Source organism: Lithobates pipiens, unplaced genomic scaffold (genome assembly GCF_037356315.1).
Source record: "Lithobates pipiens isolate NorthernLeopardFrog02 unplaced genomic scaffold, aLitPip1_a1.2 Scaffold_23, whole genome shotgun sequence".
Classification (NCBI taxonomy): Eukaryota; Metazoa; Chordata; class Amphibia; order Anura; family Ranidae; genus Lithobates; species Lithobates pipiens.
Window position 1 is genome coordinate 41157349 of NW_027507785.1, and position 72089 is coordinate 41229437.

General features: G+C 46.0%; 1 protein-coding gene across 1 annotated transcript; it reads left to right on the forward strand.

Moving 5' to 3' along the window:
* Positions 1 to 27651: 27651 nt before the first annotated feature.
* On the forward strand, positions 27652 to 56016 carry LOC143927399 (uncharacterized). Its single transcript, XM_077451459.1, has 6 exons — positions 27652 to 27698; positions 30548 to 30862; positions 33273 to 33560; positions 38346 to 38507; positions 46935 to 47012; positions 53169 to 56016. Exons 1-6 carry the CDS (start codon positions 27662 to 27664, stop codon positions 53261 to 53263), a joined length of 975 nt encoding a protein of 324 aa, XP_077307585.1. The 5' UTR covers positions 27652 to 27661; the 3' UTR covers positions 53264 to 56016.
* Positions 56017 to 72089: the final 16073 nt, after the last annotated feature.

The following is a 72089-nucleotide window of genomic DNA, read 5'->3' on the forward strand; positions in this document are numbered from 1 at the left end:
GTTTCCTCAGTCACAGAGAGAGAGCATTCGATTGGATGCTGGCACCCCATGTGACTTTAGTGGCCATCTTCGGCGAGGCAGAGTCTATTTAAGACCCTGTTTCCCGTGTTTGGGGCCCATTTCGCGTGTGGCTAGGGTAGGGACAGGCCACCTGTCTGGCAGGGAAAGTGTTTAGCATCAGGGAGAGGTTCCTGAGGAGTAGGGGAAATGCAGGGACACGCCATTCTTTCTGGTAACCTCCCCACTTGGGTACCGACCGGCCAGGCCACATTCCCCCCCCTCGAGACAGAAGCTATCAGCACACCCGAGGCCTACTTCTAGTGTCAAGTGTGTTTAATGTACATAGTGCAGGGGTCAGGTGTGTGTAATGTACATAGTACAGGGGTCAGGTGTGTGTAATGTACAGAGCGCAGAGGTCAGGTGTGTGTAATGTACATAGTGCAGGGGTCAGGTGTGTGTAATGTATACAGTGAAGGGGTCAGCTATCTGTAATATACATAGTGCAGAGGTCAGGTGTGTGTAATGTACAGTGTAGAGGTCAGGCGTGTGTAATGTACACAGTGCAGAGGTCAGGTTTGTGCAATATACATAGTGCAGAGGTCAGGTGTCTGCAATATACACAGTGCAGAGGTCAGGTATGTGTAATATACATAGTGCAGAGGTCGGGTGTCTGCAATATACACAGTGCAGAGGTCAGGTATGTGTAATATACATAGTGCAGAGGTCAGGCGTGTAATGTACACAGTGCAGAGGTCAGGTGTGTGTAATGTACAGTATCTCACAAAAGTGAGTACACTCCTCACATTTTATGTAAATATTATATTATATCTTTTCATGTGACAACACTGAAGAAATGACACTTTGCTACAATGTAAAGTAGTGAGTGTACAGCTTGTATAACAGTGTAAATTTGTTGTCCCCTCAATATAATTCAACACACAGCCATTAATGTCTAAATTGCTGGCAACAAAAGTGAGTACATCCCTAAGTGAAAATGTCCATATTGGGCCCCAAGTGGCAATATTTTGTGTGTCTACCAATATTTTCCAGCACTGCCTTAACCCTCTTGGGCATGGAGTTCACCAGAGCTTCACATGTTGTCACTGGAGTCCTCTTCCACTCAGTAGCGGCTGGTGCTCAAAATTTTTGATATTCGATAAATAAATTGCCGCCACTGTGCCATCAAACACAGCTACTGTACCCATCAATTGCTGTCAGTGTGCCCATCAACTGCCGCCACTGTGCCCATCAATTGCCACCACTATGCCCAATCAATTGCTGCCAGTGTGCCCAATCAAATTCTGCCAGTGTGCCCAATCAATTGCCACCCATATGCCCAATCAATTGCTGCCAGTGTGCCCCATCAATTGCCGCAAGTGTGCCCCATCAATTGCCGCCAGTGTGCCCCATCAATTGACACCAGTGTGCCCCATCAATTGACGCCAGTGTGTCCTGAATAGGGGGTGGCAGCGGCGACAATAGATAGATTCATACTTTGCATGAATGCATGAATCTATCTATTGGTGATAGAGTGGTGCAGGAGAGAGGGGGCGGTGCTCCTGCACCCTCTATGGACGCACCGCCACTGCTTCCACTCCTCCATGATGACATCATGGAGCTGGTGGATGTTAGAGACCTTGCGCTCCTCCACCTTCCGTTTGAGGATGCCCCACAGATGCTCAATAGGGTTTAGGTCTGGAGACATGCTTGGCCAGTCCATCACCTTTACCCTCAGCTTCTTTAGCAAGGCAGTGGTGGTCTTGGAGGTGTGTTTGCGGTCGTTATGTTGGAATGCTGCCCTATGATCCAGTCTCCGAAGGGAGGGGATCATGCTCTGCTTCAGTATGTCACAGTACATGTTGGCATTCATGGTTCCTTCAATGAACTGTAGCTCCCCAGTGCAGGCAGCACTCATGCAGCCCCAGACCATGACACTCCCACCACCATGCTTGACTGTAGACAAGACATGTTTGTACTCCTCACCTGGTTGCCGCCACACACGCTTGACACCATCTGAACCAAATAAGTTTATCTTGGTCTCATCAGACCACAGGACATGGTTCCAGTAATCCATGTCCTTAGTCTGCTTGTCTTCAGCATACTGTTTGCGGGCTTTCTTGTGCACCATCTTTAGAAGAGGCTTCCTTCTGGGATGACAGCCATACAGACCAATTTGATGCAGTCTGCGGCGTATGGTCTGAGCACTGACAGGCTGACCCCCCCCCCACCCCTTCAACTTCTGTAGCAATGCTGGCAGCACTCATACGTCTATTTCCCCAAAGACAACCTCTGGATATGATGCCGAGCATCTGCACTCAACTTCTTTGGTGGACCATGGTGAGGACTTCTGAGTCAAACCTGTCCTGTTAAACCGCTGTATGGTCTTGGCCACCGTGCTGCAGCTCAGTTTCAGGGACTTGGCAATCTTCTTATAGCCTAGGCCATCTTTATGTAGAGCAACAATTCTTTTTTTCAGATCCTTAGAGAGTTCTTTGCCATGAGGTGCCATGTTGAACTTCCAGTGACCAGTATGAGAGAGTGAGAGCGATAACACCAAATTTAACATACCTCCTCCCCATTCACACCTAAGACCTTGTAATACTAACGAGTCACATGATATCAGAGAGGAAAAATGGCGAATTGGTCCCAATTTGGACATTTTCACTTAGGGGTATTCTCACTTTTGTTGCCATTAATAGCTGTGTGTTTACACTGTTATACAAGCTGTACACTCACTACTTTACATTGTAGCAAAGTGTAATTTCTTCAGTGTTGTCACATGAAAAGATAGAATAAAATATTTACAAACATGTGAGGGGTGTACTCACTTTTGTGAGATACTGTACATAGCGCAGAGGTCAGGACTCTCCTTGGCCTCCCAATAATCCTTATATTCCTGGCATACTGTAGGCCTTTAGCACCTCTATCAGCCTTCCACATCCCCCTTCTTCTCCATCAATAATCGTGTATCTTTCACAGTAACCCCCCTCCCCCCACCCCCATTACTCACCAAGTACCCAAGAAATGCCAAAACAAAGGCCAGCAACTACCAGATCACATCACATGAGACTGCGGCCATGTCCCACCATGGAAACCTTGGAGAGCAAGCGGGACAGCAGCCCAGACACAGCAGTCCTCCTCAGCACTATGTTGTAGGATACAAAGTATCTTTGCCGAGGGTTTGGAGTAGGAGAGGGATGTTGTGTGAGCCACCAACAGGCAACCCCTGCTGGACCCAGACCCATCTCCTGACCCCATGGGGCTGGTATAGAAGGACTGTACCCCCCTATTAGAAGCCCTGAACACAGAGTACCTGGTTGCTATGAGTTATAGCACTTAGCATACCATCAGTGACTTTCCTCAGTGCGTCTATTCAGGATGCATTGGAATTTTGGGAAACATGATATTCCAAACTGTCCATTCAAGTAACAGGCACACACTTGCTAGTCCCAACTATTAAAAAAAGAAAGTTCCTATAAACATAATAAGTCTTGCGTTTTTTTGAGGTGAGGTTCTTTCCTTAGCTGTAGGCTTTTTTATTTTTTTCAACACAAAGCTGAGACCATTGACAACAAGGGTTAATCTCAGAGTACTGAGAGACTAGCTATGGCGGCACTCCCATTTTCAAGCACAGGCATAGTGCTGCCATCTGCTGGAGAACCTGCAAATTGCAGTCATCAACATTGATACATTTGTATTCACTTCTTTCTGTGAAGTTATGCAGCTGCCCCCTCCTCCCACATACTTCCTAGCCCCTCCCATTTATATGTAATAAAACTGTGAGAACTCTTCCCTGCATGGTGCTGACTGCTCCTCTCCCCACCCCTCCCAGCCCCCCATCTCTGTGTACACGTAGCACAGGGAGCGGTGGGGGTGCAGGGGCCTCCTGGTGGAAGTAAAGCACACTGGCTGCAATTAAGAACAATAATAGGCCCTAAAAAAAAACTATTCCTAAACTTCCTGTGCAGAGCGTTTAGAGGTTAAATGAATAATGATAATATTGTCTTTGTGTATATGTATAAAAATTTTTCAAAATAAAATATAGAATTAAAAAAATATATATATTATTATGTCTTATTTTTTAAATATTATTATTATACAGGATTTGTATAGCAGCAACAAATGGAACAAAGTTATCCAAACCATATTTGATTTCTTTAGCAGACGTTATATAATATCTGTTTTGAAAACTGCATATCTATACATAAAACAACAAAGAAAAAAACAAATACAAAAAACTTTTAGGAAATTCCATTATTTCCTATTCAGATAGTGTGGAGGTTAATCAATGCATAATCATATTATTATTTATTTTTAATTTAATTTTTACTATTATTATGTTTGTTATTATTAATATTATTTTGTTGGATTTCATTAATATTATTATGATGATGATGATGATTATTATTATTATTATTATTATTATTATTATTATTATTATTATTATTAATAATAAAAAACAAGATTTATATAGCAGCGACAAATGAAACAACATTATCCAAACCATATCTGATTTCTTTATCAGACATTATATAATATCGGTTCTGAAAACTGCATATCTATACATAAAACAACAAAGTAAATAAACAAATACAAAAAACCTTTAGGAAATTCCTTCATTTCTTATTCAGATAGTGTGGAGGTTAATCAATGAATAATGATATTATTATTTATTTTTATTATTATTATGTTTGTTATTATTAATATTATTTTGTTTTATTTAATTAATATTGTTATTATGATTATGATGATGATTATTATTATTATTATTAATAAACAAGATTTTTATAGCAGCAACAAATGAAACAAAGTTATCCAAACCATATTTGATTTCTTTATCAGACGTTATATAATATCGGTTCTGAAAATTGCATATCTATACATGAAACAACAAAGTAAAAAACAAATACAAAAAAAACCTTTGGGAAATTCCTTTATTTCCTATTCAGGTAGTGTGGAGGTTAAGCAATGAATAATGATATTATTATTTATTTTTTATTTTATTTAACCTTAAGCAATGAATAATGATATTATTATTTATTTTTAATTTTATTATTATTATGTTTGTTATTATTAATATTATTTTGTTTTATTTAATTAAAAACCTTTAGGAAATTACTTTATTTCCTATTCAGATAGTGTGGAGGTTAAGCAATGAATAATTATATTATTATTTTTAATTTTATTAATATTATGTTTGTTATTATTAATATTATTATGATGATTATTATTATTATTATTATTATTATTATTATTATTATTAATAATAATAATAATAATAATAATAAACAAGGTTTATATAGGTTTATATAGCAGCAACCAAAGAAAATGGAAAATTTATATCAAATACTTACCATAATTTTCCTTTCCTGAGGGACTCCATGGCAGCCTATGTATGGGTTAATTCCGACTCTCATACCTCATAGGACTCCACTCCCATAAATCTTTGCTCCTAATCAGAGACCGTGTTCCATAACTTAGCCTACTCCAGCAATGGGAGGGAACTCCTGCTGCCATGGAGTCCATCAGGAAAGGAAAATTACGGTAAGTATTTGATATAAATTTTTAGTTTTCCTGACAGACTCCATGGCAGCCTACGTATGGGAAATAACTAGCCATACACACCCAGGTGGGCACAAATTACTGGTTCAACAAAAAAGGTTTAATTGGCACCGTTCAAACAGATAGAACATTTAAACTGAAATTAACAGAAGAAAGAGACCCCGGCTCAACACAATAGTGCCTCATGAAAGTGTTTATCGATGACCATGAAGCTGCCTTGCAGATCACTTCCGCCGATAGGTGTCGGGAGGCTACCCATGATGTCAACACCCCTGGTAGAATGAGCGGTCACGGCCTCCGGAGGAGCCAGCCCCTTAGCCTTATATTCCCTTTGGATAGCCTGGACAATCCAGCATGCAATGGTTCTAGAGGAAGCACGCAATCCCCTGTTTTTTCCATAAAAGTAAACAAACAGATGATCCGACTTTTTGAAAGGTGCTGTAGCCTCCAAGTAGTACTTCAAAACTTCCCCAACATCCAGAGGATGGACAACTGAAGAATCAACTGACTGAAAAGTTGGAAGAACAATCTCTTGATTCTCATGGAATACCGATGTCACCTAAGGATTTGATGCTAACATTGGAATCAGAACTACTCGATCAGGAAAGGTAAGGAAAGGCTCCTTAGAACCCAAAGCACTGATTTCCTACACTGTTTTAGCCGATGTTATGGCCACTAAAAAGGCTATTTTAAGAGAAATGTCTTTCATAGATACAGTGGTGTGAAAAAGTGTTTGCCCCCTTCCTCATTTCCTGTTCCTTTGCATGTTTGTCACACTTAAGTGTTTCGGAACATCAAACCAATTTAAACAATAGTCAAGGACAACACAAGTAAACACAAAATGCAATTTGTAAATGAAGGTGTTTATTATTAAAGGTGAAAAAAAATCCAAACCATCATGGCCCTGTGTGAAAAGTGATTGCCCCCCTTGTTAAAACATACTATAACTGTGATTGTCCACACCTGAGTTCAATTTCTATAGCCACACCCAGGCCTGATTATTGCCACACCTGTTCACAATCAAGGCATCACTTAAATAGGAGCTGCTTGACACAGTAAGGTCCACCAGAAGATCCTTAAAAGCTACACATCATGCCGAGACCCAAAGAAATTTAGGAACAATTGAGAAAGAAAGTAATTGAGATCTATCAGGCTGGAAAGGGTTATAAAGCCATTTCCAAAGCTTTGGGAATCCAGCGAACCACAGTGAGAGCCATTATCCACAAATGGCGAAGACATGGAACAGTGGTGAACCTTCCCAGGAGTGGCCGGCCGCCCAAAATTACCCCAAGAGCGCAGCGACGACTCATCCAAGAGGTCACAAAAGACCCCACAACAACGTCCAAGGAACTGCAGGCCTCACTTGCCTCAGTTAAGGTCAGCATTCATGCCTCCACCATCAGGAAAAGACTGGGCAAAAATGGCCTGCATGGCAGAGTTCCAAGGAGAAAACCACTGCTGAGCAAAAAGAACATCAAAGCTCATCTCAATTTCTCCACAACACATCTTGATGATCCCCAAGACTTTTGGGATAACATTCTGTGGACCGATGAGACAAAAGTGGAACTCTTTGGAAGGTGTGTGTCCAAGTATATCTGGCGTAGAAGGAACACTGCATTTCATAAAAAGAACATTATACCAACAGCAAAATATGGTGGTGGTAGTGTGATGGTCTGGGGCTGTTTTGCTGCTTCAGGACCTGGAAGACTTGCCGTGATAAAAGGAACTATGAATTCTGCTGTCTACCAAGAGATCCTGAAGGAGAATGTCCGACCATCTGTTCGTGTACTCAAGCTGAAACGAACTTGGGTTCTGCAGCAGGACAATGATCCTAAACACACCAGCAAGTCCACCACCGAATGGCTGAAGAAAAACAAAATGAAGACTTTGGAGTGGCCTAGCCAAAGTCCTGACCTGAATCCTATTGAGATGTTGTGGTATGACCTTAAAAAGGCCGTTCATGCTCGAAAACCCTCTAATGTAACTGAATTAGGACAATTCTGCAAAGATGAGTGGGCCAAAATTCCTCCAGGACGCTGTAAAAGCCTCATTGCATGTTATCGCAAACGATTGGTTGCAGTTGTTGCTGCTAAGGGTGGCCCAACCAGTTATTAGGTTTAGGGGGCAATCACTTTTTCACACAGGGCCATGATGGTTTGGATTTTTTTTTCACCTTTAATAATAAACACCTTCATTTACAAATTGCATTTTGTGTTTACTTGTGTTGTCCTTGACTATTGTTTAAATTGGTTTGATTTTCCGAAACACTTAAGTGTGACAAATATGCAAAGGAACAGGAAATGAGGAAGGGGGCAAACACTTTTTCACACAACTGTAGCTCGTCCATTCATTGAAAAGATTCTTCTGAGAAGAAATCTAAGACAAGAGGAAGATCCCATTTGGAGAATTTTGGCTTTCTCTGAGGCCTAAGTCTTGATGCTCCTCTAAAGAATTGCCTGGTAAGAGGATGTCTTTCCCAAGAAACACCGGTAAAGGCAGAGATTGCGAAAACCTGGATCCGCAGAGAGCTTACAATGGCAGATCCAAACCTGACTGGAGAAATCCTAAAACATCCTTTATTTTTGGATTGTTACAAGAACCACCAGAAGAGGAGACATAGTCCATAAATTTAGACCAGATTCTCTGGTAAACTTTGTTTGTACCCTGCCTTCTGGCATTTAACAAGGTAGCAATCGCTGAACTTGGGCATCCTAACGCTTCCAGCCTCTCCCTCTCAACCACCAGGCCATCAGATGGAGATCAGATGGGCTCGGATGAAGGGATGTTCCCTGTAACAGAAGATCCAGTCTGGAAGGGAGCGGAACTTGGTCCCGGTAACTCAGTTGTAACAGGAGAGGAAACCATGGCTTGTTGGGCCAATATGGAACGATTGCCACTATTTCGGCCACTTCCTGTCTGAGCCTTGAAAGAAACCGAAGAATGATCGGGACTGGAGGAAAAGCATACGCCTTGTGGAACCTCCACTGATCTGTGAGAGCGTCCACTCCGAAGGCTTGAAGACAGGGACACCTTGTATAATACTTCCTAATTTTGGCATTGCAGGGAGATGCGAACAGATCCACCTCCGGAATCATTCTCAATGACAGGATCCAGTCAAAAACTTCCGTGTGGAGAGACCACTCGTTGTCCAAGGAGGTTCTTGAAAGGAAGTTCGCCTGAACATTTTGAATCCCAGGAAGATACACTGCCGTCAGGTCCGCCAAGTTCGCCTGGGCCCAGGACATGATTGGACTCACCTCTTTCAGAAGGGAGAGACTGTGAGTGCCCCCTTGTGTTTTGATATATGACACTGCCGTCGTATTGTCCAACCTCATGAGGACTGAGGCTCCCGAATTCAGATGGAGGAAAGCCCGAAGGGCCTGGAAGGCAGCTCGAAGCTCCAATACGTTCGAGACCACCCCCTGAGGTGGAAAATCCCACCTGCCTTGGGCTACCTCTGACAGACAGAGAGCGCCCCAGCCTCTGTTGCTGGCAATTGTCGTTACTGTTATCCAAGAGACTGGAGGTATCGAATGGTAGTTGAGAAGATTCCTCCGTTGCAACCACCAGGGGAGACTCTCCCGCATGGAAGGAGTTATCCGAATCAGGTGATCTTGCAACTCCAGATTCCATTGTTGAAGGAAACCCTTCTGAAAGGGCCGCTTCCTCCATTGCGCCCACTTCACCATCCGAGATAATTTCACCCAGTTCACCCAAAAAAGGAAAATTTGAGCGCTCTTTTTTAAGATGCTTAAAGTACTTCCTCTGTTTAGAGGGTGCCTCTACCGGTTCCTCCCACCTCAATGCGTCCTTCACTGCTATGACCAGATGAGGGACCAGGGAAAAATCTAATCCTGTACTGGAATCATCCGCTTCAGCTTCACTATCAAAAGATCCACTGAAAGAAAAGCTGTCACGGGAGGGACCAGGAACTTCAAGGTCTTCCACCACAACCACTGAAGTTGGTACAGAGGGAGGAATGGCTGCATGAGTGGAATCTGATCTATTCAAAGATTCTTGAACAGCCTTCCTGACCAAGGCCTCCACTTGCTGATTTTTAGAATCCCTTTCTTTTGCAGCTCGAGAAAAACATAAATCGCACAGCGATTTTTCTTCTGGTACTTTAGCTCTACATCCCCAACAGGATCTTCCTTCCGAGCGACCAGAATGGTGGTGGAAATAGTGCAGAGACCCAGACCTTGACTTGGTGTCTGGAAGAGGATTTAGGACGTCCAGAATTTGATCTTGAAAGGTCACGTCGTGACCCAGACTGAACATTATCTTCGCGTGCTGACAAACGAAGATCCGGTACGGAAGGGCTAAAATAAATGATAAGGAGACAAAATTCTAATCTTAAATACTACACCCAACCAACCCAACAAACAGGCAGAAAGGAACAACAAAATTCCATCCTACCTGCGGCGCAAGGGCTGGCCACAAGGGGGCGAGGTAAACATCCATGGCAACAGATTCAGACAGGCTGCAACTATATCAATAGTAAAACATAATAAATGAAGGAATGAAACAATACAATACAATTTATTCAGAGTCAATAAGCCAAAATACAGAGTGAACATAGCAGGGATTAAGGCATTGTAATCATATTATCTGTAATGCCATCGTCATTAATTGGCCTTTTTTGTGTTGCCTTTCATACAGTACCACTGAACATGATGGTAATAATAATAAAAATATCAATACCCTCTTCTACACTATAGCATATGTGCTTAAAAATAAAAAGTACCCATCACTGCCGATTACCAATGCCCATCAGTGCTGCATATTAGTGCCCATCATCAGTGCCACCTTATTAGTGCCCGTCAGTGCAGCCTCATCAGTGCCCATCAGTGAAGGCGAAAATGTACGTATTTACAAAATTGTATAACAGAAACAAAGAAGAACTCTTCTTTTAAAATTTTCAGTATTTTTTTATTTGTTACGCAAATAATAAAAACCCCAGAAGTGATCAAATACCACCAAAAGAAAAGCTCTATTTGTGGAAACAAAATAATAAAAAATTTGTTTGGGTACAGTGTAGCATGACTGCGCAACTGTCATTCAAAATATGACAGCACTGAAAGCTGAAAATTGGCCTGGGCAGGAAGGGGGGAAAGTGTCTGGTATTGAAGTGGTTAAAATAAAAAAATAAGTTATACTTACCTGCTCTGTTTGTTCTTGCATAGAAAGGTCCCTTACCTCCTCTTCTGGAAATACCCCACTGGAGCTATCCACTCCTCCCCCTCTGCCAGGTGCCTCCTTAGTAATCCAGGTGCTATGGAGGCACCCATGCACACAAGCTCCCGAGGCGGGCTGTGTGTATCCGTAGACACACACAGCACCAGTAAGCCACACGCCTCTTCTCTCCTCACAGGAGTTTGACTGACAGCAGCTCTGCTGCCCTTAGTGTCTCATTTGAAATCAGGAATTGAGTGGCGCAGTGCTGCAGCCAAGACAGTGCTGGATCGGTGATAGGAGTCTGGTAAATGTTTAGGGATGGGGGTGGGCAGAACAGGTAGAGGGGTGTTTTTTACACTAATGCAGGGAATGCATTAATTAAAAAAAAATTTTACTCTAGAACCCATTTAAGTACACATTAGGGACACATTAGTGTTAGTGCTAGTTTTATGCCGCGTACACACGACCGGACTTTCCGGCAGAAAAGGTCCGACGGTCTTCCCGACGGAGTTACGAAGGACTTTTGACAGAGTTACAACAGACTTCTGACCGAACGGACTTGCCCCCACAAAAGTCTTAAACGTGGTGACGAACGAAGGGACTAGAAAAGGAAGTTCAATAGCCAGTAGCCAATAGCTGCCCTAGCGTCATATTTGGTCCGTCGGACCAGCATACAGACGAACGGCTTTCCTGATAGAAATTCAGATCTGAAAACATGTTCTATTTCTAGGTCCGTCTGAATTTTTGAAGAAAAAAGTCAGATGAAGCCCACACACGATCGTAATATCCGATGGAATGATTCTGTCTGACCTTTTCTGCCGGAAAGTTCAGTCGTGTGTACGCGGTATTAGGGTTACTAATTGGGCTATAAGAGGATGGAGGTAATATTGAAGTTATAAGAAGGGTTAGTGTTGCTCCTGACCATGCTTCCACTTGACCTTGGCTAGACCACTTCTCTCATCGTGTCTGCTCACCTGTGGCTGATCTTGGCTCAGCCTCTGGACATTGGCTTGTCTCCCTGCTGTAGGCTTGTCTCCACCCTGCTACATCCAAGATCTACCTCGCAGGTTTCGTCTGTACTATTGCGGGCACACAGACTGTAAATCATGGTTCACCCATAGTGTCATCAGGACTTCTGTCTGCAGCCCTGACACCACTTCCACGGGCCATTTCCACGGTAGTCATCAACCACTTGCTACTTTGTGCCTTGCACGTCTGTCTCCATACTCAGAGGTGCTCAAAGCCACAAGGAAAGCCCTCTAGTCACCTAGTCGCCCTCTAGGAAGGTGAATGTTGGGTTATAAGGTGACCTTGTGATGGGTTATAAGGAGGGCTAATGTTGGCGTCATAAGGAGAACTTTTGTTGGGGTTATAAGAGGCTAGTATTGTAGTTATAATGAGGGCTAGTATTGTGGTTATAAGGAAGGTTAATGTTGGGTCATAAGGAGGGTTAGCGTTCAGTTATAAGGAAGGTTAATGTTGGGTTATAAGGAGGGTTAGCGTTCAGTTATAAGGAAGGTTAATGTTGGGTTATAAGTTAGAGGAAATTCCTGCAAATTTAGAGAATCCCTTGGGGGCACCCCAGGTCACCAGAAGTACTGTCCCCATTGGAAGAGTTCCCTACTATTACTTTTCTAAGAACAACCCAAAATGTGATATTTTCTTTTACTATTGCTTTCACTTTCAATGATAATGGTAACCATGACAATAACAGAGTGGATGAATCTCGCTGACGGGGACACAGACAGCAATACAAATCTAAATATCAAAAGGTGTGTACTAATGCGCTAACAAAGCAATCTGTGCTGACTGTGAGGTAAATACAAATAAATAGATAAAGTGCTAAATGGAAATAAAAAGCAGCTAAACTTCTAAAGTGTTTCCAACACCCATAAAAACTGTGTATAAAAAGTGAAGTAGCGCTAGTTAAACCAATCTAGTAAACAGGTGAATAAATATCTGACCAATTATCAACAAGGGATATACGTACCCATAAACAGTGATAAGTCAGTTCCAAGAAATATTAATGATAATCCCACAACACGTGATCTAAATCAATATAAATAAATATGTAATAAATCCTGATGTGAGAGAAGAAGAAAAAAGCCAAATTTCAATTTGAATAAAGTGCAATATAGATGAAATATAAAGTGCAATATTGGAAAAATATAATCCACAGAATATAAACAATACAAAGAAACTATATATATATATATATATATATATATATATATATATATATATATATATATATGAATAATCCAATAAAGCAGGAATAAATAGTGAACTAATGCTCTAAAAATGCAGTAAAGTGCAGTGCCTTGTGCAAACATTGGCATATCATCCAGAAACGAGGATCATAAGGGCCGGTTCACACAGCGAGGCGCGGCGAGGCGTCTCCGACTTACCTCGCCGCGACCTGCGGGGAGCTCAGCGGCGACTTGCAGAGGACTTCTGTATAGAAGTCAATGCAAGTCGCCCCCGAAGTCGCCCCGAAGTAGTACAGGAACCTTTTTTCTGAGTCGGAGCGACTCGAGTCGCTCCTCTCAGAACGGTTCCATTGTACAGAACGGGGGCGACTTGCGGGAGCGAGGCGAGGCGAGCCGTGTCGCCTCGCCTCGCCTCGCTGTGTGAACCGGCCCTAAAGATCAAATAGAAAAAATAAATAGAAGCCAGAGTACTGACTCCAAATAGACTTGCAACAATATCACTCTTTTTCTATAAAGACAAATGGGAGTAAGGGGGGAAGTCCAACAAAGGGAATCATATAGTTAAATAGAAAGAAAACAGAGTTCTGTCTCCAAATAGTCCTGCAATAATATCACTCTTTTCCTACGAAGACAAATAAAAGGTATATGAACAGGTGTAGGAGTCCATCAAAAGGCAAATTCAGCAGTCTACTTTGGAATGTAGAAAAACCACATATAGCTTGATACAATCCTCCCCCAGTGGTGCCAGCCCCTTACCTCACAAAAAGACCCCAGATGGGTCTAGTAGTGCATCAAAAGCCGTTCAGGTGGTGGCTCAAGATCCTTCTCAAATGTCCAGAGGGTCACTGTGCTGGTTGCCAATCTCCAAGATCTCTTGTCCTAATGGGAATGTCTCTAAACACCACAATATCACAGACAAAAGAAAAAAGGAAGGTCATCCATGGTGTAGTATTGTTAAAAAATATATTTTCACATTTATTTAAAAAAATGGCAGCACAGGCCAGACAAAAAACAGCATGTAAGGCAAAAAATACAACAACAGGACTTCCGGTCACGGCCTTAGCCGGAAGTAACGTCACAGAGCTCCTCCCGACGCGTTGCATCACAACACACGTGACTTTCTCCCTTGAGACGTGACTTTCTCAAGTGTCTGGGGTTATAAGAAGGGTTAGTGCTGGGTTATAAGGAGGGTTAGTGTTGGGGTTGTAAGGAGGGTTAGTGTTGGGGTTATAAGGAGGGTTAGTGTTGGGGTTATAAGGAGGGTTAGTGCTGGGTTATAAGGAGGGTTAGTGTTGGGGTTATAAGGAGGGTTAGTGTTGGGTTATAAGGAGGATTTGTGTTGGGGTTATAAGGAGGGTTAGTGTTGGGGTTATAAGGAGGGTTAGTGTTGGGTTATAAGGAGGGTTAGTGTTGGGGTTATAAGGAGGGTTAGTGTTGGGGTTATAAGGAGGGTTAGTGTTTGGGGTTATAAGGAGGGTTAGTGCTGGGTTATAAGGAGGGTTAGTGTTGGGGTTGTAAGGAGGGTTAGTGTTGGGGTTATAAGGAGGGTTAGTGTTGGGGTTATAAGGAGGGTTAGTGCTGGGTTATAAGGAGGGTTAGTGTTGGGGTTATAAGGAGGGTTAGTGTTGGGTTATAAGGAGGATTTGTGTTGGGGTTATAAGGAGGGTTAGTGTTGGGGTTATAAGGAGGATTTGTGTTGGGTTATAAGGAGGATTTGTGTTGGGGTTATAAGGAGGGTTAGTGTTGGGGTTATAAGGAGGGTTAGTGTTGGGTTATAAGGAGGATTTGTGTTGGGGTTATAAGGAGGGTTAGTGTTGGGGTTATAAGGAGGGTTAGTGTTTGGGGTTATAAGGAGGATTAGTGTTGGCGTTATACGGAGGACTAGCGTTGGGTTATAAGGAGGGTTAATGTTGGGGTTATAAGGAGGATTAGTGTTGGAGTTATACGGAGGGCTAGTGTTGGGTTATAAGGAGGGTTAGTGTTGGGTTATAAGGAGGATCTGTGTTGGGGTTATAAGGAGGGTTAGTGTTGGGGTTATAAGGAGGGCTAGTGTTGGGTTTATAAGGAGGGTTAGTGTTGGGATTATAAGGAGGGTTAGTGTTGGGATTATAAGGAGGGTTAGTGTTGGGGTTATAAGGAGGGTTAGTTTTGGGGTTATAAGGAGGGATAGTGTTGGGGTTATAAGTAGGGTTAATTTTGGAGTTATAAGGAGGGATAGTGTTGGGATTATAAGGAGGGATAGTGTTGGGTTATAGGAGGGTTAATGTTACTCGGTCGCTCTGTTCTCTCCTTCTATCAGTATATTCCTAATTAGTAAATTAACACTGCAGCACAACTGATTGGTACCTTGTGTTCCTTCTCCTTTTCCCTGTCTGAGCTATGTTGTACATAGAATTACAAAAGACTGGTACCAGGTCAAATTCAGGTACTTACACTACTTGCATTTAAAGATCAAATTTAATGTATTAATCAATACAGAGCTGCATTAATTTGTGTCTTTTTTTTTTTATCTGCCCGGAGTTCAGCTTTAATTCCACTTCAGTACCATTGTGCTAAAATCTTTTTGTGTTTGTATGGAAGTGGCACCATCTAGTGGCTTTGTGCAATATAGCAATTGAGATCATCCCACTATCCACAAACCTATACTTTAAAGAGGAAGTAAACCCTGATGAGTTTACTTCCTCTTTCATTCCCTGCAAAGGTATAATAATGGAATACTATGCATCCATTATGTGTCACTTACCTGACACAGGAGCCAGCGATGTCACCGCTGTCCCCTGTAGTCCGGAGCATCCATCTTCTCGGTGGGTCTCGCTGCTCCGCCGCTGTCATTCGGCGAAGCCGCGATGACGTCACTCCCGCACATGCGCATGGGACCCGCTACGCGTGGCATATCGCCGTTGACGGGTGCCGCGCTCAGTGCGCCTGCGCGACGCTGTCTACGGCGCATGTGCCATAGACAGCGGTGCCTGTCTTTCGGCAAATATCTCCTAAACCGTGTAGGTTTAGGAGATATTTCTTGGACCTACAGGTAAGCCTTAATCTAGACTTACCTGTAGGTTAAAGTGTGTTGTAAGGGTTTACAACCACTTTAAAGAGGAAGTAAACCCTGATGGGTTTACTTCCTCTTTCATTCCCTGCAAAGGCAAAGCATAATGGACTACTATGCATCGCATAGTAGTCCATTATGTGTCACTTACCTGACACAGGAGCCAGCGAAGTCACCGCTGTCCCCTGTAGTCCGGAGCGTCCATCTTTTTGCTGGGTCTCGCTGCTCTGCCGCTGTCATTCGATGAAGCCGCGATGACGTTACTCCCACGCATGTGCACGGGAGCCGCCACTCGCGTGACAGCGGCGCGCTCAGTGCGCCTGCGCGCCGCTGTCTACGGCGAATGCGCCGTAGACAGCGGTGCCTGCCTTTCGGCAAATATCTTCTAAACCGTGTGGGTTTAGGAGATATTTCTTGGACCTACAGGTAAGCCTTAATCTAGGCTTACCTGTAGGTCAGAGTGGTTTGTAAGGGTTTACAGCCACTTTAAGACCTGTTTCACACTGGGGCGGCGCTTTACTGTTGTTTAAGCAGCGTGCTTTTAACCCCGGCCAGTGGCCAAAGAAAAGGTTAAAAGCGCCCATGTTCCAGTGCTTCCGAAACGCTTTTCAGGCTCTTTGGAAGTGCTGCCCATTCATTTCAATGGGCAGGGGTAGTGTAGGAGTGCCGTATACAGCGCTCCTACACCGCCGCAAAGGTTCTGCGCGAAGGACTCAGGCTTTCACACTGGGGAGGCATGAGAGGCGCTTTTCAGGCGCATTACAGGCGCTAAAATGCCTGAAAAGCGCCTCGGTGTGAAAGGGGTCTTAAACATTAAAATAGAACTAAACCCATCGATTTAACATATTAATAAAAACTGTACGATTCCCGTGACGTGCCAGGAATGATGACCGTCACATTGGTTGTGCTCCAATTGCCTGGTGTCATAGCTGATCACATGTGCAGCGGCATGGCAGTTGCAAATCCATTAGAGGCCAAGATGGCAGCATCCTTGACTGAAAAAGAAGGGAGGGTTTAGTTTTGCTTTAACCACTTTCTGACCGGACCATTTTGCTGGCTTAAGACCAGACCACTTTTTGCGATTCGGCACAGCATTGCTTTAACTGACAATTGCGCGGTCGTGCGACGTGGCTCCCAAACAAAATTTATGTCCTTTTTTTGCCACAAATAGAGCTTTCTTTTGGTGGTATTTGATCACCCCTTTTTATTTTTTGTGCAAAAAATAGAGCAACAAGAATAGAGCAACAATTTTGAAAAAAATGCATTATTTTTTAAAAATAATATAAAAAAAAAAATTTTTCCTCAGTTTAGGCCAATACGTATTCTTCTACATATTTTTGGTAAAAAAAAATTGCAATAAGCGATTATTGATTGGTTTGCGCAAAATGTATAGCGTTTACAAAAAAAGTTTTATGGCATTTTTATTAATAATTTATTTTTACTAGTAACGGCGGCGATCAGCGATTTTTATTGTGACTGTGACATTATGGCGGACACATCGGACATTTTAGAACACATTTTTGGGACCATTGTCATTTATACAGCAATCAGTGCTATACACATGAACTGATTCCTGTGTAAATGACATTGGCAGTGAAGGAGTTAACCAAGGGGTGGCAGTGGAGGGGTTAAGTGTATCCTAGGGGCGTGTTACTAACTGTGGGGGGCTGGGCTGTGTGTTAGTGAACACTGATCTCTGCTCCAATCACAATTGTCATTCAAAGAGCGACAGTGCTGAAAACTAAAAATTGGTCTGGGCAGGAAGGGGATAAAAATGTCCTGTATTGAAGTGGTTAAAAAAAATAAAAAAATGATTGGTCTTATGTAATATTCACATTTTATGAGATGCTGAATTTGAGGTTTCCACTAGCTGTTAGCCATAAACATCAAGAACAAAATAAAGAAATGCTTGAAGCACATCACACTGTGTGTAATAAATCTATATGAATGAATGAAATACTTGTATAGCGCACAATGCGAACTGAATCGCCTCTAGGCGCTGTGGCGAGCTTTGATCATCTGCTAAAAGAGGAAGGTCTTGAGTTTTTTCCTAAAAGCCAGGTGATTTTCTTCCAGGCGGATGTTGATTGGTAGAGCATTCCATAGCCGAGGCCCTTGGACAGCGAATCTCCGATCCCCCTTGGATTTATACCGGGCTTTGGGCACGAGGAGGAGGTTTTTGTTGGCTGATCGAAGACTGCGGTTTGGTGTGTAATGATTTATTTTCTCCATTAGATATTGCGGAGCTTCTCTATGCACGCATTTGTGGGTGAGGCACAGGGTCTTGAACGTGATCCGATTTTTTACGGTTAGCCAATGTAAGCTCCTCAGTGAAGGAGAAATGGATTCCCAGGGTTTTTTTCCTGTTATCAGCCTTGCCGCCGTGTTTTGGATCAGTTGTAATCGCGCAAGTTGATATTGTGGTAATCCTATGTAAAGCGAGTTTGCGTAGTCCAGTCGTGAATTAATGATTGTTCCAACTACCACTGCTTTGTCATTCTTTGGGATAAAAGGGATGAGTCTGCGAAGCATGCGCAGCAGATGGTGAGATCGACTGACTACAGATCTTATTTGCGCATCCATTGACATTTGTGCATCTAAAATAACCCCGAGACTCTTCGCTTTGGTCTTTGGGGAGATAGTCTGCCCAAAGACGGTTGGTGGAGACCAGGAGGTTTTGGTTGCGGGCTTATGATTTGGGTGTAAGATAAGAAGCTCTGTCTTTGATTGGTTCAGCTGGAGGGAGTTAGTGGTCATCCAGTCCTCTATTGATTTGAGGCAGTTTTCAAGTTGTTGTTGGTGATCTTTTTTTCCATTGATCCGGAAATAAAGTTGCGTGTCGTCAGCGTAAGAGTGGAAGCAGAGATCTGAGCATCTGATGATTTGAAGGAGTGGGCGAATGTAAATGTTGAAGAGAACGGGTGACAACGGAGAGCCTTGAGGGACTCCGCAGGTGACTGCCCGAGTTTCGGAGAGGAATTTTCCTAGTTTCACTGTCTGTGACCGATTTCCTAGGAAGGACGCGAACCATTGGAGATCTATGTCTTGGACTCCGGCTACTTCTGTGAGGCGGACGAGTAGAGTATTGTGATCTACTGTATCAAACGCTGCACTTAGGTCTAGCAGTACGAGGAGACACGGCTCTCCGTCATCTGCTGCTTCGAGGGCGTCATCCCAAATCTTGAGGAGAGTTGTTTCTGTTCCATGACCCGGGCGGAAGCCTGATTGCAGCGGGTCCAGGAGTTTGTGAGTATCCAGGTGAAGTTGTAGCTGATGTACTACAGCTTTCTCTATGATCTTAGAAATGGTGTTGAGGCTTGTAATCGGCCTACGGTTGTTTGGATCCTGAGGGTCCAGGTTTGGTTTCTTGAGTAGAGGTTTGACGATGCCTTGTTTGAGGATGCTGGGAACAATCCCTTCGTGGAATGATCGGTTTATGAGGTGGGTTATGGTTGGAGCCACGATGTCAGAGCATTCTTTCAGTAGTTTTGTGGGGATGATGTCAATAGGTGAGGTACTCTCACGCAGTTTATTAATGATGTTTTTTGCGGTGTCTACGGTAATTGGGGATAGTGAAAATTTTGGCGGTTGCGGTATGTTGGTGCAGACATCCTCTTTATGTATTTGCTGGCTGAGGTTGGATGTTTTCTTCTGACAAATTGTTTCCCTGATGGTTTTGACTTTATCGATGAAAAAATCCGACAGTTTGTCACAGTAATCCTGGGATTCGCTTTCTGGGGGTTCTAGGCACACCGGATTCATTGATTGATTAACCAGTTTAAACAGTTCCCGTGGTTGGTTTGCGGCCGTTGAGATTGTATATGAGAAGTGGTCCTTTTTGGCTTTGAAGATTGCTTTCCGATAATTCTCTGTCAGACCTTTGTAGTGTAATATTTGGGGGTTATTTTAGCTTAAAGGTAGAGCTTACCAGTGAGCTGAGTCCACACCAGATATGCCGTTTTAAGGGCTTGTAGGCCCACTTTTATTAAAGAAAGAAAAGTCTGACAACAAAATAGTTGCCCACACAGGGGTTTCAGCTTTCCACAGCAATAATGTACGTAGAACCAAAAATACCAAGCCACCTGGCTCTCTTTAGCAGCACTGCTGCTCAGACTTCTGCTGCAGCCCTCTTGGCTCTTTAACAGAGTTCCTGTACACCCAGTACCTCAGCACTCTTTACTAGCTTCTTTTTTTCAGCCCACAAGCTTGGACCCTCTGTCTGCTCTGACAGACCGACCTGTGCAGACCTGCACACTTCTTCTCCCTTACTCGCCTGGACTCCTCGGGAGGGTGGAGCCCAGAACCATGGTGTTGGCTTTGTTTTAAGCCCAAGACCCACCTGTGCAATCATCCAGCCAGACTGCTGGCTGGTCCCAAAACCCGGTCCCAGGATTGGAGATTCCGTACTACCACAGTAGTTAAATAGGTTTTCCTCAGTGGGATTTCTTCTCCATGTTCTTTCCGCTCTTCTGCGTTCTTGCTTTAGTACGGAGAGAGAGCTATTAAACCATCCAGCATTTTTCTTCCTGATGAGTGCCCTGCATTTTGGTGCTACCGAGTCTGCTGATTGCAGTAATGCCTTGTTCAGGGAGTTGAGTGTTTCCTCCGTAGAGTGGTTTAAGGTTATTGTAAATATCTTTTTGGACAGAGTGGTTTTGAAGGCTTCGGAGTACAGTTTTTTATGCGATCTGGTCCAGTGCGTTGTTACAGGTTTCCGTTTTGCGTTGGTGATGTTGGTAGTGATTTTGAATTTGATGGCGTGGCGATCCGTCCATGGCAGAGTTATGTTGTCGAGTATGTTGACGTCGATGTTCTGTTTGAAAATGAGGTCCAGGGTGTGTCCTGACCCATGCGTGGGATTCTTTATCAGTTGCTGTAGACCCACTTCTTCTAGTTGATTGATGCAGGCAGTCGCGATGGGGTCTTTAGGCTCGTTTGCCCAAAGGTTGAAATCTCCGAGTGCCAGGAAATTTTTGAATTTTAGGGTGTGCATTGCAAAGGATTCCGTGAGGGGTGAAAGAAGATTGGACTTTGGTCCCGGTGGTCTGTAGCACAGTAGAATATGAGTGGTGTCATGGGGTGTTGGTTGAAGATGTAGCGTCAGGGTTTCCATAAAAGGAACTGGGTTCTGAGATGATGGTTTAGTGAGATCCAGGTGACCTTTAAAGATCACTGCTAGGCCTCCTCCTTTTTTCTCTATCCGGTGTTCGGTTAGGATCCTGTAGTTTTCCGGCACCAATTCGGTGAGGATGGTGTTGCAGTCAGAGGTCAACCAGCTTTCGGTGATGAAGAGGCAGTCTACATTGTTCTCGATGATGAAGTCGTGTACTTCCAGTCTATGTTTGACTGCAGACCTGGCGTTAATCAAGGCGCAATCTAATTGTAGTGGTCGAGTAGATGTCTTCCTGTGGTTGGGAGCTGGTTGTCGTCCGGTTTTTAATAGTTGTTCTCTTTGAAGTATTTTTTGTATGGAAGATGGCAATGTGGTGTTGATGTTCCTTAGTCTGTGCAGAACTTCAGCTGAGTATTTGAAGTAGCACATGGTTTGTGGATGCTGTTGATGGTACTATGGGCCTAAGATGATGATCCTGATCAGGGTATTGATCCTGAGGTGGGGCTAGGTATCAGACTTGCCGCCGTGCTTGAGGCTATTAGCGCGCAAGTTGATCAGGGGATGCCTATATGGATGCGGAAGGAGTTGTTGTATTCGGTTGCTGGCTGTTCCAGCTAACTTTACTTAAGGTGGAGGTCTCCGCTCAGAAAAGAAGTCTGGCTGTGATCTGGAATAGTCGTCCTAGGATAGCGTAAAAAATGGAAAGGAGGCCGGAGGTAGGGGTATGCTAACCTATGGTTGTTCCAGAGGAAGGCGAAAAACCCCCTGACAGTAGCAGCCAAACGCACCAGTGGGGCAAAAATTCCTTCCTGACCCCCGTAGGCGGTCGGACGGAGTCTCTGGAACAATCACTGGGGGGGGGAGTGGAGGTGCAAGCTTACCTGGCTGCGGTTGTCCCCTTTAAACACTCTGGTTCCGGTGAATCTGGCTTGCTGTCAGCCTGACGTTTCTGGAAAGCTGTCTGGTTGCCCCTTGCAGTGGGATCTTTAAAATGGATGGGATATAATATATGAGTGTCATTTTTTGAATTGAACTACTGAAATAAATCAACTTTTTGATGATATTCTAATTTAGTGAGATGCACCTGTGTGTGTATATATTCAAACACACACAATTTGTGTTTAACAGGTAAACAGTTATCATATAACAAAGGATTCCCAGCATGGGCGTCCGCAGCAGGGGGCAAGGGGGGTCAAATGCCCCCCCTGGAATCCCCAAGGTGTTGCCGCCGCCGCCATGCTGCATCCTCCGCTCTCTCTTCTGGTTCACAGCGCTGGCTCTGTGTTCGGCGGCCGTCTGTAACACAGCCCCGCCCACCCAGGCCAGCTCGTGTGATAGTAGAGCGAATCACTTTCCGCCTATCACATGAGTCGGTCTGGGGGGCAGGACTGTGTTACAGAGCGGCCGCTGAACACAGCCATCCAGCGCTGTGATCCAGAGGAGTAGATGCCCATCCGTGCCACAGTGCCTGGATAGGAGGATTGAGGGGGGGTCTGCAGTGCTCTCCTCCACCACCGCACTCTCCTGCCCCCCCCCCCAGTGCTCTCCTCCACCACCACATTCTCCCCCCCCCCCCAGTGCTCTCTTCTACCACCACACTCTCCTGCCCCCCGTGCTCTCCTCCACCACCACACTCTCCTGCCACCCCCTCCAGTGCTCTCCTCCACCACACTCTCCTGCCCCCCTACAGTGCTCTCCTCCACCACCGCACTCTCCTGCCCCCCCAGTGGTCTCCTCCACCACCACACTCTCCTGCCATCCCCTCCAGTGCTCTCCTCCACCACCACACTCTCCTGACCCCTCCCCCACAGTACTCTCCTCCACCACCACACTCTCCTGCCCCCCCCAGTGCTCTCCTCCACCACCACACTCTTCTGCCCCCCCCCCAGTGCTCTCCTCCACCACCGCACTCTCCTGCCCCCCCAGTGCTCTCCTCCACCACCGCACTCTCCTGCCCCCCAGTGCTCCCCTCCACCACCGCACTCTCCTGCCCCCCCAGTGCTCTCCTCCACCGCCACACTCTCCTGCCACCCCCCCAGTGGTCTCCTCCACCTCCACACTCTCCTGCCACCCCCTCCAGTGCTCTCCTCCACCACCACACTCTCCTGCCCCCCCCCACAGTGCTCTCCACCACCGCACTCTCCTGCCGCCCCCCCCATGCTCTCCTCCACCGCCACACTCTCCTGCCCCCCCCCCAGTGCTCTCCTCCACCGCCACACTCTCCTGCCCCCCCAGTGGTCTCCTCCACCACCACACACTCCTGCCACCCCCTCCAGTGCTCTCCTCCACCATACTCTCCTGCCCCCCTACAGTGCTCTCCTCCACCACCACACTATCCTGCCCCCCCCCCCAGTTTTTTCCTCCCCTGTTCTTGCTGCTCTCCAGCTCTCCCCATCCTTCTCTAGCCACCATCCCAGTGCTCTCCCCCCGTTCTCCCCCACTGTTCCCCCCAGTGCTCTCCACTCCGCCCAGTGCTCCCCCCCTGTTCTCCCCCCCCCCCACAGTGCTCTCCACTCCCCCCAGTTCTCTCCCCTCTGTGCTCTCCCCCCGTTCTCCTCCCCAGTGCTCTCCCCCCAGTGCTCTCCCCCCTGTTCTTTCCCCCCCGTGCCCTCCACTCCCCCCAGTGCTCTCCTCCCCCCCAGCGCTCTCCTCTCTCCCCCTGTTCTTTCCCCCCCAGTGCTCTCCCCTCAGTGCTCTCCACTCCCCCCAGTGCTCTCCCCCCTGTTCTTTCTCCCCCCCAGTGCCTCTTCAGCACCCCCCATCACTCTCCAGCCCCCACCCCAGTGCTCTCCGGCCCCCCATTCTCCCCACCCCTGTTCTTTATGCCCCCTGGTGCTCTCCAGCCCCCCCAGTGCTCTCTACCCTCCGTGCTTTCCCCTCTGTTCTTTTTGGCTCCCCCCCAGCACTCTCCACTCCCCATCCCTGTACTCTCCACTCCCCCTGCATTTTGCCCCCACCCATGTGCTCTCCACCCCCCATAGTGCTCTCCAGTCCCCCGTGCTTTCCATCACTGTTCTTTCTGGCCCCCACTGGTGCTCTCAAGCTCCCCCCCATTGCTCTCCACTCCCCCTGCTCTTTGTACCCCCCAGTACTTTCCAGCCACCGTGCTCTCCACCCCTGTTTTTCTGCCCCCCCAGTGCCCTTCACCACCCCACACTCTTAGCCCCCCCCCCCAGTGCTCTCAGCTTACCGTGCTCTCTATCCCTGTTCTTGTTGGCCCCCCCAGTACTCTCAAGTTCCCCCCCCCCAGCGCTCTCCGCTCCCCACCCCTGTGATCTCCACTCCCCCTCGCTCTTTGCCCCCACCCATGTGTTCTCCAACCCCGCCAGTACTCTTTGCTCCCCCTTCTCTCCAACTCCCACTCAGTGCTCTCCACTTCCCCAGGACCAGAGGGCAGGCTGACTGGGGCCGGAAAATGAGGACAGCTGAAGGTGCAGGTGGCCAGGGACCACTCCATCTCACAGCAGACAGATCCTCTGGAAGGAGCACCGTCCCCATCCAAAACGAGAACAGACCCTGCCTGCTGCTGGTCGTCATGGATATCCTGCTGGCATGCAAGTTACTGTACCGAGCATCAACAACACATCTTCCCACAGACAGGGACTGCAGACTGGGACATGGGGCACAGGAGGGGCTGCAATGATGGGCACAGTGAGACTGCATTCACGGCACAGCGAGGCTGCATTTGATGGGCACAGTCAGGCTGCATTTGGTGGGCACAGTGAGGCTGCATTGGTGGGCACAGTGAGGCTGAATTTGATGGGCACTGGTGAGGCTGCATTGAGCTCTTGCATCAAGTCTGCAGTCTCTGTCCATCTCCTGTAGCATGTCTGCAGTCTCTGAGGGAGTCTGGAGAGGAGTCAAGAGTGGGAGCACCGCCGGGATGGGGGTCATGGGAGAAGTCAGATTTGTGTGGACTATGGACAGGAGACTATAGGATAAAACCTCCAAGCTGGAGCCGACTGACTGAGCCCTGCACAGTGCACCTGAGAGGAGGTCAGTGAAAGCACCACCAGGCCAGTCGGGGGTCACTGATGTAAGGGGGGAGTGAATACGATAATGTAAGGGGCACTGATATAAAGGGTTTCCTCCTTATATTAGTAACCCACCCCCCTTACCTAGAGTATTCTCTCTGCAGAAGGTGCCCCCCCCACGTTCTGAGTTCCTGGGGTCCCCCTTGATGATTGATCACTTACCACTATTAACTGGAATTTGAATATATATATATATATATATATATATATATATATATATATATATAAAAGCCCTATGTGATTTCATATCTATATCTAATACTCTCTTCATCAAATGTGCTTTAAAATGTATGGTTTTTCCCTTTCATGAACAAGAAAATAATGACATTATGCTGTTGGGCTGGTATAATAATGCTGTGAGGCTGGTATGAAATTTTTTCCAGGGCTGGTTTTTGAAAGCATGGGCGTCTGCAAGGTTACTCAGGTGGCTGCGTACCATGCCCATATAGCCTAGAGAATGTACATCTTTTTACATTGCAATACATCTGTTGTTGCCATATTTTTATCTTGATGAAAACAGCCTATACAGTGACAGTATGAGATCAAAATATGGCCACAACAGATGTATTGCAATGTAAAAAGATGTACATTTTCTAGGCTATATGGGCATGGAACACAGCCGCCAGAGTAACTTTCAATACAAAGTGAAGATGAATTATCTGTTATATAACACATATGTATTACCAGTGGAAAGATTTTCATGAGATTGTCGAAAAGGGGCGGAGCATGAGTGGCCTTGAAATGATGCCCCACCTTGGAAAAAGTTCTGCGGACGCCCATGATTCCCAGAGCACAGCGGGTTAACCAATGGCACAACTCAGCTCAGATTATAGTGTACAATGAAAGGAGGGGAGATCTGGAAAAGCAGGGGGTGGAATCGCTGCTCTGGAGAGGGAGGGGAAGAGACAATAATCTGGGAAGAGAAGGGTGCGGTGCAGACAACTCCCAAAGAGGGGAAGAGTCAATATCCTGAAGAAAGAGGGGGTTGAATCACTGCTCTCGAGAGGGAGGGAGGCGAAGAGTCAGGCTCTTTAACACTATACTGCGATGATCTGCATTTAACTGCACTGTGAAAGGCTTTATTTTGGTGGTACTTGATAATCTCTGCGGTTTTTATTTTTTGCGCTATAAACAAAAAAGAGCGACAATTAAAAAAAAAAAATATGTTGTACTTTTTGCTATAATAAATATCCCCCTTTTTTTTTAAAGGAAATTTCTTCTCAGTTTAGGCCAATATGTATTCTTCTACATATTTTTGCTAATAAAGATTGCAATAAGCGTATATTGATTGGTTTGCGTAAAAGTTATAGCGTCTACAAAATAGGGGATAGATTTATAGCATTTTTATTCTTTATTTTTTACTAGTAATGGCAGCGATCTGCGATTTTTATCGGGACTGCGACATTATGGCGGACGCGTCAGACAATTTTGACACATTTTTGGGACCATTGGCATTTATACAGTGATCAATGCTATAAAAATGCATTGATTACTGTAAAAATGTCACTAGCAGTGAATGGGGTTAAGACTAGGGGGCGATCAAGGGGTTAACTGTGTTCCATACTGAAGGGGGGATGGCACTTGCTAAGGGAACAGATAGATTGGTGTTCTTACTTTGTATGAACACACAATCAGTCTCTTCTCCCCTCAGAGAACCGGGATCTCTGCGTTTACACACAGAGATCCCGATTCTCGTCGTGTCACTGGCATTGGCTCCGGGGCGAGCAGCGGGCACGCACGAGCCCCTAGTGGCCACACTTAGAAGTAACGTAACATGCCAGCGATTCGTGCAGCTGAGCCATGTTGCCGCAGTACTGCGGCGGCTGGTCGCCAAGCGGTTAAGGATCTGGGGAGGACGGGGTTGGAAACACTGTTCTGGAGCGGGGAGAAGGGGGAGGAGTCAGTGCTCTGACTAATTCCCTTTTGTGTGTAAATTTCAGCTTGAGCTATTGATCTCTGTAAACAACAAGCACATTTCAGCAGGAAGATGAAAAAATCTTGTAAACACGAAACAATAAAAATACACAAAACTACTATGCATTTTCTTTAATATTTATATAATAATATTTCTGGGTCTGAACTAAAAGCCCGGCTCTTATAGACAAACAGGCCTCAATGTCTATGACTATAGAGGAAGTTTGGAAGTGTGTTTAATATGCTATATGGATAACTTCCACTTACTGAAGTCTACTTGTGGTTATAACTTTATCGTAATGTTCCCAGACCCTCCACTTCCTGACCTAAGTGCTCATTTCCCTCTATTGCACTACTCAGCAATGATCAGATCAGCAGCAACCAAGACCCAGGTGAGTGCACACATAGAATAGATAGATAGAATAGATAGATAGAATAGATAGATAGAATAGATAGATAGAATAGATAGAATAGATAGATAGATAGATAGATAGATAGATAGATAGATAGATAGATAGATAGATAGATAGATAGATAGATAGATATTGTATGTTATTTACCGCTATCTTTTTTTGGCACTCATTGTGTTGCTCTCACCAGCAGGATGATTGTGCTGTGGGTATTCGCTCTGATCTCTTGGGGTAAGTCTCTCTTTTTGTAACCTTCATTATATACATTTAAATCATCATACTAAATACAGATTGATGGTCAAAGTAATTTTTTTAAGAATTTGTAGTCCTTGTTTAGACCTAAGGTTGGGGAAATAAATTATTTTAAAAAATCAGCTCAAGGGTTGATAGTTACATTTAACCCCTTCCGCCCCAGAAGGATTTACCCACATCCTGACCAGGCCATTTTTTGCAATACAGCACTGCATCGCTTTAACTCACCATTGACGTCTTTTTTTCCCCGCAATTGGAGCTTTCTGTTGGTGGCATTTGATCATCTCTGCGGTTCTTATTTTTTGCACTATAAACAAAAAAAAGAGCGACAATTTTGAAGAAGAAACAATATTTTTTTACTTTTTGCTATAATAAATATGCCCCCCCCCCAAAAAAATGTAAAAAAACGAATTTCTTCCTCAGTTTAGGCCGATATGCATTCTACATATTTTTGGTAAAACAAAAATCCCAGTTAGCGTATAATGATCGGATTGCACATAAGTTATTGTGTCTACAAAATAGGGGATAGATTTATGGCATTTTTCATTTTTTATTTTACTCGTAATGACGGTGATCTGCGATTTTTAGCTCGCCTGTGACATTGCGGCGGACGGATCGGACACTTTTTTGGAACCAGTGACATTTATACAGTGATTAGTGCTATAAAAATGCACTGATTACTGTATAAATTATGCTGGCAGGGGAGGGGTTAACTCTAGGGGGCGATCAAGGGGTTAAATGTTCCCTAGGGAGGTGTTTCTAACTGTGGGGGGGAGGGGACTGACTGGGAGTAGAGAGAGATCGCTGTTCCTGATCACTAGGAACAGACGATCACTCTGAGCTCCCCTGACAGAACGGGGATCTGCTTTGTTTACACTGGCAGATCTCCATTCTGCCTCTATGGAGCGATCGCGGGTGGCCGGCAGACATCGAGTCTGCTGGACCTGCTGATTGGCTCCCCCCGCTAGCGAATGGGCGCACACGCCCACGGATCGCCTTGTATGCGCCTGACCTACACCTGCAGTGATTCGTGCAGCCGAGCCAACCTGCCGCATTATAACTGCGGCAGGTTGGCGGTTAAAGTATTACTAAACCCAAAACAGTAAAATCGGTCTGTATATGCAGTGAAGCATGCTTGTTATACTCACTGTGGAACCTAAGGGGTTAATCCTCTGCATTGTGTAAAAAGGCAGTTTGATACTGTCTTTTCTGATCCTCCCCTTTTTCCACTGTCCTCAATCCATCTCCTGATACAACAAAGCCTTGGGGGCACTCTGCACATGCTCAGTTTGGTGTGTATTGCTAGAGCTTTTTTTTTTCTTGGGAGGGTGCATGTTATCAGCACTGTCCTGATAGAGGGTCGGGGGTCATGCAGCCTCTTAGGACAGTCAGAGGAGATTGAAAACTCCTCCTACAAGCTTTAACCAGACACTGATTGAAGTCACACCAGATCAGGAATACTGCTGATGAGAAAAGGTATTTATCAGTTTATATTTACAAAAATAATTGCATTTCCATGTTCTGTGTACTGTGGAGACCAGATATAGTGGAATGCAGGGTTCAGAGTTTAGTAACACTTTAAAGCGGAGCTCCACCCGATTTTATTATAATAACTCAAGCTGATTAAATACATGTCATCATTTAAAAACTGAACTTTTTTTTTTCTACAGTACCTTATTTCTTTCTTGTCATGCTGTGTACTTCCTGTATGTGGTGATTGCGGATATGGGCGGGGATAGTGTGGATATTTCGTAATATCCTCTAGCCGCACTGTCTCCTGGGAGCTTGTGTCATAGTTCCCAGGAGTCAGTGCGGCGGCCTGGCGTGAGTTATCGAGTGATTTAGAAACACGGCACAGCTCCGTTGCCATCAAAACGGGGCGGGACTTCCTACGACGACGCCCGTTGTGATGGCAACCTGAGCTGTTGACGGCGCTCGAAATTGCCGTTACTGCGCATGCGCGAGATCGGGGATCAAACGGGCGGTGCATGCTCGTCCATCAGCAGCACAGTGTCCCGGAAGAGGAAGCCTGCGGGCTTCGTATGCCCACAGGCAAGATGACAAGCGTCATACTAAAAAAATCTAACTTCTTTTGTGTTGGGAAAAAGGACAGCAGACTTCACTTGAAAGGAACACGTGAGTTCTATATCTAAATGGATAAATCTTTGTCATTATGCCAAAAAAAAAAAAAAAAACATTGGAGACAGTAGAACCCCCGCTTTAAGAACAAGCTGAAGTTAGAAGCTGATTGGTTTCTATGCACAGCTGAACCAGATTTTGCACTTTCCAGTTTTAGTAAATCAACCCCAATGTCTCCTTCTCCATATTGCTGTAGCCCAGCACCTGGCTACAGGGATCTAACACCTGCTTACAGACCTGCTGGTTGGTTTATCACCAGCGGGTTCCCAAAGAGCTGTAGTGACTCAGGGATGGCAGCAGATGGAGCCACAGCACACAGCGGGGAACATCGGCATTGGACAAGCCTAGAAGTATTAGATGGTGAAGATCCTTCAACCAATGGAGATCTGCAGGAGACCGCGGACTGTAGTCACTGACATCAGGACTGTCACATGGTTGTTTTTTTATCTTTTTTTTTCTTTTTAGTTACCGAGTCACTTTAATGGCTAGGTGGAAGACTAGGTTTATGTTGTGCGTTATCATTGTTAAAGATTGTAATGTTTGTTCTAAACTCCAGTTTGGAGGCCTGAGACGGGCAGCTTTATATAATGGTGTTCAATATAAAAAATATATATTCTTCCTTTGTACTCTAGCTGATTCTTTCATTTATATATTTTTGTTAACATTTATTTTATTTATTTATTTTATAGCCTATCAAACGAATGCGTCCGATGGTGGAGCAGCAATGGGGCAGGAAATCCCGAGACGACCGGTCCTACTTCCTCTGCGGGGCAAGTTTGAAATGCCCCCATCTGATATAGAGTGGACGAAAGAAGGGCAGTTATTGGCTAGAATAAAGAGGGGGCATTGTGACTACGGCTGTGGTGAGACATCCCAGCTCTTCTCCAATGGGAGCTTGTGGCTGAGCCATGGTGGAAAGGAAGAAGAAGGAAGGTACTCGGTGACGGTGTATAATGCAGCTGGTGTTTTCATAAATAAGGTGGACATCACACTATGGATTATAGGTAATACTGTGACAGACCTCATAAGAAATAGAATGTTGGGGGTAGGGCACACACTTATAAGATTAACACAACTTTATAGTGTATTGCAGGGGTCAGGAATAAATAATGCATAGAATGCAGGGGTCAGAAATAGGTCATGTACAGAATGCAGGGGTCAGGAATAGGTAATGTACAGAGTGCAGGTGTCAGGAATAGGTAATGTACGGAGTGCAGGGGTCAGGAATAAATCATGTACAGAGTGCAGGGGTCAGGAATAGGTACTGTACAGAGTGCAGGGGTCAGGAATAGGTAATGTACAGAGTGCAGGTGTCAGGAATAGGTAATGTACGGAGTGCAGGGGTCAGGAATAAAGCATGTACAGAGTGCAGGGGTCAGGAATAGGTAATGTACAGAATGCAGGGGTCAAGAATAGGTAATGTGCAGAGTGCAGGGGCCAGGAATAGGTAATGTGCAGAGTGCAGGGGTCAGGAATAGGTAATGTACAGAGTGCATGGATCAGGAATAAATCATGTAGAGAGTGCAGGGGTCAGGACTAGGTAATGTACAGAATGCAGGGGTCAAGAATAGGTAATGTGCAGAGTGCAGGGGCCAGGAATAGGTAATGTGCAGAGTGCAGGGGTCAGGAATAGGTAATGTGCAGAGTGCATGGGTCAGGAATAGGTAATGTGCAGAATACAGGAGTCAGGAATAGGTAATGTACAGAGTGCGTAGTGCAAAGTACATATACTATAACCATGATTGGCACACATCTTCTCCGCGGTGATCTGTTTTACAGATGCTTTTTCCTTTATGGTCTATTTATAACAGGTTCTAATATAGTTTTGCATAAATTCTGGCTTGTTTTGGTGAATCATCCTGTGTACCCCTGCTGGCCTGTCCCATCTTCAGCTTCTTGACATAATATGCCTCTCCATCAGGGGCAGACTGAAAACTCATGGAGCTCCGGGCAATATAAGATTATGGGGCCCCCAGGCAATCAGAGATTATGGGGCCACACAGTATATACACACAGTATACAATCACACAGTATACACAGGCATGTTTCTATTGGCTAAGAAAGGTACTGGAGAGGTGGGGCAGCTATATTCTCAGGATTTTTAGACCAAAAGGATGCCAGTAAGGGACATTTCAGAGGCAGATGTAAAAAGAACATTTTTACATACTGTACCTGGTTTGACTGAGGCTGGCAACCCTGATGGGGCCCCGTAGTGGCCTGGGGCCCTCGGGCAGTGCCCTAGTGGCTGAATGGTCAGTCCGCCCCTGCTCTCCATGGCACTTGCCAATTGGTGGACTGCTGGTTCTTGTTACATTTTTAAACCCATCCATGGTTTATATATTTGGACTTTATTGTCTCCAGAAGAAGTGAACTTTGCTTCACAAAACGCATCGAGATTAATATCAGTACCTGTGAAAACGTTGTCCTTATATGGAACATACACAAGTGTTTGTATTTTTTTTATCTTAGCAATGCATGGTTATGTGTACTTTGCACCTTGCTTTTAATTTTGATATGGTGTGTGCCCCATAATGTGCCTCATGTTCTGCTGTGTGCCCTGTGATGTGCCCCATGCCCTGTTGTGTGTCCTATGCCCTGCTGTGAGCCTCATGATGTGCCCAAGGTTCTGATGTGAGCCCTATGATGTGTCCCATGTTCTGCTGTGTACCCTGTGATGTGCCCCTTTACCTGCTGTGAGCCCCACAATGTGCCCCATGTTCTGTCCAAGGTTCTGCTGTGAGCCCCACAATGTGCCCCATGTTCTTCTGTGTGCCACATGATGTGCCCCATGTTCTGCTGTGTTCCCTACGTTGTACCCTATGTTCTGACCCATAATGTGCCCTGCTGCCCCCCCCCCCTGTAATTTGCCCTATTGTGCCCCCTCTAATGTGCCCTAACTTCCTGTGCTCTGCCCTGCTGTTCCCCTGTACACAACTTATCTCAACTTAAACCCAGAACTGAGCATCCGCGCAGAAAAACAAATAGCACAAATTTCACATAAACTAGGTAATTTATAAGATTTTTTTTTCTATTAATGCTATTTCTTAAAATAGTTGCTGTTATATCACAGCTCACTGATCACGCCAATGTCCTGTGAGCTGTAGATCTGAATGCTACGGGGTACAGCACACCTAAATTGTTAGCACCACTTCTGAACCCTCAATGGTTGCCTTACCCATGCCCCAGTTACTTTTTCTCGCTTGAATTATTTTTTCCATCATGGGCGTGAGTGGGACCTCAAGTCTAAATTTTTCCCAAGGCCTCACAAAGCCTAGAGCCATCCCTGATTGTATGTAATTAGGACTTATACAGTCTCATGAGGTTCCAGGGTCCTAGACTCAATGACCACTGAAGAACCACTTTTGTAATGTGTTACACTGATAGGATAACTTGTCTCACTCTTTGTCCCTATAGAGATCCCTGCAGAGCAAGTGCTGGGGCCTGGCAACACCTCAGTCCTGCTGCCTCTGGATTTGGAGTCACAACACACCCGGGTGAATTGGAGGAAAGATGAGCAGCTACTGGGGGAGATCTTCAGGGGTATCTGTGTCTCTGGCTGCAATGAGACGTACAGCATACTCCTTAATGGCAGCTTCCTCCTGAGACACGTCCAGAGAGAGGATGAGGGAAGATACTCTGCAGAGGTGTATGATGGCCATAACAGCCTGATCCACCAGACTGAGATCCTCCTGTACTTTTATGGTAAGAGAACTGGGGGGGGCATTGACAGTGACATTTGCAGGGCTTTTTTCAGCGGGAACGCGGAGGAACGCAGTTTTGGCACCTCCAGCATTGAATGTATCTAATGGCAAGAGGGTGCTGGAGGATCTCTTGTTGCAGGGGTGGATCTATTTTTTCTGGTGGGGGGTCTGTTGTTTCTGGGAGGGTCTTATGTTGCTGGGGAGGGTGGCCTACAGTAGGGGCTAACAAACCGCCCCCCCCCAAAAAAAAAGCAGGAAGCAAATGTTCATTTGCTAATGTCACAAGTGGGTGGGCTTTTTGAAGGGTGGCTTTAAAAAAAAAAAAATCATACAACTCTATGTGTCTGGACACCCCTCCGCCCCTTATGGACCAGCCAAGTTTCCTCTGAATGTACAGTGGGAGCAGGGCGGACTGACAACTCATGGGGCCCCCCGGGCAATAGGAGATTATGGGGCCCCCAGGCAATCAGAGATTATGGGACCACACAGTAGACACAAACACTCACACAGTATACAATCATACAGTATACACAGACATGTTTGTATTGGGTGAGAAGGTACTGGAGAGGTGGGGCAGCTATAATCTCAGGATTTTTAGACCAAAAGGATGTCGGTAAGGGACATTTCAGAGACAGATGTAAAAAAAAAACAAATAAAAAGATTTTTACATACTGTCCCTGGTTTTACTGAGGCTGGCAACCCTGATGGGGCCCCCTAGTGGCATGGGGCCCTCGGGCGGTGCCCGAGTGGCCCAATGGTCAGTCCGCCCCTGAGTGGGAGTAAACTCCCATGCATGACTTTTACCTACAGGCAAGCCTATAGTAAGGCTTACCCATAGGTACAGTAAAGTAAATATTTCCCAAACGTGCACCGATTAGGAGATATTTATTTTTGATGCAGCCGGTGACGTCACTGGCGCATGCGCTCTGAAGAAGCAGCGTCCTGTGACGTAAACGCCAACTACCACACGCATGTGTATAAGTGACATGGTCTCGGCTCCGGCCATTCACCCAGCCAGAGTCCGCAAACTCGGAAGGAAGACCGGGTGAAGATGAAAGCGTCTTCAGTAGTGACCAGGGCTGGACTGGAACAAAAATTTGGCCCTGGACTTCAACCAGAGTGGCCCACTTTAATTTTGCAAACATGCACAAAAACAGTATATAAAACCATTCACAATTGCGCAATATGGATACTTATTTAGTTTGAGATGGATCTGAGGCGGTAAGGCCTTTGTATGGGGCATCAGAGCGACCCAAGGGAAAATTGACACCTTGTCCCCCGGTAGGGTGATCACATTTCTAGACTGCCATTCAGGGACAATTTTTCCAAAGACCGGGGGGGGAATGTAGTCTCAGGGTTGACGGGGAATTAAGCGGCAGGGGTGATTTGTAGGGTGAATGGCTGGTTCTGCCAAGTAAAACATCCCCACATCATGCTTAATATGGTGTCAGGATGATCAAATCACATTATTTCTATTGCTACATTGTAATATATAATGAAATAGTTCAACTCACCAGAATGCAGAATGAGTAGGAACCATTGCCTGTTACCAGATGCAGCATGTCATTTGCCACTGCTGCCTGCCACCAGATGTTGTGTGTCACTTGCCACCATCGCTTGCCAACGTATGCAGTGTGTCACATGCCACGTCATCTGCTGCCAGAGAGAGGGGGCAGGGAGAGGGAGCCGGGAGAGAGAGAGGGGGGATATTAGAGAGAGAGAGAGAGAGGGGACATGGAGAGAGAGAGAGAGAGAGAGAGGGGGACATGGAGAGAGAGAGAGGGGGGGCATGGAGAGAGAGAGAGAGAGGGGGGGCATGGAGAGAGAGAGAGGGGGGGACATGGAGAGAGAGAGAGAGAGGGGGGGACATGGAGAGAGAGAGAGAGAGGGGGGACATGTAGAGAGAGAGAGAGGGGGGGGACATGGAGAGAGAGAGAGAGAGGGGGGGACATGGAGAGAGAGAGAGAGAGAGAGGGGGGGACATGGAGAGAGAGAGAGTGGGGGACATGGAGAGAGAGAGAGAGAGAGAAAGAGGGGGACATGGAGAGAGAGAGAGAGAGAGAGAGGGGGGGGACATGAAGAGAGAGAGGGGGGGCATGGAGAGAGAGGGGACATGGAGAGAGAGAGAGGGGGACATGGAGAGAGAGAGGGGGGGCATGGAGAGAGAGAGGGGGGGACATGGAGAGAGAGAGAGGGGGGACATGGAGAGAGAGAGAGAGAGAGAGGGGGGACATGGAGAGAGAGAGAGGGAGGGGGGACATGGAGAGAGAGAGAGGGAGGGGGGACATGGAGAGAGAGAGAGAGGGAGGGGAGACATGGAGAGAGAGAGAGGGAGGGGGGACATGGAGGGAGAGAGAGGGGGGACATGGAGGGAGAGAGAGGGGGGACATGGAGGGAGAGAGAGGGGGACATGGAGGGAGAGAGAGAGAGGGGGGACATGGAGAGAGAGAGAGGGGGGGACATGGAGAGAGAGAGGGGGACATGGAGAGAGAGAGGGGGGGACATGGAGAGAGAGAGAGAGGGGGGCGACATGGAGAGAGAGAGAGGGGGGGGGGACATGGAGAGAGAGAGGGGGGGGGGGGCGACATGGAGAGAGAGAGAGAGGGGGACGACATAGAGAGAGAGAGAGAGGGGGGGGCGACATGGAGAGAGAGAGAGGGGGACGACATGGAGAGAGAGAGAGGGGGACGACATGGAGAGAGAGAGAGAGAGGGGGTGACATGGAGAGAGAGAGAGAGGGGGACATGGAGAGAGAGAGAGGGGGACATGGAGAGGGAGAGAGGGGGACATGGAGAGGGAGGGGGGGCATGGACATGGAGAGAGAGGGAGGGATGTGGAGAGAGGGGGGACATGGAGAGAGAGGGGGGAGGACATGGAGAGAGAGAGAGAGCGGGGGACATGGAGAGAGAGAGCGCGGGGGACATGGAGAGAGAGCGGGGGACATGGAGAGAGAGAGAGCGGGGGTCATGGAGAGAGAGAGAGAGCGGGGGTCATGGAGAGAGCGGGGGACACGGAGAGAGAGAGCGGGGGACACGGAGAGAGAGAGCGGGGGACACGGAGAGAGAGAGCGGGGGACACGGAGAGAGAGAGCGGGGGACACGGAGAGAGAGAGAGCGGGGGACATGGAGAGAGAGAGAGCGGGGGACATGGAGAGAGAGAGAGCGGGGGACATGGAGAGAGAGAGAGTGGGGGACATGGAGAGAGAGAGAGAGAGAGACACACAGAGAGAGGGGGAGAAAGAGGGAGAGAGAGAGAGGGGGACATGGAGAGAGAGAGAGGGACATGGAGAGAGAGGGGGACATGGAGAGAGAGGGGGACATGGAGAGAGAGAGAGGGACATGGAGAGAGAAGCACATGGAGAGAGAGAGAGTGACATGGAGAGAGAGGGACATGGAGAGAGAGAGAGGGACATGGAGAGAGAGAGAGGGACATGGAGAGAGAGAGAGGGACATGGAGAGAGAGAGAGAGGGACATGGAGAGAGAAAGAGAGTGGCATGGAGAGAGAGAGAGAGGGACATGGAGAGAGAGGGGAACATGGAGAGAAAGAGGTGAGGGGGCAGAGAAAGGGGTCCGGGTCTGGGCTACTTGTTTAATTTACCGCCTCCCTCTTGCTCTTCATTGATGTAACGTACAGGCAGGGAGAGAAGGGCGGGAAGTGGTGTGTGTCACAAGCTGGCTGCACCGAGCACTTGCACACACACACTGGCATCAGGGATGTTCCGGGGGATGCAGTGGCCATCGGAGGACGTTTGTCCCCGCCCACCAGCGTGACCTTTCAGACACATTGCAGCGGCAGAGCCTATCGGCTGTGCTACAGGTGGTGGGCGGGCCGGCAACAGAAGCAGTGAAACACTCACTGAAGCACCATCCCGACTGAGTCCACCCCTGAATTGCCGCGTTGGTCCTGTGGTTGGGCCGGCCCTGGGCAGTACAGCAGTGCTCAAAATAATGGCTGTGCGGGCCGTGCATCCATTATTTTGACAGGCTGTCTGTCACTGAAACCAACCGGCCCACTGAGCCATCGGCCCACCGGGAATCTCCCGGTAGTCCCGATGGCCAGTACATGCCTGGTAGTGACATTGCGCTGCTGGAAGGCTTTGTTCTAAGGTAAGTTTCACATAATGTGCTAGTATGTGATGCTTTACCTTTCAGGATTTAAAAAAGAAACAGCGCTTTACTACCGCTTTAAGGCTCCATTCACGCCAATGCGATTTTTGCACATCACATTTAGAGCAGCTATTTCAAGGTATGTTAGCAAAGCGTGCTTGGGTGCGATTAGGAATGAATGGCACTGCTGCGAGGCTGCAAAGGGAATGATTTGATTTTCCGCATTGCAGGAAAGCGTGCGATTTTGCACGCAGTCCCACATCATACAAATGTTGACCAGGCCATAACCACACATGCACATTTCAGTGTACATTCTCGCAGGCCTCTCTGTGCATGAGCAGGAGTTATATCATCTTGGGCAGGGCCATCAAGATGGCCTGAAGATGATGGACTTGGCAGAAGATCAGGATGTTAGTGGTGGCCATAAGAGCAATGGGGAGAGACCGCGTCCATCACATCGCTGGAGGGGGCAGGTAAGTCTATCATAAAGTGCCTATAAAAACATACATAAATATTTCTACTACACATACATATAATCGTAAAAGTCTGGAGGACATGCAGGATACTTTAGACCTACATTATATATGGTGACCATTTGGTTTAAGCTTGGGACCGCAGAGGGTTTGCTGGGATTTCCTCCCGTCATTTATCCCTGTATTTCCTCTCATTTTTGGCACAGACAATCAGACTGAGAAGAAATCACCGGATCGGGTACCAAAATCACGGCTGCCAGATCCAGCGATCATCCTCATCGTTGAGGGTGCCATCTTCGTTCTAGTCCTTGTGGTGTCCACGGTGTATCTGGGAAAATGCCTGTGCAAAAGAAGGAAACAAAAACCGGGTAAGAAGGACACACAACTGTTATATGCAGTACTCAGGCTTTACCCCTGCAGTCTATAGTTCCCTACTCCACGTCCAAAAATAACATAAAAAGGAAATATTGTTGTTTTAATTTTTTTTTTCTAGATAGACATGAAATAACATACAGTGCCTTGAAAAAGTATTCATACCCCTTGACATTTTTCACATTTTGTCATGTTACAACCAAAAACGTAAATGTATTTTATTGGGATTTTATGTGATAGGCCAACACAAAGTGGCACATAATTGTGACGTGGAATTAAAATGATAAATGGTTTCAATATGTGAAAAGTGTGGTGTGTATTTGTACTCAGCCCCCTGTACTCTGATACCCCTAACCAAAATCTAGTGGAACCAATTGCCTTCAGAAGTCATCTAATTAGTAAATAGAGTCCACCTGTGTTTAATTTAATCTCTGTATAAATACAGCTGGTCTCTGAAGCCCTCAGAGGTTTGTTAGAGAACCTTAGTGAACAAACAGCATCATGAAGGCCAATGAACACGCCAGACAGGTCAGAGTTTAACCACTTGCCGACCAGCCGCTGCAGTTGTACTGCGGTAGAATGGCGTGGCTGGGCGAAACGACATTATGTAAGGTCACTTCGCCCTGTGGCCACTAGAGCCGATGCGAGTGCCCGGCAGTCGTGATCACCGCCGGGCTCCCTCGATCGCTCGGGGCACACGGAGAACCGGGATCTGTGTGTGTGTAAACACACAGTTTCCGGTTCTTTGAGGGGAGAAGTGACAGGTTGTCTATTCATAGAGTATGCGCAGCGATCTGTCATCTCCCCTGCACAGTCCCCTCCCCCCTTCAGTTAGAACACACACTAGGGAACACAATTAACCCCTTGATCATCCCCTAGGGTTAACCCCTTCACTGCCAGTGACATTTTTACAATAATCAATGCATTTATTTTAGCACCGATCGCTGTAAAAATGCTAATGGTCCCAAAAATGTGTCAAAATTGTCCGACGTGTCCGTCATAATGTCGCAGTCCCAATAAAAATCACAGATCTTTTCACATATTGAAACCATTTATCATTTTGTTTCCAATTTGTGTTGGTCTATCACATAAAATCCCAATAAAATACATTTTCGTTTTTGGTTGTAACATTACCAGTTAAACAAAAAAACAAAAATAAAAATGCCATAAAACAACCCCATTTTTTGTAGACGCTATAACTTTTAAGCAAACCAATCAATATACTCTTATTGTGATTTTTTTTTTACCAAAAATATGTAGAAGAGTACACATCGGCCTAAACTGAGAAAAAAATATTTATTTTTTTATATATTTTTGGGGGATATTTATTATAGCAAAAAGTAAAAAATATTGAGTTTTTTCAAAATTGTCGCTCTTTTTTTTATTTCTAGCGCAAAAAATAAAAACCACAGAGATGATAAAATACCACCAAAATAAATCTCTATTTGTGGGAAAAAAAGGACGTGAATTTTGTTTGGGTGCAGTGTTGCACAACTGCGCAATTGTCAGCTAAAGCGAGGCAGTGCCAAATTGCAAAAAGTGCTCTGGTCAGGAAGGGGGTAAAATCTTTTGGGGCTGAAGCGGTTAAAGCAGGGTTAGGTTAAAAAAAAAATATCCCAAGCTTTGACCATCTCACAGAGCACTGTTCAATAGACATGTGCAGAGTAAAATATTTCGTTTCGGAATTTCGTTTTCGTCCGAAAACTTAATTTATTTAGTTACTCCCGAAATTCGTTTTTATTTATTTCGTTTTTCGTTCAAAAATTGCATTCGTCCGAATATCCACATGAATCACGGTCGAATCTGTCTTGGAAGGCTTATGGTGTCTGTCGGATGTATAAAGAAGATTCGACGGAGCTAACTATATAGCATACTTTAGAACCCTATTAAAGTCTATGGGACTCCAACGTTCAAAATCTAAAGTGCTAAAATTAAAGGCTAATTTGCAAGTTACTGTCCTAAAAAGTGTTTGGGGACCCGGGTCCTGCCCCAGGGGACATGTATCAATGCAAAAAAAAGTTTTAAAAACGGCCGTTTTTTCGGGAGCAGTTATTTTAATAATGATTAAAGTGAAACAATAAAAGTGTAATATTCCTTTAAATTTCGTAGGGGGGGTGTCTATAGTATGCCTGTGAAGGGGCGCATGTTTCTGGTGCTTAGAACTGTCCCAGCACAAAGTGTCCTTTAAAATCACTCGCAGCTATTATGAATTGTCGGCTCCGTAATACAGAGAACACCCATTGAAAGTCATTGATAAAAAAAAAAAATAATTAAATTTAAAAAAAAGCGTGGGGGTCCCCCAAATTCAATTACCAGGCCCTTCAGGTCTGGTATGGATATTAAGGGGAACCCTGCCTCAAATTTAAGAAAAAATTTGACGTGGGGTTCCCCCTAAATATCCATAACCAGGACCTTCAGGTCTGGTATGGATATTAAGGGGAACCCCGCGTCAAATTTAAAAAAATATTGACGTGGGGTTCCCCCTAAAAATCCATACCAGACCCTTTATCCGAGCACGCAACCTGGCAGGCCGCAGGAAAAGAGGGGGGGACGAGAGAGCGGCCCCCCCTCCCTCCTGAACGGTACCAGTACCCCGACCATTTCACAAAGAAAGTGTAAAAAATGGTTAAATAAAACAAACACACTTTTGAAAAATTCCTTTATTAAAAATAAAAAAATAAAAAAAAAGATTCCAGCGGCGGTAATCCACTCTTGCTATCCAGCAACGGACGGTAATCTCTCCAGCGATGGCTCATCTCATCCAGCGCAGCGAATACATCCTTCTTCTGTCTCCATGGAGGAGACACTGCAGGCATTCCGGCGGCCTGACGTTTCTTATATACGGAGGGCGGGGCCACCCGTCACCTGACCCCGCCCCCCTCTGACGCAAGGGGAAACCCGGGGTTCCCCGTGACGTATGGGTGACCCCGCCCCCCCTCTGATGTAACGGAAACCTGCCTGTGTTACATCAGAGGGGTGCGGGGTCACCCATACGTCACAGGGAACCCCGGGTTTCCCCTTGCGTCAGAGGGGGCGGGGTCAGGTGATGGGTGGCCCCGCCCACCGTATATAAGAAACGTCAGCCGCCGGAATGCCTGCAGTGTCTCCTCCACGGAGACAGAAGAAGGATGGAGGATTCGCTGCGCTGGATGAGATGACCCATCGCTGGAGAGATGACCGTCCGTCGCTGGATAGCAAGAGTGGATTACCGCTGCTGGAATCTTTTTTTTATTTTTTTATTTTTAATAAAGGAATTTTTCAAAAGTGTGTTTGTTTTATTTAACCATTTTTTACACTTTCTTTGTGAAATGGTAGGGGTACTTTTGTACCCCCTTACCATTTCAAACAGGGGGGGGCCGGGATCTGGGGGTCCCCTTGTTAAAGGGGGCTTCCAGATTCTGATAAGTCCCCCGCCCGCAGACCTCCACAACCACCGGCCAGGGTTGTGGGGATGAGGCCCTTGTCCTCATCAACATGGGGACAAGGTGCTTTGAGGGGTCACAGACCCCCAAAGCATCCTCCCAATGTTGAGGGCATGTGGCCTGGTACGGTTCAGGAGGGAGGGGGGGCCTCTCTCTCGTCCCCCCCTCTTTTCCTGCGGCCTGCCAGGTTGCATGCTCGGATAAAGGGTCTGGTATGGATTTTTAGGGGGAACCCCACGTCAATATTTTTTAAAATTTGACGCGGGGTTCCCCTTAATATCCATACCAGACCTGAAGGGTCTGGTTATGGATATTTAGGGGGAACCCCACGTCAAATTTTTTCCTAAATTTGAGGCAGGGTTCCCCTTAATATCCATACCAGACCTGAAGGGCCTGGTAATTGAATTTGGGGGACCCCCACGCTTTTTTTTTAATTAATTTTTTTATTTTTTTATCAATGACTTTCAATGAGTGTTCTCTGTATTACGGAGCCGACAATTCATAATAGCTGCGAGTGATTTTAAAAGGACTTTTTTTCCTGCATAAATGACACTTTGTGCAGGGACAGTTCTAAGCACGGGAAACATGCGCCCCTTCACAGGCATACTATAGACAACCCCCCCCCCCTACGAAATTTAAAGGAATATTACACTTTTATTGTTTCACTTTAATCATTATTAAAATAACTGCTCCCGAAAAAACGGCCGTTTTTAAAACTTTTTTTTGCATTGATACATGTCCCCTGGGGCAGGGCCCGGGTCCCCAAACACTTTTTAGGACGGTAACTTGCAGAATCTTTTCTCTCTGTCAAATCTTTTTTCTCTGTCGAATATTTTCTCTATATAATCTTGGACTAATAGAGGTAAGGTTAAGCACATTCGACCACAGGTTCTATAGACACAGATTGTTGTCAGAGTCATGTCGAATCTCCTATTCTATATCGAACTGTTGTAACAATGAAAACGAAAATAAAGCATTTATTTATGTCGGATGTTTCGTTTTTCGGATTTTGTGCTTTCGTTATCGTTTGTCAAAACGAAAACGAAAATAGCTGAAATTCGGACGAAAATGCATTCGGACGAAAACGAATGCACATGTCTACTGTTCAATCCATCATCTGACAATGGAAAGAGTATGGCACAACTGCATACCTACCAAGACATGGTCGTTCACCTAAACTGACAGGCCGGGCAAGGAGAGCATTCATCAGAGAAGCAGCCAAGAGGTCCATGGTTACTCTGGAGGAGCTGCAGAGATCCACAGCTCAGGTGAGAGAATCTGTCCACAGGACAACTATTACGCCTTGTGCACATGATCGGATTGTTGGCCAACAGAGCGTCAGACCTTTGTCAAAAGGGCGTGTGCCTGGATCTTGTCTTGCATACTAACTGCACACAATTGTTGGCCAGCAAACACGAACATAGTGATGTACTACATGGAATTTCAGCTCTTGAGCGCCACCCTTTGGGCACCTTTTGCTAATGTCGTGTTTGGTGAGCACTGATTCCAAGCATGCGTGTTTGTACTTTGGACTTTTGTGTGAAGGACTTGTGTACAGGCGATACGAAAATCTGACAACAGACCCATTGTTCGCCGAATATTTACTAGCCTGCCACCCAACATTTGTTGGCCAAAAGGGGACAACAATTGTTTGAAGGAGCATACTAAAGGTCAGATTTTAGGCCAACAGTCTGTCATCACACAATGCTTTAGTCATGCACTCCACAAATCTGGCCTTTATGGAAGAGTGGCAAGAAGAAAGCCATTGTTGAAAGAAAGCCATAAGAAGTCCTGTTTGCAGTTTGTGAGAAGCCATGTGGGGGACACAGCAAACATGTGGAAGAAGGTACTTTGGTCAGATGAGACCAAAATTGAACTTTTTGGCCTAAAAGCAAAACGCTATGTGTGGTGGAAAAGTAACACTGTACATCACCCTGAACACACCATCCCCACCGTGAAAAATGGCGGTGGCAGCATCATGTTATGGGGATGCTTTTCTTCAGCAGGGACAGAGAAGCTGGTCAGAGTTGATGGGAAGATGGATGGAGCAATCTTAGAAGAAAACCTGTTAAGCCCCATACACACTATCAGTTTTTCTGCTGAGTATTTCCTTCAGATTTACCAAAACCATATAATATGAGGTCAAATCTTAGGAGTTTCAATTTGTATGGAATCAGGCAGGCCCTTCACTACATGGTTTTGGTAAATCTGAAGGAAAAACTCAGCAGAAAAACTGATAGTGTGTATGGGGCTTTAGAGCCTGCAAAAGACTTGAGACTGGGGCGGAGGTTCACCTTCCAGCAGGACAACGACCCGAAACATACAGCCAGATCTACAATGTAATGGTTTAGATCAAAGCACATTCATGTGTTAGAATGGCCCAGTCAAAGTTCAAACCTAAATCCAATTGAGAATCTGTGCCAAGACTTGAAAAATTGCTGTTCCCAGACACTCTCCACCCAAACTGATAGAGCTTGAGCTATTTTGTAAAGAAGAATGTCCAAAAATGTCACTTTCTAGATGTGCAAAGCTGGTAGAGACGTCCCCAAAAAGACTTGCAGCTGTAATTGCAGAGAAAGGAGGTTCTACAAAGTATTGACTCAGGGGGGCGCTATACAAATGTACACCACAAAAATTTGAAAAACATTTATCATTTTCCTTCCACTTCACAATTATTTGCGGCTTTGTGTTGGTCAATAAAAAATAACATAATATCCCAATAAAATACATTTATGTGTTTGGTTGTAACATGACAAAATGTGGAAAATTTCAAGGGGTATGAATACTCTTTGAAGGCACTTTACAATACATGTATTGTAAATAATCTTATCGGTATATGTTCCTGCTTACAATTCTCATTTCCATTCATAGATTTTAATTACAATTTGTGATTTAATTATAATTAAATGGGGAACGCCAAATTAGCCGTTTAGTAAGGGTGAATGAACACCTGCGAATGCACCCGACACGGATTACGTGTGAGAACGCTAGCGGGAGTTTCCGGTGATTAGCTATGGGAGGCAGCCCCAATGAGAGCATCCTACAGCTAATTTGTGGCCAATCACTTGTATTCGCTCATGCAGCAATTACATGCTTGTTGCCCCCGCAGCATGGTGCTTGCTCTGGAGGCACAATCGGCAGAAGGGAGGGGCCAGGAGCTCCGGCTAGGGACCTGAGAAGAGGAGGATCGGAACTACTCTGGGCAAAACCACTGCACAGAGCAGATTGAATATGACAAATTTGTTACTAAAATGCTTTTAATATTACTTTAATCACTTCAGCCCTGGGAAGATTTGGCTGCTGAATGACCGGGGCATTTTTTGCGATTCTGCACTGTGTCGCTTTAACTCACAATTGCATGGTCATACGACGCTGCACCCAAACAAAATTTGCGTACTTTATTTCTCACAAATAGAGCTTTCTTTTGGTGGTATTTGATAATCTCTTTGGTTTTTATTTTTTGCGCTATAAACAAAAAAAGAGCGTCAATTTTGAAAAAAACACAATATTTTGTACTTTTTGCTATAATAAATATCCCCATTTAAAAAAAAATAATTCTCGGTTTAGGCCGATATGTATTCTACATATTTTTGGTAAAAAAATCGCAATAAGGGTATATTGATTGGTTTGCGCAAAAGTTATAGTTTCTACAAAATAGGCATAGATTTATAGAATTTTTATTATTATTTTTTTTTTTACTAGTAATGGCAGCGATCTGCGATTTTTACCGGGACTGCAACATTATGGTGGACACAGCGGACACTTTTGACACATTTGTGGGACCATTGGCATTTATACGGCGATCAGTGCTATAAAAATGCACTGATTACTGTAAAAATGTCATTGGCAGGGAAGGGAGTAACACTAGGGGGCAATCAAGGGGTTAACTGTGCTCCCTGTGTGTGTTTCCAACTGTGGAGGGAAGGGACTGACGTAGAGTAAATGACAGATTGTGGTTCCTAGCTATTAGGAACTCATGATCTGTCTCTCCTCACAGAACAGAACAGGGATTTGTGTGTTTACATACACACTTGTACCTGTTCTGCCTCTCATGCTCGTGATTGCTCGTGGCCGGCGGTCATCGCGGCTGTCGACCATGAGCATCGGCACCCCCCGCAGTGCAGCGTGTGCGCGCCTGCTATCCCGATCCCGCAAGCCGACGTATAGTTACAGCGATTCGCAGGATCCTGCCGACCTGCCACAGTATAATGATGGTGGCTGGTCGGCAAGCGGGTAAAGCAGCAGCTGCTTCCGGTATTAGAGGAGAGGAGGAAAGCCAGAAATGCTGGGGAAGAGGGAGGGGTATCGGAGTGGTGATGGGGGCACACAGGAAGGCGGCAATTTAGAGAGGCAGGGGGAGGTGGTCAGAGGCACTTAGTGCAGACCCTGTAATTTCCGATCTGAAACCCGGACACATGATTCAAAACCCGGATTGTGTGGGTGAATCCCGGACGGGTGGCAACCCTAGATATCTCCATGTCCGATCATTCACATGTAATCACCGCTTTAGCAATTGCATGCAAATGGCTGCGATTTGCCGCCGTAGTCAGCAGCCTCCCATTGCTTTCAGTAGGGCTGCCTCCCACAGCGAATTGCTGTAATCGGTGTTTGGTGCTTTGGTGTGAATGCATTTTGGGTTTGGGTCCTTTTCACTTTAACTTTTCTTAATTTAATAAAAATTAAGTGTAAGTACCTTGAGTTTGGGCGTGCATGGTGACACCCCCTTAAGTGGGGAGAGCTGTGACAGCGGGGGATGACATAACGTTGGTGAAATGTGGCTGGGCAAGAAGTGGAGCGCCATCAGCAGGAGGAGCAGATCCTTTGTGGGGGACGGTGCTGGATTGAAGTTGATTATTGCAGTGATAGATTATTTTTTCTAATATACCATGGGTTATTTATTTCGTTTTTTTACCTTTTTTTTTTTTTAAATAGCTGAGGTTCCACTAAACTGATTTTTGCCATATCGTGAGAAAAAAAATGACCTCTTTAATGTATTTCCAGGTCACGAGGTGAACATCCAGATCCCCCTATCCACAGAGATAACACCGGGACCATGGGAGAAAGACACCACTGAGTCAGGTAATGAGGGGGAACAGAAGCAGGAAATTTGGAGACCTGATTTTGCCCTCTCCAATTTTAGTAAATCAACCCCTGTGTATCAGAAATAATTTCCATGTGTTAAAACTAAAAAAATACTTATTTTCTCCTTTTTTCCATTCTTTGTTGCATCTCGGAGCTGATCTCCTGCAGCCTTTTTATCCAAGGCGCCCATTAAAATGAATGGGATTGTAACCACCAGCCAAATGCTTGGTTTGCGGTTGTGGAGTGGTATTTTTTTTTTTTTATATCTGCCCCTTCAATATTAATGACGCAGCAATGCAAATGGGCCCTTGGATTAATTCTTTCCTTCATATACAATGGATATAAAAAAATCTACACACCCCTGTAAAAATGTCAGGTTTCTGTGATGTATAAAAAAATGAGGCAATGATAAATCATTTCAGAACTTTTTCCACCTTTAATGTAACCTATAAACTGTACAACTCAAATGAAAAACAAACTGAAATCTTTTAGAAGGCGGGGGGGGAGTAAAAATAAGGTGATTGCATAAGTGTGCACACCCTCTTATAACTGGGGATGCAGCTGTGTTCAGAATTAAGCAATCCCATCTAAACTCATGTTAAATAGGAGTCAGTACACACCTGCCATCATTTAGAGTCGGTTCACACAGGGGCAACATGACTTTCAACACAACTTTTGGAGGCAACTTGGACACGACTTATCAACACGACTTGGGGCGACTTACAACACAACTTTAAGTCGCCCCAGGCCAGGCGACTTTTGCCGTGGCCAATCAGAGAATGAGCTCTCAAGGGGGAACTCCACGCCAAATAAAAAAAAATAAAAAACGGCGTGGGTTCCCCCTCTAGGAGCATGCCAGGCCTTTAGGTCTGGTATGGATTTTAAGGGGAACCCCCTACGCCGGAAAAACGGCATGGGGCCCCGCCAAGATCCATACCAGACCCTTATCCGAGCACGCTACCCGGCCGGCCAGGAAAGGGGGTGGGGACGAGCGAGCACCCCCCTCCTGAGCCGTACCAGGCCACGTGCCCTCAACATGGGGTGGTGCCTTGGGGAAGGGGGGTCGCGCCCCCCCCCACCCCAAAGCACCTTGTCCCCATGTTGATGAGGACAAGGACCTCGTCCCGACAACCCTGGCCGTTGGTTGTCGGGGTCTGCGGGCGGGGGGCTTATCGGAGTCCGTGAGCCCCCTTTAATAAGGGGGCCCCCGGATCCCGGCCCCCCACCCTATGTGAATGAGTATGGGGTACAATGTACCCCTACCCATTCACCTGTGAATTTTTTTTTTTTAAAAACCCACAACACACAAGGGTTAAAATAGTTTATTGCACAGCTCCGGGGGTCTTCTTCCGTCTTCGGGGGTCTTCTCGCCGGACTCCTCCGCTATCTTCTGCTAGCTCTTTTACTAGCGGAGGAGCCCGGCTTTCTTCTTAGCTGCCGCCCTCTTCTTCCGACTTCGAGGGTTTTGTCCCCCTCTTCGTTTCTTCTTGCCGGGCCACCACGCCTTCTTCTAGCTCTTTTACAAGCGGTGGCCCGGTCTTCTGTCGCCGCTGTCTTCTGGCCTTTTGTTCTTCTCTTCTCTTCTTCTCTTCTCCAGCTGTTGCCTCGTCGCTGTCTCTGGTCACAATGACAGGGACGTGGCGTGCGGCGACTTATATAGGGACATCGCCAGATTCCAATAAGCCCCCGCCCGCAGACCCCGACAACCAACGACCAGGGTTGTCGGGAAGAGGCCCTTGTCCTCATCAACATGGGGACAAGGTGCTTTGGGCGTGCGCCCCCCCCCCATGTTGAAGGCACGCGGCCTGGTACGGCTCAGGAAGGGGGGGGGGCGCTCGCTCGTCCCCACCCCCTTTCCTGGCCGGCCGGGTAGCGTGCTCAGATAAGGGTCTGGTATGGATCTGAGGGGGACCCCCACGCCGTTTTTTCGCCGTAGGGGGTTCCCCTTAAAATCCATACCAGACCTAAGGGCCTGGTATGCTCTCGGAGGGGGAACCCACGCCAAATTTGTTTTATAAATTTGGCGTGGAGTTCCCTCTCGAGAGCTGATAATTCTGTGAGAGTCGCCTCCGTATAGACGGAGATCCGACTTGGAGGGGACCTCCATTGAAATCAATGGGTACCAGTCGCCTACAAGTCAGTTACAAGTAGTACAGGAACCTTTTCTGAAGTCAGAGCGACTTCAGTAGTGTGCATTAAGACGGCTCTCATTCACTTACATTGATTTTTACATGTACGCGACTTAAGGCGACTAGGGGCGACCTGAAGTCGGATCTGAGTCGCCCCTGTGTGAACCGGCTCTTAATGTGACTCTGATTAACCCCAAATAAGGTTCAGCTGTTCTAGTAGGTCTTTCCTGACATTTTCTTAGTCGCATTTTACAGCAAACTCCATGGATGGATGCTATCCCATAGGAATGCATGTATGTCCGTATTTCATCTGCAAACGGATGGATGAAATATGGACATACGGTCCGCATGTGTGAAAGGGGCCTAAAAGATTTCAGTTTGTTGTTTAATGCTTTGCAGAGAGTTTGCAAAGCATCAGAGGGATCTATGATCAGACGAGAAGGGTACAAAAGAATTTCCAAGGCATTAGATATACCATGGAAAACAGTGAAGACAGTCATCATCAAGTGGGGAAAATATGGCACAACAGTGACATTACCAAGAACTGGAGGCCCCTCCAAAATTGGTGAAAAGATGAGAAGAAAACTGATCAGGGAGGCTGCCAAGAGGCCTACAGCAACATTAGAGCTGCAGGAATTCTGGCAAGTGCTGGCTTTGTGGTACATGTGACCACAATCTCCCGTATTCTTCATATGTCTGGGCTATTGGGTAGAGTGGCAAGATGAAAGCCTTTTCTTATCAAGAAAAACATCCAAGCCAAGCTAAATTTTGCAAAAACACATCTGAAGTCTCCCAAAAGCATGTGGGAAAATGTGTTATGTTTGGTGCAAAAACAACACTGCACATCACCAAAAGAACACCATGCCCACCGTGAAGCATGGTGGTGGCAGCATCATGCTTTGGGGCTGTTTTTCTTTAGCTGGAACAGGGGCCTTAGTCAAGGTAGAGGGAATTATGAACAGTTCCAAATACCAGTCAATATTGGCACACAACCTTCAGGCTTCTGCTAGAAAACTGAACATGAAGAGGAACTTCATCTTTCAGCATGACAACGACCGAAAGCATACATCCAAATCAATAGTGGAATGGCTTCATCAGAAGCAGAATAAGGTTTTGGAATGGCCCAGCCAGAGCCCAGACCTGAATCCGATTGAAAATCTGTGGGGTGATCTGAAGAGGGCTGTGCACAGGAGATGCCCTCGCAATCTGACACATTAGGAGTGTTTTTGCGAAGAAGAGTGGGCAAATATTTCCAAGTCATGATGTGCCAGGCTGATAGACTCGTACCCAAAAAGACTGAGTGCTGTATTAAAATCAAAAGGTGCTTCAACAAAGTATTAGTTATAGGGTGTGCACACTTATGCAACCATATTATTTTGGATTATTATTTTTACTTCCCTCCACCTAAGAGCCCGTTCACACTGAGGCAGCACGACTTGCAGCGCGACTGCCTCAGGCGACCGGGATCCGACTTTAGCGGCGGCTTGTGAAATGACTTCTGTATAGAAGTCAATGCAAGTCGCCCCAAAAGTCGTACAGGAACCTTTTTCTAAGTCGGAGCGTCTTGAGTCGCTCCGATTAGAACGGTTCCATTGCATAGAGCGGGACACGACTTGTCAGGCGGCCAAGTCGCCTGACGGGTCGCCCCTGTGTGAACCGACCTTAAGGCCCCTTTCACACGGGACTGATCCGTAATGATCCACCTCGTGATGATCCGCTTGCTCAGCGGGGATCGCTCCATTTGTCCCCGCTGAGCTGGCAGATAACAGGGCGGTCTCGGCACACTGTGCAGGGACCGCCCTGTCAGCTCTCCATTCTCCTCTATGGGGGATCGGATGAACACGGACCATCTGTCCGTGTTCGTCCGATCCGCTCTGCAGACGGATAGAAAAATAGGATTTTCCTCCGTCTGCAGAATCAGACAGTAGCGGAGGCGGACAATATCGGGTGTCTGCGGATGTTCATCTGCAGACACCCGCTATCCCATAGGAATGCATGTATGTCCGTATTTCATCCGCAAACGGATGGATGAAATACGGACATACGGTCCGCATGTGTGAAAGGGGCCTAAAAGATTTCAATTTGTTGTTCAACTGAGTTGTACAGTCTATAGGCAACATTAAAGGTGGAAAAAGTTCTGAAATTATTTATCTTGGACTTGGACTCATTTTTTAATATCACAGAAACCTGACATTTTGTTTACACTATCAGCATGTCTCAACTGTTCAGAACATTTAAAAACTATAACAAGTTGTGACTGTGTGTCAAGACTTCATTATTCCCAATCTGGGATGCCCGTCCCGTGTGTTAACAATTAAGGTCCAGGAGGAAGAGGTGAGGGGGGGTAGGGGGGAGGGAGGAAGGGGGGGGTTCCCGTCCTCCAGGCCCCCCATCTATGTCCCCACAATCGACTCAGAGTACCTGGTTCCCACTTGCTTATGTTGTCAACCTCACATACTTCTCGGAGTAGAAAAATTCGAGCCAATAGTAACATTTTTTAAGGAACTGCTCCCTGAGACCTCTATCAGTTGCCACAAGGTCCTCCATTCAATGCATTTCCGCTACTCGCGTCAACCATGCCGCCACTCCCGGAGGCTCCTTCCATTTCCAAAACAGGGAGATGCAACTTTTCGCTGCCGTGACCAGTGAGGGAAGGATGGATTTCCTATATGCTTTGCTCGGTATGTCATGATGCTGTATTAGAAAGAGTTCAGGGGTCCTGGGTAATTTCCTCTCTGTGAACTTCTGAACAATGCAGTGGACCTCTGTCCAGTAGGGGGTCTGCATGACCAGAAGATGTGAAGAAGGCTACCTGCTTCCTCTCCAAACCTCCACCATCGGTTAGAACTCTGAGGGAACATCCTATTCAGCCTGACCGAGGTATAGTACCAGCGTGATAAGACTTTGTATCCTGCTTCCTGTTGGTTAGCACATATCAACGTTTTATACGTGAAGAGAAGTATTCTCTCCACTTGTCTCTCGGTCAGCTGTATTCCCAAGTCTCGTTCCTAGTTAGTTATAAAAGGAAGTCTAGATTCTTTGGGGTGGTGTGACAAGGATTTGGTAATTCAATGATATGGTATGCCGTATTGGCTCCTGCTCGGAGCAAAGAAGCTCAAAGGGTGTTAGGTTTCTCAAAAATAGCCTCGGAGAGGGCTGCGCTCTAATAAAGCGGGTTAGTTGTATTTTCTGCCAGAAGGTGAGGCTACCTAAGAGAGGGTCCTCCATTACGTCGTCTCTAGAAATCCACTGGCTGCCTCTGGCGAAATGGAGCAGCTGATATTTATCGTTACCCTTAAGAGCTTGAAACCTGATGTCAGTCAGTCCCGGTTTGAATTCTGGGTTCCTAATTATAGGGGTAATCGGCGAAGGTGTGGGTGCGATCGATTGATCCCGATAGGTTTTTTGGGATAGTCTCCATGTCTCGCCTACCGTAGGGTGTTTTGTTACTCGTTCTGAAAGGCCTTTCTGGCACCATGGCAGTCCCCCAGATCTGCCCCTGACAGGAGCCACTATATTTAGATCCATTGCTGGAGTGTCCCATGGCGAGACCAATCAACGATCCTCATCAAGTGGCAGGCTGAGTGATACAATGACACATCCGGAAAGGCCATTCCTCCCAGCGCTTTTGGTAGGCGCGGGATGGACTGAGCCAGTCTCAGAGGCTTTCCAGCCCAGATGAACATAATCAGTGCACAGTTCATTGCTCTAAGGAAGGCATGCGGGATCCGAACTGGAAGGGCTTGTAGGTGATACAGTAGACGGGGCATAATGTTCATTTTTATTATGCTACACTGCCCGGACCACGAAAAACCTGACATTTTAATAGTGGTGTGTAGACTTTTTATATACATTGTATGCATGTCAGTGTAAGGAATATGCAAACTTTTGCATGACGTTTCCATCACTTTATCGATGTGGTAATCGTATATCTGCTATTTATGATAGATACTGTAATTCTGTCTTATCATATGATGATGGTTTTATATAAAGATATGTACTCACCTGTGTCCTCATATTGCAGAATGCCTGGATAGTACGCAGAGGCTCAGAACATACCAGAGCCTGGAGGAAATGACCACCTTCATTGCAGTAGGCCAGGCAGATGCTAATGCCTGAGATATCAGCCATCTGGACCCAATAGCACCTGGAAAGTGTTCTCATATGTGGACTCTCCAATTCTTGTAGTATTCTGTATGTCAGGAAAATGGAACATGACCATCCATACTGGGATTGCCCCGATATAATGGAAGATTGATGTGATGCTAAGAACTGATATCATTCCCGAAACATCCCATTATCACCAAAATCTCCAATATAGGAATCTCCAATTTCCCTTTCCCTTTGTTTTAAATGTAGTGTATAGAAATACGCTCTCTTGTTCCATTATATACACTATTCAAAGTATTCTGTTATATCTGTTCTAGAAGGGCAGGCGATCCTGCCAGAAATGCTACGAGCCAATAATGTTCTGTGCTGCACTCTTATCACTTTGCATCATTCCCAGGTTTGTCTGTGGACTACAGAAAACCGCCTCCCTCTCTATGTTATGGAGATGGAGAAGAAGGATTAGTGTTCTGTTGTTCTTACACGCTTCCTATCCTAGGGTGACAACACTGCTCCTCCACAGATACAATAGTCAGTAAACATGGTCCCTCTAGGACAGGAAGTGTGCTACTGCTAAAATCACCAGCTGGGAAAAAAAAAAAAAAAATAGAACGAAAGCAGCCACCATCTAAAAACTAGTAATCTGCAGTATATTTTGGTTTTTGAAAATAGACCGTGCATCCGTAAAGTATTCACATCGCTTCACTTTTTCCACATTTTGTTATGTTACAGCCTTATTCCAAAATAGATTAAATTCATTGTTTTCCTCAAAAACCTACAAACAATACCCCTGTGACAGTGGGGTCACTTTAGACACAGGGTGAATAAAAGAAACCCCCGATATGGTCTGTGATAGCCATATTCAAGGCTGTATATACATTGTATATAGATTGGATGTATACTGTATATGGGGGTTAAGTATCATTGCTGTGAGGAATTAAGTTGTTTTGCATTTCTATTGTTCATTTAAGTCTGTCCTTGTGTGTATTGTAAAGTGCCAGACAGACTGGCTGCCAACCCTTTGTGAAAAGATGTGTATTGGGTGGGATCGTTTGAAGCCTAGCAGGCGTCAGGATGAGGTGTTGAGTCTTGGAATGTGTGGGTGGAGCTGGGCCCTTGTTCATGTTAAAGCATGTGCCTTGAATTGTGTATAAAGTTACAATGTTTCTCAATAATAAAGTCATTCCTACTACAGAAGAGACAGCGTGCGTCTCATCTTTTTGCCAGAGGGGTCGGCTCCTATAGGAAAGGGTCGTTTAGCTGTGGATATTGGTAGCGAGTGGATGTGTGTCTAGGAGAGGGAACATCGTAAACGGCGTTAACCCCCTTTATATTAGGGGTGCCGTTACAACCCCATAATGACAATGGGATTGAAGTTTGTTTGAAATCTTTGCAAATGTATTTTAAAAAAAAAGTTAAAATAAGTATTCACAGATTTTGCCATAACACTCAAAACCGAGCTCAGATGCATCCTGTTTCCACTGATCATCCTTGACATGTTTCTACAACTTGATTGGAGTCCACCTGTGGTAAATTCAGTTGATTGGACATGATTTGGAAAGGCACACACCTGTCTATATAAGGTCCCACAGTTAACAGTACATGAAGTCATGAAGTCCAAGGAAATGTCTGTAGACCTCAGAGACAGGATTGTATTGAGGCAGAGACCTGGGGAAGGGTACAGAAACATTTCTGCAGCATTGAAGTTCCCAATGAGCACAGTGGCCTCCATAATCCGTAAATGGAAGAAGTTTGGAACCACCAAGGCTCTTCCAAGAGCAGGCCACCGGGCTAAACTGAGTAATCGGGGGTGAAGGGCCTTAGTCAGGGAGGTGACCAAGAACCCAATGGTCATTCTGACTGAGCTCCAGCACCTGTGGAGAGAGTAGAACCTTCCAGAAGAACAATCATCTCTGCAGCACTCCACCAATCAGGCCTGTATGGTAGAGTGGCCAGACGGAAGCCACTCTTCAGTAAAAGGCACATGACAGCATGCCTGAAGTGTTTGCAAAAAGGACTCTCAGTCTCAGACCATGAGAAACAAAATGTTCTGATGAAACAAAGATTGAACTCTTTGGCCTGAATGGCAAGCATCATGTCTAGAGGAAACCAGGCACCATTCATCACCTGGGCAATACCATCTACATTGAAGTATGGTGATAGCAGCATCATGCTGTGGGGATGTTTTTCAGCAGCAGGAACTGGGAGACTAATCAGGATATAAGGAAAGATGAATGAAGCAATGTACAGAGATAGCTTTGATGAAAACCTGCTCCAAAGTGCTCTGGACCTCAGACTGGGAGGAAGGTTCATCTTCCAACAGGACTACGACCCTAAGGATACAGCCAAGATAACAAAGGAGAGGCTATGGGACAACTCTGTGAATGTCCTTGAGTGGCCCAGCCAGAGCCCAGACTTGAACCCAATTGAACATCTCTGGGGAGATCTGAAAATGGCTGTGCACCGATGCTCCTCATCCAACCTGATGGAGCTTGAGAGGTTCTGCAAAGAAGAATGGGAGAAACTGCCCAAAAATAGGTGTGCCAAGCTTGTATAGCATCATACTCAAAAAGACTTGAGGCTGTAATTGCTGCAAAAGGTGCTTCAACAAACTATTGAGCAAAGGCTGTGAATACCTATGTACATGGGATTTTTTTTTAAATAAATTTGCAAAGATTTCAAACAAACTTCTTTTACAATGTCCTTATGGGGTAATGTTCGTAGAATTTTGAGGAAAATAATGAGTTGTATCCATTTTGGAATAAGGCTGTAACATAACAAAATTTGGAAAAAGTGAAGCCCTGTGAATATTTCCCAAATGCACTGTACTTTAGGTCCTGAATACATTAAATGCCGCGTACACACAATCAAACAAGTGGGTGGAAAAGTCCGGCAAACTGAAGTCCGCCGGACAATCCCCCCGTGTGTAGCCTCTGGCATACTTTTTTGACCCGAAAGTACGGCGGACTTAGAAAGTAGTTTTGCACTCCAATCTTCACGCCGGACTCGCATTTCGGCGGACAATCCGGCCGTGTGTGTGCCAGTCCGCCGTACTTTTGAAATGAGTGGGCTTTTCCCGCCTGGAGAAAAGTCCGCTCATTTCAAGCGGGCCTCCAGGTAGGCGGGACAGGCGAAGGAGACGTCGCTGGCCCCGCCACCTGGTATGGACTTAAAGGGGAACCCCAACGCCTAAAAAAATCAGCGTGGGGGTCCCCCCAGGTCCACATCAGACCCTTGTCGGAGCACGCTACCCGGCAGGCCAGGAAAGGGGGGGACGAGCGAGCGCCCCCCTCCTGAGCCGTACCAGGCCGCGTGCCCTCAACATGGGGGGTGCCTTGGGGAAGGGGGGCCGCGCAGCCCCCCCACCCGAAAGCACCTTGTCCCCATGTTGATGAGGACAAGGGCCTCTTCCTGACAACCCTGGCCGTTGGTTGTCGGGGTCTGCGGGCGGGGGGCTTATCGGAATATCGGAATCCGGGAGCCACCCTATGTGAATGAGTATGGGGTACAATGTACCCCTACCCATTCACCTGTAAAATAAAGTACAAAAAAAATACAACACACATGATAAAATAGTTTATTGCACAGCTCTGGGGGTCTTCCGTCTTCGGGGGTCTTCTCGCCGGACTCCTCCGCTATCTTCTTGTAGCTCTTTTACTAGCGGAGGAGCCCGGCATTCTTCCTCGCCCGCCGCCCTCTTCTTCTGACTTCGGGGGTCTTGTCCCCCTCTTCGGTTCTTCTGCCGGGCCACCGCGCCTTCTTCTAGCTCTTTTACAGGCGGTGGCCCGGTCTTCTGTCGCCTCTGCCGCTGTCGCCGCCGCCGCCGCCGCCTTCTGTTCTTCTCTTCTTCTTCTTCTTCAGATGTTGCCTCGTCGGATCCTCCGCTCACAATGGCTCTGACCGGGCGCGCGGCGACTTATATAGGGACATCACCGGATGATGTCCCCGCCTATTATGATGTCACAGTCCCAGCATCCTCTGGGACTGTGACACCATAATGGGCGGGGACATCATCCGGTGATGTCCCTATATAAGTCGCCGCGCGCCCGGTCAGAGCCATTGTGAGCGGAGGATCCGACGAGGCAACATCTGAAGAAGAAGAAGAGAAGAACAGAAGGCGGCGGCAGCGGCGACAGCGGCAGCGGCGACAGAAGACCGGGCCTGAAGAGTAGAAGAAGGTGCGGTGGCCCGGCAGAAGAACTGAAGAGGGGGACAAGACCCCCAAAGTCGGAAGAAGAGGGCGGCAGCGAGGAAGATAGCGGAGGAGTCCGGCGAGAAGACCCCCGAATACGGCAGACCCCCGGAGCTGTGCAATAAACTATTTTATCTTGTGTGTTGTGTTTTTTTTGTACTTTATTTTACAGGTGAATGGGTAGGGGTACATTGTACCCCATACTCATTCACATAGGGTGGGGGCCGGTATCCGAGGGCCCCCTTATTAAAGGGGGCTCCCGGATTCCGATAAGCCCCCCCGCCCGCAGACCCCGACAACCAACGGCCAGGGTTGTCGGGAAGAGGCCCTTGTCCTCATCAACATGGGGACAAGGTGCTTTCGGGTGGGGGGGCCGCGCGGCCCCCCTTCCCCAAGGCACCCCCCATGTTGAGGGCACGCGGTCTGGTATGGCTCAGGAGGGGGGGGCCTCTCGCTCGTCCCCCCCTTTCCTGGCCGGCCGGCCGGGTAGCGTGCTCGGACAAGGGTCTGATGTGGACCTGGGGGGACCCCCACACCGATTTTTTTCGGCGTTGGGGTTCCCCTTTAAGTCCATACCAGGTGGCGGGGCCAGCGACATCTCCTTCGCTGGCCCCGCCTACCTGGAGACGCGCTCGAAATGAGCGGACTTTCCTCCGCGTGCGTGGGCGAGTCCGTTCATTTCAAAAGTAGGACGGATAATACGGCGGACTTAGTACGCCGTATTAGTCCACTGAAAAGTGCCATGTGTGGGCAAGTAGCCCGTTTGGAAAGTCCGACGGACAGTCTGTCGCGAAGTCCGCCAGACTAAGTCCGTCGGATAGTCGGCTACGTGTGTACGCGGCATAAGATATCATCATATCATTTAATAAAGACAAAGTCATATATATGAGGTGTGACTATTAAATAACAAGACTGTGATCCCACCTAGTAAACAAATCAGTCAGAACAGGTTAGAACTGCATGTGTGGTGACCTTAAACATGATTGAACCTACATGACAAGCAGCAACACTCTATGACGTTCAGTTGATTTGTGAGTCGCCATTTAGTTTGGTTGTGTTTTCTGTAGTGTGCCGAAAAAATGCTAAGTTTAAAAGTTGAACGACATGTAAATTTGAAATTTTTAGTAAAATTGCACAAAACACCAACAGAATATTTTCAAATTCTTACTACAGCTTATGGGAATGACAGCCTGTCTTGTGGGCGTGTGTTTGAGTGGCACAAAAGATTCAGCGAGGGATGTGAGAATCAATTCCCAAAAGTTAAATCGGTGCTTAAAGGGACCCAGTCAGTTGATGCTCTTCAACAGCGGGTGATCCGCTTTACGATAAAAGTGGTCACCGCGGTGGATTTGCCACAAGATTACTGTTATCGGTAGCGGGAAAGGTGCCCACTCCCCTCCCGCTGCGTTCCGGTCGTCTTTGCTGCTTACCGGATCCATTGGTATCGGTGGAGGCGAGCCGATCCTATCCCCTGAGAGGTAGGAAGTCGAGTGAGGGAATGATGGCCCCCACTTGACTCAATGCCATTGGATGACGGAAGCAATGTCAAATGTCACTTCTGCCCAACGGCCTTAAAGGGAGAAATTTTTCTTATAAAAAAAAAAGGACTTTTTTTTTTAATTGCATTTAAGTGTAAATATGAGAACAGAGGATCTCATATTAGAGATCCTGCCATGCTTTTTTTCTATTACAAGGGAAGTTTACATTCCTTGTAATGAAAAAAACTACAAAGAGAAACCAATCAGGAGTGGCTGGCAATCCTTGCCACATCCCAAATAAAGAGAAACTTTAAAAATGAGGTGCCCCAGGGATTTTATGTGCAAGGAAGGTAAGCCAGAATAACAAGGAGTAATATCGTAAAAAAAAATGTAAATTTATTGAATATACATATATATACAGTGCCTTGCGAAAGTATTCGGCCCCCTTGAACTTTTCAACCTTTTGCCACATTTCAGGCTTCAAACATAAAGATATAAAATTTAAATTTTTTGTGAAGAATCACCAACAAGTGGGACACAATTGTGAAGTGGAACGAAATCTATTGGATAATTTAAACTTTTTTAGCAAATAAAAAACTGAAAAGTGGTGTGTGCAAAATTATTCGGCCCCTTTACTTTCAGTGCAGCAAACTCGTTCCAGAAGTTCAGCGAGGATCTCTGAATGATCCAATGTTGTCCTAAATGACTGATGGTGATAAATAGAATCCACCTGTGTGTAATCAAGTCTCTGTATTAATACACCTGCTCTGTGATAGTCTCAGGGTTCTGTTAAAAGCGCAGAGAGCATCATGAAGACCAAGGAACACACCAGGCAGGTCCATAATACTGTTGTGGAGAAGTTTAAAGCCGGATTTGGATACAAAAAGATTTCCCAAGCTTTAAACATCCCAAGGAGCACTGTGCAAGCGATCATTTTGAAATGGAAGGAGTATCAGACCTCTGCAAATCTACCAAGACCTGGTCGTCCCTCTAAACTTTCAGCTCAGACAAGGAGAAGACTGATCAGAGATGCAGCCAAGAGGCCCATGATCATTCTGGATGAACTGCAGAGAACTACAGCTGAGGTGGGAGAGTCTGTCCATAGGACAACAATCAGTCGTACACTGCACAAATCTGGCCTTTATGGAAGAGTGGCAAGAAGAAAGCCATTTCTCAAATATATCCATAAAAAGTCTCGTCTAAAGTTTGCCACAAGCCACCTGGGAGACACACCAAACATGTGGAAGAAGGTGCTCTGGTCAGATGAAACCAAAATCGAACTTTTTGCCCACAATGCAAAACTATATGTTTGGCGTAAAAGCAACACAGCTCATCACCCTCAACACACCATCCCCACTGTCAAACATGGTGGTGGCAGCATCATGGTTTGGGCCTGCTTTTCTTCAGCAGGGACAGGGAAGATGGTTAAAATTGAGGGGAAGATGGATGCAGCCAAATACAGGACCATTCTGGATGAAAAATTGGAAAAAAGGAAAAAACTGCGCTATGATAAAAATATTATACTAATCGTCCACAATGGAACTTTGATCAGCTGCGGCTTGACTGTATTACTGTCACGGTCCCTACCGTGTATTTTGGACAGCCAGGTGTAGTCACGCCTCAAGTGGCTCTGGGTGGTATTGAACTCATGACTGCCAGTAGTTGTTCCCGTTACCTTACCTCTGAGCCACACCTCAGTTCTATTCTGTCTGCTTTCCAGCCATGTCTAGTTTTGCATTAGTACTGTGGGCAATTCTGTTTGTACCTTTCACTCTTGGATCAGCTGTGGCAGGTTACCTAATCAGCTAGGATATAAAACACTGCCTCACTCTGAGGGCTTTGTCAGTTCATTGTCTCTTGTTGCCAAAGGTTCCTGAGTTCCTGAGTTCCTGAGTTCCTGAGTTCCTGAGTTCCTGAGTTCCTGAGTTCCTGAGTTCCTGAGTTCCTGAGTTCCTGAGTTCCTGAGTTCCTAGACTGACCCCGGCTACCGACCCTGGCTTGTATATCGTTTATTCTGTCTTCTGGAATCCCTGACTACGGCTTTACCTGGACAATCCTTTGGCAAATTCCTGTCAAGCCCCCGTGCACAGATTCACAGCCCAGGTAGCTTATCTGTTTGTTACTGTGGGCTGTGTTTATTTGCAAGGGTGAGCCTACATCTCTGCAACATGGACTCCAATCTAGGTAAGCCCTTACATAATGAACTGACCAACAGGGAGTCCGCAGAGATGTACAGGATGCTCACCTCCCTTGCTCTACAAATCTCCAGCTTGGGCCAGACCATTGCTGAGCTGCAGCAAGAAGTCCGTTTGTTTAGAGGCACAGTACACCCAACCCTGGAACCTGCATGTCCAGAACCGTTTGTTTTGATGCCTGAGAAGTTTGATGGTAATCGTGCATCCTTCTTTTGTTTTAAGATGGATTGTGAGCTGTTGTTTGCCCTTAAGCCTAGGACCTATGCCACTGACTTTATTAAGATTCGTGCTTCCATCAACCTGCTCACTGGACAATGCAAAACATGGGCTCATCAGCTTTTACAGGAAAGGAGTCCAGTCTTGGATAGCTGGGAGGCATTCATGTTTGCTCTGGATTCTTACATTCGTGTTTCTAAGACCAGAGTTCCCAAGTCTACTCTTTGCTCACGTGGCCTGCGGGAATCCAAGGACAGAAGTACCCGGTACAGATACGACTCCATGCCATCACAGTATGTTCCAAGTCATGAAGCTGAAGTCCTTACCCCACAAAGCCTAGACGCTCCTAAGGTCACACGCACACCTTCCCTGGGAGACGTAGAACCCATGGAGATAGGGGCCATCCGGCTCAAGCTATCCCAAGGTGAAAGAGAGCGGAGGAGAGACTGTGGTCTTTGTTTTTACTGTGGGGGAAGAGGGCATCTTATATCTCTCTGTCCAATTCGCCCACCTCGGTCTAAGGTTCTCCAAGTGGGTACTTCTAGGATCCTTCCTGCTGTCCCTGAATCTCTGCCTGCTATCCAGCTCGAAGTGTCGGTGCCTGTTTCTCCTGTTGAAGTGCCGGTGTCCCCGCTTGAAGTTCCTGTGCCGGTGTCCCCGCTTGAAGTTCCTGTGCCGGTGTCCCCGCTTGAAGTTCCTGTGCCGGTGACCCCGCTTGAGGTTCCTGTGCCGGTGACCCCGCTTGAGGTTCCTGTGCCGGTGACCCCGCTTGAAGTTCCTGTGCCGGTGACCCCGCTATCTCCTGACTGTACGTATGCCTCAAATGGCACCATAGTCCGTAAGCAGGACCTGAAGACTTTCGAAAGAGCCTTGCGAGCGACGAAAGTCTACCCAACTGGAACTTCTAAAACTAAGAAAGCCCAAAAGAAATAGGATGTTCAATGCTCTGAGGGCATTCCTAAGGGGAGGGAACTGTCACGGTCCCTACCATGTATTTTGGACAGCCAGGTGTAGTCACGCCTCAAGTGGCTCTGGGTGGTATTGAACTCATGACTGCCAGTAGTTGTTCCCGTTACCTTACCTCTGAGCCACACCTCAGTTCTATTCTGTCTGCTTTCCAGCCATGTCTAGTTTTGCATTAGTACTGTGGGCAATTCTGTTTGTACCTTTCACTCTTGGATCAGCTGTGGCAGGTTACCTAATCAGCTAGGATATAAAACACTGCCTCACTCTGAGGGCTTTGTCAGTTCATTGTCTCTTGTTGCCAAAGGTTCCTGAGTTCCTGAGTTCCTGAGTTCCTGAGTTCCTGAGTTCCTGAGTTCCTGAGTTCCTGAGTTCCTGAGTTCCTGAGTTCCTGAGTTCCTGAGTTCCTGAGTTCCTGAGTTCCAAGACTGACCCCGGCTACCGACCCTGGCTTGTATATCGTTTATTCTGTCTTCTGGAATCCCTGACTACGGCTTTACCTGGACAATCCTTTGGCAAATTCCTGTCAAGCCCCCGTGCACAGATTCACAGCCCAGGTAGCTTATCTGTTTGTTACTGTGGGCTGTGTTTATTTGCAAGGGTGAGCCTACATCTCTGCAACATGGACTCCAATCTAGGTAAGCCCTTACAATTACATAATTACAGAAAAAAACACATGAAAAATTGAGTAAGCTGTGCTAAATCATAAACCCACATAATATTCAATGAAGTAATAAACATTAGACAAAATTTCAATAATAATGTGCAAAATTAGGCCTATTACCCCCCAGTCCTAAAGAATAAGGGTTATAGGATAATTGATCACAGTGAACAACGAAAAAAGAAAAAAGAAAAAGAAAAAATATAAAACAAAATAGTGAGCACCCAATGTGTAATTATATAAACATTTGGATATCTATTGTTACATGCTGTTGGTGACCCTCTGTAGTGGGGGGTCATGAAATTCTGGTAAGGAGTAATTTTGGCTGTATGGTGGTGGATCAAGCACTTGCTACACAGTAGAAGATTTGACGATTTCATCTATATTGGACTCTGTTGGAATTTAAATGTTTATATAATTACACATTGGGTGTTCACTGTTTTTCTTTTTCCATTGTTCACTGTGATCAATTATCCTATAACCCTTATTCTTTAGGACTGGGGGTAATAGGCCTAATTTTGCATATTATTATTGAAATTTTGTCAAATGTTTATTACTTCATTGAATATTATGTGGGTTTATGATTTAGTGCAGTTTACTCAATTTTTCATTCTGGATGAAAACCTGTTGGAGTCTGCAAAAGACCTGAAACTGGGACGGAGCTTTATCTTCCAACAAGACAATGATCCCAAACATACAGCAAAATCTACAAAGGAATGGTTCACAAATAAACGTATCCAGGTGTTAGAATGGCCAAGTCAAAGTCCAGACCTGAATCTAATTGAGAATCTGTGGAAAGAGCTGAAAACTGCTGTTCACAAAGGCTCTCCATCCAACCTCACTGAGCTCGAGCTGTTTTGCAAGGAAGAATGGGCAAGCATTTCAGTCTCTCGATGTGCAAAACTGATAGAGACATACCCCAAGCGACTTGCAGCTGTAATCGCAGCAAAAGGTGGCTCTACAAAGTATTAACGCAAGGGGGCCGAATAATTTTGCACGCCCCACTTTTCATTTTTTTTATTAGTTAAAAAAGTTTCAAAAATCCAATAGATTTCGTTCCACTTCACAATTGTGTCCCACTTGTTGGTGATTCTTCACAAAAAATAAAAATTTTATATCTTTATATTTGAAGCCTGAAATGTGGCAAAAGGTTGAAAAGTTCAAGGGGGCCGAATACTTTCACAAGGCACTGTATACCCTGTTTCCCCAAAAAGAAGTCCTAGTGTGATTGTCGGTGGTGGCTGCAATATCAGCCCTACCCCCCAAATAAGCCCTACCCTGTTTCCCTGAAAATAAGCCCTACCCTGAAAAGAAGACCTACAAGGACTTTAACTAGGGCTTATTTGGGGGGTAGGGCTTATATTGCAGCCATCAACGACAATCGTGCTAGGTCTTATTTACGGGGAAACAGGGTATGTTACACTACCCCTGAAGGAGCTGCTGGTTAGATTTGGGCTTACAGTTACCTTCTGTTCCACTCGCTTCACGTCTAGGGGTGTCCCGTGGTAGATGGCCCAGTAACTTGAGAGACTGACAACAGATCCCCTTGAATGGATTTTATTTGCAAAAATGTCGACAATGAACAGTCTCTTAAATTGGGATCAGAGGGTTGGAAAGGAAGTTCAGGTACTCTTAGTGTCAAAGTCAAAATGTTGAAGAACTTGCTTACTTTGACTGCATCCAGAGAATAGCCATTCACAACTGGATGGTCACTCAAGTTGGACAGTCCTTCTCTCAAAAGGCCTAGCAGCCAACAAGGTGCTTAACTCAGGAACAAGTCTCTGCCACAGACGTTGTTGTAGAACATACAAGATAATGTCTCTGCCACAGACGTTGTTGTAGAACACGTAGGAAACTAAACTTGAAGAACACTCATAGGATACCTGGATCTTTCAGCCAGCTTGGTGATATCCACTAGACCGGATTCTCTTGGGTACTTCAGCCCTTCCAGGCTCTTACTAAGAAACCAACCCGTACGTGGTCTTCTTCTGAAGAGTCCTCCCCTGGAATGCTTGAAGTCACTGGGTCTCTCCCAAACCGGAGACGGCACCCAACCACCTCAGAATCCTCCTTTAGTTTCCTTGCCTCGGGCTAGCCAGCCCCAAGACATCAAGATCGGGTAGATCCGCACCCCAGGCCATAGCCTTCCTGGGGGCTGGTCAGGAGGACCAGGACCATAAAGTCAGTACATCCTTCTGGCCCGGAACCCCAAACCATGTGACATCCGCATCTTAAATACCCTCTCCCAGAAAGCACAGCAAGAGCGCCACTCCCACTGGGCAGGCTCCAAGAGAGAGTAACTTAAGCACCTAACCAGACCATAGTTTCATGCCTGCCAGAAGAGACAGTGCCCCCTGTGGCCAGGCTGAACATCTCACAGTCCAGTCAGACTGATGCTGAAGTCCAAATTTAGACAATTGTACCCAAACCAAACTGCAGTTTAGGTATAACCTTAACTTTTAAAAACACATAGCGCGTGCTCTTCAGGAGCCGCTGCTACAAATATATTAAAAATGCACAAGTAGGTATACCTAAAAACAATATATTTAAACATGGTCGAATAGAACAGCAACTGAATACTGGAACACGCTAGCCTCAAAAATAGAGCTTACAGTGAATGTGTGGTCACAGATGATCCCAACATGTTTCAGAGATGGGGGGTGTAAGTAGTCAATTCCTTCTTCAGGGTTTTTTTTTTACAGGCTGTTTGTTCTATTCAAAAAAACATAAAGAAAAACATATAAATACATATAAGTTCTATAGAAGATATAACTGTATATAAATACAGCAGGTAAACAGCAAGATATCTATTTGTGGCATATGGGAATACATCATACTCAGAGGATCATGTCCTTAGAAATATAATTAAAAAAAGATATACATTGTGTATTATTTAATTTTATATGTATATCTTTTTTTAATTATATTTCTAAGGACATGATCCTCTGTGAGTATGATGTATTCCCATATGCCACAAATAGATATCTTGCTGTTTACCTGCTGTATTTATATACAGTTATATCTTCTATAGAACTTATATGTATTTATATGTTTTTCTTTATGTTTTTTTGAATAGAACAAACAGCCTGTAAAAAAAAAACCCTGAAGAAGGAATTGACTACTTACACCCCCCATCTCTGAAACATGTTGGGATCATCTGTGACCACACATTCACTGTAAGCTCTATTTTTGAGGCTAGCGTGTTCCAGTATTCAGTTGCTGTTCTATTCAACCATGTTTAACCACTTGCTTACTGGGCACTTAAACCCCCCTCCTGTCCAGACCAATTTTCAGCTTTCAGCGCTGATGCAATTTGAATGACAATTACGTGGTCATACAACACTGTACCCAAATTCAATTTTTAGCATTTTCTCCCCACAAATAGAGCTTTCTTTTGGTGGTATTTGATCACCTCTGCAGTTTTTATATTTTGTTAAAAAAAAATTGAAAAACACAGAATTAAAAAATAAATACATTTGTAAACAGGTAATTTTTCTCCTTCATTGATGTACGCCGATGAGGCGGCAGTGATGGGCACTGATAGGTGGCAGTGATGGGCACTGATGAGTGGCAATAATGGGGATTGCTTACACTGATAGGTGGCACTGATTGGCACCACTGGTGAGCATTGATAATTGGCACTTGTGGGCATTGATGGGTGGCACTGGCAGGTGGCAATAACAGGTAGCACTGGCAGGGGCTACTGATTGGCACAGATGAGGTGCCTGTGTTCCTTCCCCTTCGGGACCGATGTCCCTTTATCATAAGCCGGTGATCGGCTGTTTTTTCTCCTCATGCTATATCTCCTCGAGCTTTTGTTTACATCATGTGATCAGCTGTCATTGGCTGCCAGTTGATCACATGGTAAGGGGCCGGGACTGGCCCCTTACTCGGATCAGTGATCACCCGAGTCTCAGTGACTCGGTGATCACAGCGCACTTCCCGCAGGGAGCGTGCACAGGGCAGGATGTCCTATGATAGCCTCCTGGAAATTGAGGTTCACGTTGTAGGTCATTTGGCTATGGCCCGGACCTCAAGTGGTTAAATACATTGTTTTTAGGTGTACCTATGTGTTTATTTTTAATATATATATATGTATATTCAATAAATGTACTTTTTTTATTTATTTTTTTACGATATTACTCCTTGTTATTCTGGCTTACCTTCCTTGCCCATAAAATCCCTGAGGCACCTCTTTTTTAAACAATCCTTGTAATAGGAACAAAAATTATCCAGATTATTTTTTTTCAAAGGGACAGTGTAAAAATAAAAAGTTAAATAAATAAGAAACATCCAAGCAGAAGTGCACACAGATGAGGCTCAGTACATAAAGCATGCAGATGTGGTCAATATGTTCAGTTTTTGGTAGAATGTCTAGAATGGGAGAAGATTCCCAATCTAACCGAGTTTGTACATAGAATGACTGTTAGTGCTCTTTCACACAGGTGGCCAGTGGCTGAGCCACAGTTTTACTGCCTCCTGGCCTGGGCCCACACGAATGCTAACATTACAACTTCAAAAGGCTGTACACATGATGGGGCAGCAGCTATTTTTAAAGTGGAACTTTATGATAGGAAATGAAAATGATCAAACAGGAAGGAATTTGAATGCAGAAGAGCATGCTTGCTCTCTTCTGTATTAAAGCTACTTACCTCACTGCACAAATTCGGCAATGCTGAATCTGATGGAATTCTCTCACATGTGGGGGTGTGATTTCATCTTGGCCCAGCCAACAGTGGCTGATGACCGAGACCCGGAAGCCGTCTGCCCGATGAGGTCAGCGACTGGTGTGGAGTTCCCGGACAGCACATTGCTGGATTGACGGCGCATATAGTTCCGCTTTAACTCCGGTGCCTGTCAAACTCATCCACTGAGATCAATAAGACCGCACCACAGGCCAAATGTTTGCTACAGAACGGTACTGGAATGCAAAATTGCCTTTCGCATAGGCACGCCCGGCTGTGCCTGGGCACACTCTAATCTCCATGTACGCCAGGGCTGATGATAGGGCCGTACATCTTGCCCTTCTGTACCAGACCCGTGTCCTATTAGTTCAAAAAGGGGGCCCGGTGCCTCCCGAGCAGGAGGACTGGCTGTACTGCCATATTACAGACAACGGACCTCTTGCTCCTCCCCCTGCAGCGCTGCTGGCTTCTCCTCCTCTCCCTTCCTGCGGCTGCACTGCAGGGAGACCAGTTCTAGCATCTGCGCCTCCATCCTGTCCTCAGTACATTTCCCAGTCTTAAATGTAAGACATCAGGGGTCAGTTTAGAACCCTGATATTTCACCAAAGCCCCCCAAAAGGGCAGTTAAAAAAATATATAACCTTTTTTTTTTTTTTAATGAAGGAATCGTTCATTTGTCATTTCTGCGATGGCTGTGAAGCATAGCATTACAGCCGAGACATGTACCCTAGCCACTACCACTGTTGCTCTGTGTTTGATCTTTGGGGTGCACACCCCAATGCAACAGACTGCACACACCTAGGGCCTTTCGGCAATTAAAGAGAAACAACAGGCACCAGGAAGAAGCAGTAGTGCCTCCTGAATGCCTATTAGACACTGCTGCTCTACCACGCTTTGAAAAACGATTCACCACATATTGCTTTTCAGAGAGCACCTCTCTGAAAGAGACCTTAGTCTAAGTGCCGGCTGCAGCAGGTCTGAGCCTGCGGACATTCTGGGATATTTACACTGGATGTGACCTTTCTGTGTCCTGAATACATTTTGTTGAAAAGTCCTTTGCTGTTTTTTTTTCTCCGGACCTGGAGGTAGATTGGTGTAAATGGACACAAGTCTATTTACATCAGCCTGCCCATAGCGCTGCATGAAGCTTCCAATCAGGCCATTATAAAAAACAGACAAGTGGACCCAATTGGAAAGATTGTGCGCAAAGCCCCTTAGCCCCCATTGGGCCAATTTGACATGTGATTTGAAATCACATGCCAAATCACAGCCTATTTCCGGCAACGGCACTGTCCTAATCAGTGTGATGCCAACTTTGTGGCGCTGCAACGATTTCCAAAAGTAGTTCCTGCAGTACTTTTGGCAGCTTCTGGGTGATTTCAATAGACATCTGTGCATGAACCCGCACAGATATCTTTCAAAATTGCCCCCCGAACTCGCACTCAAATGCAGGTTTGAAATCGAGTAATATTAAACCCGCCTTCAGTCTGAATGAGGGCTAAGCCGGGTTCAAAGTCGCGTGTCTTTGAAGTCAGACCCTAACGTGACGTCGGAAAAACTTGCATGCCACTTCTTTAACAGAAGTCAATGCAAGGTGGACCAAAAGTAATGCAGGAACCTTTTTCTAAATTGGAGTGACTCAAGTTGCACCGATTAGAACAGTTCCATTGCACTGAATGGGAACTGTCTTCTAAGGCGACAAGTGCTCCAAAGTCAGAGCGAAGGTCGTATCAGTGTGAACTGGGCCTAAGGTTAGTGGAAAATGGTTACCCCTGTCAGCATATGATTGAAGGCTGGAGCAATGAAGGTGGTCTTCTCTGAATAGAAAGTGACATGCCAAAGCTCAACTGCCTAATTAGACTTCAAAGACTGGAGACCGGTGCTCAGGCTGGGAAGTTCCATCCTCCAATATAGCAAATTCACAGTCAAGAAGCTGGCAACTTATTGGCTGAACTGGATGGTCTTTTTTTTTTCAACCACTAACCACGTAACTTGGTGGACTTCTCATTGCAAAATCTCTATTGGCTATTAACATGTAGAGCGTCTATAAATGCCAAGGCATTTTGGAACAAAAGCCTTCCTCATAGCATTGAGGAAGACTGTTGTAGACGAAACATGTTAGCATTTATAGAGGCTGTACATGTTGATCTATGAATTGCTAAGAGTGTATAAACTATACTAGTGCTTTCTTATATGAGAGCCGCTGCCCTTCTATCCACAGCGGACAGGAACTATAGTGAGAGCAACTCTTTCCTACAACACAAAAAAATTGGATTTTTATATACAGCTTACCTGTAAAATCCTTTTCTTGAGAGTACATCACGGGACACAGGAGCTTCATTACATAGTGGGTTATATAGGCACCTCTGGTGATTGGACACTGGTTAACCCCAATTAAGGAGAATTCCTCCCCTATATAACCCCTCCCATATGGGAGGCACCTCAGTTTTGTAGCAAAGCAATAAGAAACCACGTAAAACCCAAGAGGGGCGGGAGCCCTGTGTCCCGTGATGTACTCTCAAGAAAAGGATTTTACAGGTAAGCTGTATATAAAAATCCCATTTTCTTGATCATACATCACGGGACACAGGAGCTTCATTACATAGTGGGATGTCCCAAAGCAATGCTCAGATTGAGGGGAGGGAGACACAGATCATAATTATAGACCGTCAGGGACCGGAGGACCTAAACTGCAGCCTGCAGTACACTGCGCCCGAAGGCGATATCCTCTTGCCCTCTGACATCCACCTGATAGTATCTGGTGAATGTGTGGACTGATGACCAAGTTGCAGCCTTACAGATCTGAGCGAGGGAGGCCTGGTGATGCACTGCCCAAGAAGCACTTACAGCCCTAGTAGAGTGTGCTTTCACTCGAAAAGGAGGGATTTTCCCTTTAACACTATAGGCTTGAGAAATAACCCGTCTAATCCACCTTGAGAGAGTGGATTTTGACGCCGCCTGGCCCTTCCTAGGGCCTTCCGGCAAAATAAACAAGCAATCAGTTTTCCTTATCTGAGCAGTTGCTTGAAGATATATACTGATTGCTCTAACCACATCCAAAGTGTGCAAAGATTCTTCTTCTGTGGACTGTGGGTCCGGAAAAAAGGATGGTAGGATTACGTCTTGATTCAAATGGAATCCCGAAACCACCTTAGGTAGAAAGGACCTGTTGGGACGCATGACCACCCGGTCCTTATGAATAATTAGATACGGCTCCTTGCTGGAAAGAGCTGCTAGCTCTGATACTCTTCTAGCCGTGGATATGGCTACCAAGAAAAACATTTTTTTAGTCAGGAGAACTAATGAAGCCAGATGCAAAGGTTCAAATGCTTGCCCCTGCAAAGCCGAGAGAACCAAATTCAGATCCCATGGGCATACCGGAGGTTTGACTGGCGGTCTTATCCACATGGCCCCCTGGATGAAAGCCCGCACCAGGGAATGCGATGCAAGTGGCTTCTGAAAAAACACTGACAGGGCCGAAATCTGCACCTTAATAGTGCTTATGACAAAATTCATTTCTAGGCCTGACTGGAGAAAGGCCAAGATCCTGCTAATGACATACTTTCTAGGATGCCATTTCCTGAGTTCACACCAGGAAACATATGCCCTCCAGATTTTGTAATAAATAAGCCTGGAGGCCGGCTTTCTGGCATTGACCAGAGTAGAAAGGACTGGTCCCAAAAGGCCACGGTCTCTCAGAATATGGGTCTCAGCAGCCAAACCGTCAAATTCAGACTGTGTAAAGCAGGATGGTAAATTGGACCCTGTGAGAGGAGATCTGGCCGGAGAGGGAGGATCCATGGCCTGCCTACTGCCAACTTCATAATCTCTGCGTACCACCGTCGCCTGGGCCAATCCGGGGCCACCAAAAGGACCGATTTTGTCTCCCTCTTGACTCTTCCCAGGAACCGTGAAAGAAGCGGGCTCGGGGGGAAGGCATAGATCAGATTGTACTGATCCCAGGGAACTGTCAGAGCATCTGACCCCTGAGCAAGTGTATCTCTTGTTCTTGACACAAAATTGTCCAGTTTCCTTTTGAATCTGGATGCAAACAGATCTACGTCTGGAGTACCCCACCTGGGACATATGCTCCGAAACACGTTGGGGTGCAGAGCCCATTCTCCTGGGCACAACTGCTGGCGGCTCAGAAAATCCGCCTGCCAATTTTCCACTCCTGGAATGAAGACTGCAGAAAGACACGGAACATGCTTTTCTGCCCAGACAAGTATGCGATTCACCTCTTTTTGCGCAACCAGACTCCTGGTACCGCCCTGGTGATTGATATAAGCCACTCCTGTGGCATTGTCGGACTGAACCCGAACAGGGAGACCTTGTAGTCTGTAAGACCACTTTATGAGAGCCATATAAACTGCCCGGATCTCCAAGACATTTATGGGCAATAGCTTCTTGATCACAGACCATTTCCCCTGCGAGCACGTCTCCTCTAA

Coding starts and splice junctions, on each gene's coding strand:
- LOC143927399 (XM_077451459.1), top strand. CDS start 27,662: ATGATTGTGCTGTGGGTATTCGCTCTGATCTCTTGGG. Junction 33,561..38,345: donor GATCCTCCTGTACTTTTATG/GTAAGAGAACTG, acceptor TTTTTGGCACAG/ACAATCAGACTGAGAAGAAA. Junction 47,013..53,168: donor GAAAGACACCACTGAGTCAG/GTAATGAGGGGG, acceptor CTCATATTGCAG/AATGCCTGGATAGTACGCAG.